The sequence below is a fragment of the Mobula birostris genome, chromosome 13 (assembly GCF_030028105.1).
Source record: "Mobula birostris isolate sMobBir1 chromosome 13, sMobBir1.hap1, whole genome shotgun sequence".
NCBI lineage: Eukaryota > Metazoa > Chordata > Chondrichthyes > Myliobatiformes > Myliobatidae > Mobula > Mobula birostris.
This window is the reverse complement of record NC_092382.1, coordinates 52,558,727-52,630,815: the sequence shown is the minus strand read 5'-3', so window position 1 is coordinate 52,630,815 and position 72,089 is coordinate 52,558,727. Positions and strand designations below refer to the sequence as shown.

The window sequence follows — 72,089 nt, the reverse complement described above, 5'->3', positions numbered from 1 at the left end:
GGGCTACTTCCTTTAGCATTCTGGGATGCAGACGATCTGGCCCTGGGGATTTATCTGTCTTTAATCCCTTCAATTTACCAAACACCTCTTCCCTACTAACATGTATTTCCCTCAGATCCTCCATCTCCCTAGACCCTCTGTCCCCTGCTATTTCCGGAAGATTATTTATGTCCTCCTTAGTGAAGACAGAACCAAAGTAGTTCTTCAGTTGGTCGGTCGTGTTCATCATCTGTTCACCACCAGCAGTTTCTTTCATGAAGACAGGCTGCTATTGTTAACCCTTTTACATACTTTATCATTCCCTCCTTTTCATCATTACATGATCAAAAAAGCAGTCATTTTTACAGAGAAAGCAACCGAGTACAGCACTGACTCATCAGTGGGTAAAAAGAGCAGACATCAGTAATTATAACAATAATATGTGCAACTATTAGGCCATAATGCAATATCTCGCCCCACATATTACCGAACAGGCCTTCGAAGACCACCATTTCGACCCTTCGGTGAACCCGTGTAAATCCTGCTCTACTCTCTTGATACTGTCAGTCTCCTTGGCAGTGTGCTCGGAGAGGGATGTAATGTTAGTAGACTCATCAGGGATATAGGTGCAGCATTCTGTGTCAATAATAGCACAGGTTTCCCCTTTCTCAGCCAGGATAAAACCTAAAGCCTTACGATTCTGTCAGACTGTCTGCCGGATTGCAATCATTTCAGTGGATATTTCTGTTACTTGGGCCTGTGTTTCTGTCAGGGCCCCTGCAGTATTGTGGCCAGCTCCTCAAGTGCTGTAGCCAAACTGATTATCTCTCGTGAATTCCTGGCTACTCCATAGGAGAGAAAAGTGATCATCCAAAATCGCTCAGTCTCAGCTTCTCCACTGCTGGGCACCTGCAAGTATGGCCAGGATGCATGTTTCCCAGTATAGGAAGTTCCATTTGAGAGATACCATCCCTCAGAACACTGACAGCCACAGTTATCTCTGACTGGACCACAGTTCCTCACCTCACTTCCCTGGGTGTTATTTGAGAAAGCCCAGGCTGAGAGTTCCTCACTCTGGTTGAGCGGGATTACTGACATTGGAATCGTAGTTTTACCATGCTGGGGAATTTTGGTACAAACCCAGCAAGCCCCCAGTTTAATCCCTTACTCACTCTTCCTTCAGATAGTCCTAACGAAGGGTCTCGGCCTGAAACGTCGACTGCACCTCTTCCTAGAGATGCTGCCTGGCCTGCTGCGTTCACCAGCAACTTTGATGTGTGTTGCTTGAATTTCCAGCATCTGCAGAATTCCTGTTGTAGGACCCCAGTTCTATCTGTTTGGCGTAGGTGTGACAGAGAGACAAAAAGGTGTTAACATGGGATCCCCCGGATGCTGGGGTGAGCCCTCTCAAAGTCATAAACACAAACACCACTATCAACCAACACATTTTTCTTTAGTCCGAGAGAGTCATTCTACTCAGTTCCTTCAGTAACACGTTTGTTGTCTGTTTGATGTATCCACCGACATTGCCCCTTCAGTTTCACAGCGTGGGAGTGGTCAGTAACACCTGATATGGTCCTCTCCATCGAGGTCTGAGTTTCCCTCAATCCCAGTTCTTGATCAGGACAAAATTCCCAGGTTCTATGGTGGGATAGTCACTCCTCTCTGTGGGGTAGTTCTCCTCCTTGTAAGCCTGTTGTACCTGTGAATGTGATGCTTGGAGAATTTTGGTTAGTTGGCATATGTATTTCCCCATCTCTTCTCCAGGGGTATGCATATCCAACTTTGCTGGTAGACTTTCTGGGAGCAATGGTACACAATGTCTTGGTCCCCAGGGTGTCCTCATGGGCCATCCATAAATGATTTCAGCTGGTGACAACCCTGTTTTCCCCTGTGGGGTAACCCTCATGTGGAATAGGGGTGATGGTGGGACCTTCAACCAAGTGAGTCCAGTCTCCGCCGTTAGTTCGGCCAATTTACTTGCCTTTGGTTCTCTCCACTATGCCAGCAGCCTGTGGGTGGTGTACACGCTGGAACTGGTGTTTGGTAACTAGTTTGTTACATACCTCTTTGTTTACTTTCGCCACAAAGTGTGGGCCATTGTCAGAGCTCAGCATCTCTGGCAGGCCGTACCTGGGAATTATTTCCTGTAATAATACCTTCAAAACAGTCATAGCAGCATTACTGGTAGTTGGAATAGCTTCAATCCATCTACTAAACACGTCTATAATAACTAAGCAATATCTATAGCAATGTACTCTGGGCAATTCGATAAAATCAACTTATAGACATGAAAAATGTTCACCTGGCAAGGGAGTAGTACCCAGTGTCCAGGGTGAAATCCTGGCCACTGGGAGATCCTGCTTTCTCTGGCAGACAGAGCGTAGGTGTTCAGCAAAACCATCACACATTCAGCCACACATTTTAATTCCACATCCCATTCCCATTCTGATATGTCTATCCACGGCCTCCTCTACTGTAAAGATGAAGCCACACTCAGATGAGAGGAACAACACCTCATATTCCGTCTGGGTAGCCTCCAACCTGATGGCATGAACATTGACTTGTCTAACTTCCGCTAATGCCCCACCTCCCCCTCGTACCCCATCCGTTATTTATTTATATACACACGTTCTTTCTCTCACTCTCCTTTTTCTCCCTCTGTCCCTCTGACTATACCCCTTGCCCATCCTCTGGGTTCCCCCCCCAACAGCGTTGTCTTTCTCCCCGGACCTCCTGTCCCATGATCCTCTCATATCCCTTTTGCCAATCACCTGTCCAGCTCTTGGCTCCATCCCTCCCCCTCCTGTCTTCTCCTATCATTTTGGATCTCCTTCTCCCCCTCCCACTTTCAAATCCCTTACTAGCTCTTCCTTCAGTTAGTCCTGACGAAGGGTCTCGGTCCGAAACGTTGACTGTACCTCTTCCTAGAGATGCTGCCTGGCCTGCTGCATTCACCAGCAACTTTGATGTGTGTTGCTTGAATTCCTCGTGTTTACAATATATAATGTTATCAACTAATGAGAGTTCAATGTATAATGTTATCAGCTCTCAGTGTGTCTCTCCTCAAGCTGCAGAGAACTAGTAATGAGCCTGTCTTATCTAACCGCTGAAGACAGAGTTCACTTCAGTTAAAAAAAATCCTATTCAGTCCCAATTATTCGTTTAGCCAGTGGTTACATAGGTTCAAAATGAATTTTTTATATATCCTCAATTCCTCTGGAGGATTCAGGGGAAATATTTATGTTCAATACAGAAACTGGTGTTATCTGTGTGTATTGTGGCAATGCAAAAGTTGCTGGAGAATTTACAAGTGGGAAGAAGTGGAGTGATATTAGGAAATCTGACTTTTTAAAGCATAATTTAGCAAGCAAACCACATATGGACAATGTGCAAAAGCTCTGGTGAGAAAATTCTTCACTACCTGTTACAGGCCTGCTGCATAGGTTGTGTGAGAGAGCAGGTGAACTTGATCGAACGCAGAAGAGATCAAAGTTCTTATCGACAGTGATTTGCCAGCTGTTAAAATGAGTACCTCTCTATATAAAATTCACTGTGCACATGTTGTCACTGGGTTAAAAAATGCACAGTACAAGATTTATGTGCACACTGGCCATTACAAATTAGAGGGGACATTGGTGGTAAGGTGGGGAGACCTCCAGTGTCCCTGATGTCCTCACCTACAAGATGTGCATCCAGCTGCAGCTTGTAACCCTGCACTCTAAGGAGTTGGAACTTGAAACGGATGAATTCTGGATCATCCAGGAGTTGGAGGGGGTGATAGATATGACATGAAGAGAGGTGAGTTACACCCAAGGTGCAGGACACAGGAAACTGGGTGAGAGTCAGGAAGGGGAATGAGGTTCGATAGCCATCGCAGAGTACTCTTGATGCTATCCCGCACAACAACAGGTAGACCACTTTAGAAACTGTTGGGGTGGATTACCTGGCAGAGGAAAGTCAAAGGGGTGATAGGGGATTCGTTAGTTAGGGGAACAGAACAAGAGGGGACTAATATCCTAGTGCAGGGGTAAGGCTTGCTCGTGCTATTTCGCGGGGAGAGATGATGTGGTTGAAATAAATTGTAGGGGGAATGGGAGCCAGAATGACAGAACAGATAGTGGAGAGGGTGAATTGAATTAACTTTATTACATACATCCTTCATATACATGAGGAGTAGAAATCTTTATGTTACGTCTCCGTCTAAATGTGCAATGTGTAATTTAGAGTAATTTATAATAAATAGTTTGTACATAGGGCAGTCAATATAACACAGAAATGCAGTTGTATCAGCATGAATTAATCAGTCTATGGCCTGGTAGAAGATGATGTCCCGGAGCCTGTTGGTCCTTTTGCTGTGGTACCGTTTCCTGGCTGGTAGCAGCAGGAACAGTTTGTGGTTGTGGTGAATTGGGTCCCCAGTATCCTTTGGGCCCTTTTTCCACACCTGTCTCTGTAAATGTCCTGAATAGTGGGAAGTTCACATCTGCAGATGCTCTGGGCTGTCCGCACCACTCTCTGCAGGTTCCTGCGATTAAGGGAAGTACAGTTCCCATACCAGGCCTTAATTCAGCAGTCAAGATGCTCTCAATTGTGTAACTCTAGAAAGTTCTGAGCATTTGGTGCCCCATCCCAAGCTTCTTCAACCATCTGAAGTGAAAGAGGAGCTGTTGTGCTTTCTTCACGACACAGCGGGTATGTACAGACAATGTGAGATCCTTGGTGATGTTTATGCCGAGGAACTTAAAGCTGTTCACCCTCTCAACCCCAGATCGATTGATGTCAATAGGGGTTAGCCTGTCTCCATTCCTCCTGTCGTCCACAATCAGCTCCTTTGTTTTTGTGACAATCAGAGAGAGGTTGTTTTCTTGACACCAGTCAGATGTTGCTGAGACTTCAGACAGAGTCAGCAATCAAATGGTTGAGTGTGGTGTAATGAATGTGTTGAGATGTGTATATCACATTGTAGGAAAGCCAGATGAGCTCAGGACAGGGAATTATGATGTTGTAGCCATTATTGGGACTTGGTTGTACACAACAGTCCGAGGGATTTAGAGGAACAAATTTGTAGAGAGATCGCAGACCATGCCAAGAAACAAAGGTTGATTCAGTAACTGATTTTAACTTTCCATATATTGACTGGGACTCCCATACTGTAAAAGGACTAGATAGGTTTGAGTTTGTCAAATGTGCCCTTAATCAGTACGTAGAATTCCCGACGTAGAAGTGTGCAATAAGCTGTTAGGAAATGATCCAGGACTGGTGGCAGAAATTAGTGATCATAATGCCATGAAATTCAAAGCAAATATGGAAAAAGGGAGGTCTGGACCACGGGTTGAGATTCTAAATTGGACAAAGGTCAATTTTGATGGTATCAGAAAGGATCTGATAAGTATGGATTGGGACAGGCTGTTTTCTGGCAAAGGAGTACTTGGTAAGTGGGAGGCCTTCAGAAGTGAAAGTTTGAGTGTGTGGAGTTTGTAGGTGCCTGCCAAAATAAAAGTTGAAAGGTAACTGGTGCAGGGAACCTTGGTTTTCAAGAGATTTTGAAACCCCAGATATTTTGTTCCTCTAAATGCCTCAGACTGTTGGGTGCTACCAAGACTCATTAATGACTACAATATCATAATTCCACGCCTGAGCTCATCCGACTTTGTTTTAGTCGTCTTCAGTAGGTTTCTAAAAGTTTCCCAATAGTTTTTGCTCTTTTGTTTGCCCTCTCTTTGGCTTTTATGTTGGTGTTGGCTTTGGCTTCTCATTTCAGCCACGGTTGTGTCCTCCTGCCTTTCCAATGCGTCCACTTCTTTGGGATGTATCGATCACTCACCTCCCCAATTGCTCCCAGAAACTCCAGCCATTGCTGCTCCGTTGTCACTCCTACTGTATCCCTTCCAAACAAGTTTGGCCAGCTTCTCTGTCATGGAAACATGGAGAAGTTCAGTAAGAAAACAGGCTATTTGGCCCATCTAGTCAATGCCAAAAAAAACCATTTAAGCTGTCTAATGCACCAATCTGCACCAGGACCATTGCCCTCCATACCCCTACCCCCATCTGAACTTTTTTGAAATGGTGAAGCTGAGCTCATATTCACCACTTCTGCTGGCATCTCATTCCACACTCTCACGACCATTTCAGTACAGAGCTTTTACACATGTTCCCGTTAAAATTTCACCTTCCCCACTTACCCATGACCTCTGGTTGTCATCTCCATGGAAAAAGCTGCTTGCATTTACCCTGTCTATACCCTCATAATTTTGTATACTTTGAACAAATCCTTAAAGCAATGTATAATTTCCTTGTTTATGTTTGGAGCCTTTTTCAGGTGTATAAGATGATGAGGGGCATTGATCGTGTGGATAGCCGGAGGTTTTTTCCCAGGGCTGAAATGGCTAACACGAGGGGGCATAGTTGTAAGCTGCTTGGAAATAGATACCGAGTGGATGTCAGGGGTAAGTTTTTTTACACAGAGAGTGGTGGGCGTGTGGAATACACTGCCAGCTATTTGTGTGAGAGTGGTTCAATTACTGTGGGGCCAGACACCCATTCAGATCACTGAGAACAGGGAATAATACCAATGGAGAGAGTCAAACTGAGCCAGGTCACAGACTGGAGATGACAGAAATGCCCCATTCATTCAGGAAGAGCATCAGAATTTGATGGTCATTCCAGATACCAGCATTGTGCCCATTTAGAAGATGATTTCTCCCTCTAACTTGGGTTGAACCTCACAGTAACAGTGTGATGTCAGTTCACACCTTGACAAATCAAGTGATCTCATCTGAAATGTTGTCCTATACCCATTGATCGGTTTTGTAAATCTTTTTTGCAGGTTAAAAATGACGAGGAATTTGTTTCCGGGAATCTCGAACACAACACACCAGTTTTGCTGTCTCTGTCCAGACATTTAATAAGTGGAGCAAGGGATTCACTCGATCATCTGACCTGCTGGCACGCCCGTCATTTTACACAGTGGGGAGCCCATTCATTTGCTCAGACAGTAGGAATGGATCAGTCGGTCATCTCAACTGAAGGTACATCAGCAAGTTCACACTGGGACAAGGACATTCACCTGTTTTGTGTGTGAGAAGGGATTCAGTTGGTCTTCTCACCTGTGGACACACCAGTCAGTTCACACTGGGCAGACGCTGGTTATATGCTGAATTTTTGGGGAAGGATTCACTCAGTCGTCTGACCTAATGGCTCACCAGCGAGTTCAAACTGGGGAGAGGCCATTCACCTGCTCAGACTGTGGGAAGACCTTCACTCGGTCATCCCAACTAAAGATACATCAGCATGTTCACACTGGAGAGAGGCCGTTTACCTGCTCAGACTGTGGGAAGGGATTCTCTTTGTCATCTCAGTTACTGAGACACCAGTCAGTTCACACCGGAGAGTGGCCATTCACCTGCTCGGACTGTGGGAAGGGATTCACTAAATCTTCTCACCTACTGAGACACCAGTCAGTTCACACTGGGGAGGGGCCATTCACCTGCGCAGACTGTGGGAAGGGATTCACTGAATCATCTCATCTGAAGGTACATCAGCGAGTTCACACTGGGGAGAGGCCATTCACCTGCTCAGAGTGTGGGAAAGGGTTCACACAGTTAGCAAGCCTACAAGCACACCAGTCAGTTCACACCAGGGAGAGGCCATTCACATGCTCAGACTGTGGGAAGGGATTCACTCGATCATCTCGCCTACTGACACACCAGTCAGTTCACACTGGGGAGAGGCCGTTCACCTGCTCAGTGTGTGGGAAGGGATTCACTCGATCATCTCAACTACAGAGACACCAGCAAGTTCACAGTGGGTAGAGGCTGATCACCTGCTGTGAATATGGAAAGCGATTCACTCAGTAATGTAACCTTATGTAACTCTCGCTTCGGCTAGCAGCTTAATATAGGGGGTGATAGCCCATCAGCCGGGCAAAACTTATGAAATCTCGTTTTGGTGGATGCTGTGTGATGTGTCCTCTGTTACAAATCAGTACCCCAAAATAACAAACAGTACACAATATGTGATTAAATGAATGAGATTTAAAATTCTTACTTTGACTGTAGGGTTAGTAAAGAAAACAAAAAAAAAGAAAATGGGCCCACTCTCTCCATTCACGTCTTCTCATCTCTCCCCAGCAAAAGACCATGAAATCTCTCTTCCAGACTCACAAGAGAGAACATTTCTGTCATTGGATAGCCCCGCACTCCAAAACCCTGTTATCTCTAGTCGTAACCTAAACATTGCTGCTACAGAGAAACCATTACCTCAGCAGTGAAACATTACAGAGAGGCCGTTACTTTAGCAGTGAAACCTTACAGCGTGTTACACTTGTGACACACTACCGGGTTCACACTAGAGACAAAGTTTGATTAAGCTGCATGCTGGATATTTGTCCATCACCGTGCTGAATGCAATTTCGAGAGTGACTGCCGGTGCTGAACTCTGCAATAATTGCTGCTGCTCCCCACACCCAGTTCTGCACCCTGGTCACTGGGCATGGGAGGAGTTTCATCAGCTACATATTCACCTTTAATGGGACTGGAGTTTAATATTTTGGATCTGAGACAAATAAATCAGTTCAATTTTAAACTCTGTCTCCGGTACTTGGTGAATTTATAATACACCTAGTGTACAGTAGAGAGTCGACTCAGGCCGGCTGGACCCTGCCAGTGATTCAGTTCCACGACGGTCCTTTGAAATCCTGCTCTGTTGTTCATCTCTCGCTCTCCCTGCGGTGATGGGTTCCAAACAGTCACCACTCTGTGGGTGAAGAGGTTTCCCTTGTATTTTCTGCAGACTGAAGAAGTCGAGCTGACTGCAGTTCTGTCTGAGATGTACTTCGCCCCTCAAATCTCTGGGCTGAGGAAGAATAACATTGGTAGTTAACGTCCTTATTGATGGCTGATTTCCACATTATGGGTCATTTTCTCTGCTTGTATAGGGTTGTTAGAAAACACCACTGTCCTCTAAAGACTGAAAGCAGAATGGGAAACCACCAGTTGGATGTTCAGTGGAGCAGGGTCAGAAACCAGCGGCGGGTCTGCACAGGGCAGAGTTTGGGGCTCTGGACGATGGTCAGGGTAAGAACGTATGATGAGGAGAAGGGAATCAGCAGCGGGGTGTGGTAACGAATGACAGAGTAGCAACATTTGGAAGCTGATTGACAGAGAAAATAATTCGGTTAATACCCGTGGTGAGGGTGTGTTGGGAATGGTTTTATCTATTGAGAGAGTTGTTCCTGCTTGTTTATCCTGTAGTATTATATCCGGATGGTTATTATGGATTGTCCTATCTGAAATAATGTATTGATTATCATATAATTTGTCAGATTTTCTGGATCTGGCTTGAATTTATGGTACCTTTATGAATTGATGGAGAGCGTTCATGAGTTTGTATTTTAAAGCAAGATTTTGATGAATGATATTTGCCACTTGATAGTACCTTTGTAAGTAATCAGATTGAGTTAAACTGCTGCAGGATCCTGAAATGTGTTGGATTGTGTCTGGTTTCTCTTGGCATTTTCTGCACTTGCTGCCTTGTTTGTTTATATTTCATGTGTTTTTGATTTTTTTTTCCTTTTGTTAACCACCTTGTCCTGTATTTCTGGAAGGACCCCCTCTGTTTCTGGGAAGAGGTCTCCAACTCTCAGTTAGGTGCTCGATGCTTCCTTGTCACCATCCCGTCTGCTCAGATCGTTGGGATCTCTCCCATGGAGGGTCATACTTCCATAGTGATGTTTCATTTTTCTGAGTTGACCTCTCATTGAAGTTTTCTGGTCTGTATTTCTTACACGATTGCACATACACACAGGGAGTGATGAATCCTGTTCATTTTTGATGAAAATATATATGAGGGGTGATTGATATGTTCGCAGCCTCGGGTAGGAGTCAATTTTAGAAAACCGAGCACATATATTTTTCAACATAGTCCCCTCCTACATTTACACACTTAGTCCAGCAGTCGTGGAGCACACGGATCTTGGACCTCCAGAAAGTGTCCACAGATGGGCGATTGATAAGTTCATGGCCTCAGCTGGAAGGAGATGAGTTATAAAGCTCTCGTTACATGCACGTGCAGGTCAGCTCTTTGAGTGATTATGCGGAAAGTTTGAAGTTAATAACTCATTTCCTTCTACCTTGGGCACAAACCTATCAATTACCCCGATGAGTTCTTAACTTCAAACTTTCTGCATAATCACTCAAAGAGTTGAACTGCATGTGCATGTAACGAGGGCTGTATAACTCATCTCCCTCTACCTTAGGCCATGAATTTATCAATCACCCCTCGTACTTAGTTTTATCTGACTGTTGAGTGATTTTTTTTTAAAGTGTGTTATTTTACTTCCTTCTTCTGTCCAAGGTAGTGTTAATCTAAGTGGGTTTAGTGTAAATAGTCTTTTCTAAAGTTTTCCAAAGTTCTTATTTATCTTTATAAATTTTACTGATTGAAATGGGACGAAGATATTTTCACTTTAAAAAAGCTAATGTTGGTATTGATGAAAGTGTTTATTGCCTTCGTTGTATTTGTTAACTATTGAGCTCTGTTTGGCAGGGTTTTTTAAGCCTTGAACTAAATTTTGTCAAAGGTTTTCCTGATTTCACACTACTTTCTATTTTCTTTGCTCGTTGATATTCCAGAGACGTGGATATCAAGAGTCCCGATGAAGGGTCTTGGCCTGAAATGGTGATTCCCATCCATAGATGCTGCCTGACATGCTGAGCTCCTCCAGCACTTTATGTGTGGTTCTCTAGATTTCTAGCATCTGCAGGTCCTCTTGTTTCCCAGATACTTACATGCTTCTTGGAAGAACAAGCCAAAAACAAGCTGGTAGTGGGGTTGTGTAGATCTGTTGCTAAAATAGTAAATAAAATCATTAGAAAGAGTTGGCATAGGGTTGGAAGATGTAGAATCTGTGGGTAGAATTAAGGAACAGCAAATGTAAAAAAAATCCCTGATGGAAATTGTATAGAGATCTCCAAACGGTAATAAGTATGTGGTCCGCAAATTACAATGGGAGACAGCAAATGCATGCGAAAAGGGCAATGTTCCAATAGTCATGGGGGATTGTCATGCAGGTGATTAGGAAAATTAGGATGGTGTTGATCTCAAGAGGAGGAATTCCTAGAATACCTACAAGATGCTTTTTTAGAGCAGCTGGTGGTTGAGCCCACTTGGGAATGAGCTATTCTGGATTGGGTGTTGTAATGAAGCGGAATTAATGAGGACACTTAAGTTCAAAGAACCCTTAAGGGAAAGTGATCTTTATATGATCAAATTCACCCTGACATTGGAGAAGGAGAAGCTAAAGTCAGATGTGGAATTAAAGAAAATTAGAGAGGCATGAGAGATAAATTGGTCAAAATTAATTTGAAAAGAACATGGGCAGGATGAAAACAGAGCAGCAATGGCAGGAATTTCTGGAAGCAATTCGGAAGGCACAGGATATATACAGTGGCATGCAAATGTTTGGGCACCCCTGGTTAAATTTCTGTTACTGTGAATAGCTAAGCGAGTAAAAGATGACCTGATTTCCAAAAGGCACAAAGTTAAATATGGCACATTTTTTTTAATATTTTAAACAGGATTACATTTTTATTTCCATCTTTTACAGTTTCAAAATACCAAAAAAGGAAAAGGGCCCGAAGCAAAAGTTTGGGCAACCTGCATGGTCAGTGCTTAGTAACATCCCCCTTGGCAAGTATTACAGCTTGTAAACGCTTTCTGCAGTCTTTCAATTCTACGAGTCTTTCAGTTCTTGTTTGGGTAAATTTCTGGGTTCAGTCATTAGCAGCAAAGCACTGACTGTGGAAATTACAGATCAGAATATTATTAGAGTCACAGAGCCCAGCAGCGCTGAAACAGGCCCTTCAGCCCTTCTAGTCAATGCTGACCTGTTTATGTTTTTACTGCCTAATTCCAACTACCTGCACCATAGCCTCCATACACCTCCCATCCATCTCATCACCCAAATTTCTCTTTAGTGTCTAAATCGAACCCACATCCACAACTTCTGCTGGCAGCTCATTCCACACTCCCACCAACCTCTGAGTGAAGAATTCCCCTTCAGACTCCCCTCAAAGTATTCACTTTCACCCTGAACTTATGTCCAATGTGGGGGTGAGAGGGAGGACGGGGTGGAGAGGGAAGACAGTAAGGGGACAGTAATGTTGCCTCCTTACAACAAAACTAACCCTCTCACTGTGTCAGAATCAATGATTAAATCCAGCACCCAACACTGTGTTTTCATCCCTGCACATTGTAACTTGAACCATCTCACTGAGGGTCTGATGGAGACAAAACCCCTGCCCTCTGCACATGTGATCACATCTCCCCTGATTCTGACATTTCAAATACCCTCAGAATGGTTTTCTGATTCAGTCTGAAGGTTGTGGTACATTCAGCTCATCGTCAGACCTGACAAACCATGTCTTCCCACAGCTGGTTCCACCTGTTGGTGTGTCCTCTTTCCTCCACCTCCAGGGAAGCTGCATCTCCACACAAACTCCTCACTTGAGACGACTGTCTGTACCCGTGACACAGGAAATCACATCACTGTCACTCTCCTGATACCATCCGGGAAGCGGTACCGCAACATAAAAGCCAGGACCAACAGGACCTGGGACAGCTTCTTCCACCAGGCCGTCAGACTGATGAACTCACGCTGATTTGAGTGTACTCTATATTACATTGTCTGTTTTATTTATTATAAAGTGTTATAAATTACTATGATTGCACGTTGCACATTTAGATGGAGACGTAACGTAAGGATTTTTACACCTGATGGATGTAAGAAATAAAGTCAATTCAATTCAATTCCTGATCCCGTGTCTGAGCTGCTCGCCTCCGGGTATCCTCCGTCAACAAGCTTCTTCCTCAGTCACCATCTGTCAGATTATAAAAACAATTAAAACGATCTATCAGACAGCTCCTGTACCCCTCCACCCTTGTTAAAACTCTCTGCTCAGCCCCTTCCCTATTCCCTTTCCCTTTCAGACTCCCGATGTGCCAGCAGATCCGAATTCACCGTGTGGACATTTCTACCCCACAGGAGGCTGTACAAACCCGTGTCCTTCTCTGATGCACAGCTCAGTCACCCCAATCCCTGTCTGCACTCGCAGCCCATGACGGTGACAGCTGTCCTAGACTCTGTAACTCACAATCTTGTAACACATAATCTTGTTCATAGCAAGTTTAGACAGTAATTAATATGAAGAGAGAATTGTTGTTTCCTGAAAGGACAGGCGAGCGAAGCTGTCTGATCCAATTCACCAGATGGTCCGGTGTTGACAAGTTAATTTGTCCCAGGACCCACTCATAACCCCGACCCACACAGACAGACAGACAGACAGACTGTCCCTTCGCCCCAAACCCCCTGCAGAACCACAAGGAATTGATCCACGGCCCGGGCTCGGTCGCAAAGTGAAAACCGGGGCTGAGGAGAGCCCGGAGACAAACACCCCGCTGCCCACTCCACCAACAACACGGCACAGCCGGACACATCTCACAACACCGGATCCGCTCCCGATGAAACCCGAATTTAATTTTGTTGTTCCAGATCGGACCCAACAAAAAGGTGTTTTAAAATTGAAGCTCTCCCCCTCACGTGACGTCACACAGCAGCCCCCCCACGCACCTGACGTCACCCAGCAGCCCCTCCGCACGCGCCTGACGTCACCCATGATCTCCCCGTATCTGCATCTGCTGTCACGAGCACGGTGCCTTGCGTCACACACGTGCTGCTGTGCTCGAGCTTTTTCGGTTTAACGGCTGCTGAGCTCGAGCGACGCCCCCGCCCCCGAACAGTCAACCGAGGAATTGGACTGATTGCAGAGCTGCGCTATTCCCATTGGTGCGAAGCGATGTCAATCACTGGTTATAACCAATAGTGGAGGTGGACCAGCCGAGAGGGCGTTACCCCTGTCCCCTGCTGCAGTTCTGGCTTTAAACCGGAACAAACCCCAAAGTAAATGTCCGCTTTCTGATTTATTTCCATTTCCCTCCGAGGGAAGTTGGGGCGTTTGTGAAGCGTCTCCTGCGGCCGGAGTCTGATGTATCGCTGAGAAGTAGGAGGAGACCGCTCGGCCCGTCGGTTTGATGCCGGTTCCCCGGGGAGGGAGAGGATGAAGACGGTGAGAGAGGGGGCGGACAGGATGTTTGTCCCGGTGGGGACAGGAGGGGCTCATCTGTGGAAATGTCTGAGCCCACGGTGGTGGCGATTCACCACATTGGGGGGCAAACACCGGCAGACTGTTGCCCTGCAAGCGGGGCCAATGGTCCGGGCAAAGTGACAATTATTTGTGTTTTGTTGAGATTGTACCGGGAATATGGTGTAAAATCCCGCTCCTCACACTAACACGGGTTATACAGACCAAAGAACAAACTGCCGGAGGAACTCAGTGGGTCGGGCAGCATCTGTGGAGGGAAATGGACCGTCAACATTTCGGGCCGAGACCCTCCCTCTGGACTGAGAGTGGACGGGAAATAGTCCGAGAAAAGAGGTGAGGGGTGGGGATGGGGCAAGAGCTGGGGAGTGAGAGGTGGGTCCAGGTGAGGGGGAGGTGGGAAGGTGGAAATAGTGACAGGGGTGGGAGGAGAGTGGTTGGGGCAACACGGGGCTGCAGAAGATGGAAATTAATTCCATAGAGGATTAACAAAGAGTTAGAGAGTATTTGTTATAGAGAGTGCAATGAAGATTCACCAGACTGATCCCTGGAGTGGTGGGTCATCATATGAAGAAAGATCAAATGTGATAACCCTTTCATTTCGAGAATCGAGGACCGAGGGGTGAACACATTGAAATGCACAACATCATTACCGGTTGAACCAGGGATCCCAGTCTCTGAAAAAGGGGTTGGACAGTCCGGGACTGAGATGAGGGAAAATGTCTTCACTCCGAGAGTGGTAAATGTCTGTAAATCCCCACCCCAGAGGGCGGTGAAGATTCGGTGATCATCCTCACATAAAACAGAGGCCGGCAGATGTGTGGAGACTGGAGGGATCGAGGAAATGAGGATCGGGCAGAAACATGTGGCTGAGATGGGAGAGCAGCCATCATCTTGTTGATGGTTAGAGGGGCTGAATGGCCACATCCTGCTGTTTCTCACTTGATGTTTCAGTGTTGCTGTCCAGTGAGGCTGGAGAACTGTGAATAGAAATGAGTGTTTTTAAACACAGACTGATTTAAATGAAACCTGCACATTTCCTGTTTGAGTCTGAATTGTGTGTAGGATCGGAATGGGAATTGATGCCTTGACTCTGTGACTTGGAGGTGGAGGGAAAGGGAGAGGGAAGATATGGAGGGAAAAGGTAACTATGTATCTGGTGTAAGTGGAATAATGTGGAAAATGCAGCGGATGGGTCGGGCAGCGGGTGAGGGGTGAGGAGCAGAGTCACCGGTTCAGGTGGGAGACCCTCCACCCGTCACCTGATCCCGTTTCCTGTTCACATTTCCCTGCAGATCTGCAGCATCTGTCGGTCACTACTCTACATGTCCGTGTAGCTTCATCTTTCGCCCATTCAGGCAAGGCAGTGAGATCCGGATCTGTCACGTCCTCTTGTCGTGGGTGGACAATATGTTTTTTTTCTGCAATATTTTCAGCATGTTTCATTCCACTGTTTTTACCTGCTGAAGTGCAGCCAATGTTTCTGTGTGTATGAACAATTTGTGTGAGAGTTTAGCCTTTTCTATTTATCTGAGCTTCTCATAAATGTGTAGTTTACTTAAGCTTCACTCTAGAATTTCCAAAGCAACAACCCAGTCAGTATTTAGTTCCACGCAATTAAAATAGTTTATTATATTTTTTTTTTATTTTGTACTACTTATATAATTTAACTGTTTAATATATACATTCTTATCTTAAATCACATTTGATAAAATCTATTGTTATGAATTGGGTTCTTTTGCTGCCGCAGAGACAACAAATTTCATGACATATGCTGGAGCTATTAAACCTGATTCTGATTATCGGTATGGGAGACCCACCACCAGTCACCTGATCCCAGTTACCGCAGATTGTAATGCGAGATTGAAGCCTTTTCTATTTATCTGTATTCTACAGAAATAACAAAAGTTAAGTTTCCTTCTGTGGTTCCAAAGCAGCTCAGTCTGTCTAACATTTCCACACAATTAAAATGGGGAATTTGTTTATTTTTATCACGTACTGAGCTACAGTGAAATTCTTGCCCGACGTGCCATCCACACAGATCAATACATTACAGCAGTACATTGAGCTGATATACAGCAAAACAATAACTGTAACAAAGCATTATGGCTGCAGAGAAAGTGCAGTGCAGATAGACGTATGGTGCAGGGTCACGTCGAGTTACATTGTGAGGTCGAGTCCATTTTTTTGGCTTGTAACCGCAGACAGGAGGCCGTCCTTGAGGCTGGTGGTACGCGCTTTAAGGCTTTTGTATCTCTTTCCTGATGGGGGAGTGGGGTTGCAGCAAGAACGTCCAGGTTGTGAGGGTCTTTGAGTACATGGTCTGCTTTTCCGAAGCAGGGGACGTGCAGGAAGAGTCTATGGAGGGGAGGCTTGTTTCTCTAATGGTCTCTGTTCCCCAAAGTTCTCTGCAGTTCCTTGCAGTCATGGGCAGAGCAGTAGCCATACGAAGGCGTGAAGTATCGACAAGAAGCTCAGAGACCTCGGCCCTGACCCTGCCTTGTGTAGCTGGATCCTGGGCTTCCTGTCAGATCGCCGGCAGGTGGTAAGAGTGGGTTCCCTCACCTCTGTCTCTCTGACCCTCAGGACACATACCCCACAGGGTTGTCTCCTTGGCCCCCTCCTTTACTCTTTTTATACCCATGACTTGTGTCACCACCCACAGCTCCAATCTGCTAATTAAATTTGCTGATGACACTACATTGATTGGCCTCATCTCAAATAATAACATTCAATTGATCAAATGCATCCTGACAAGGCTCGGTCCAAACAAACTTTTCACCCTTCTTCAGGAGATTAGTCAGAGGAAGAGCGATATCTGCAAAGTTCTTACAGAACTTACGATAATATCCAACCATTCCCAGAAATCTTCTGAGAGCCTTCATACCAGTCGGATTAGGAACTTCAGAAATTCCCTGGACTTTTGCCTGAACAGGAGCCAACTTGCCTTGACCTACTACATAGCCAAGATAGGTCACAGTGGCATGGCCAAATTCACTATTAACTGTAAGGTTGGCTTGGGAAAGCCTGTCAAACAGCTTTTCTACTGCAGAGGTATGCTCTTCCCAAGTGTCACTCCCTGTGACTAAGTCATTAATATAGGCACCTGTGTGTTCTAACCCTCGAATTACAGAATCAATCATTCTCTGGAATGTTCCTGGAGCATTTTTCATTCCAAATGGCAAAACATTGTATTCATACAACCCAGTAGCTGTCACTAACGTGGAAATTTCTCTACCTCCGTCTGTCAATGGAACACACCAATACCCTTTCAACAGATCAATCTTTGTAAGAAATTTAGCTTTTCCAACCTTATCGAGGCAATCATCCACCATAGAGATAGAATAGGCATCTGTTTTTGTTACTGCATTTACCTTCTTATAGTCAGTGGAAAATCTAACACTACCATCAGGTTTGGGCACAATAACGCAGGGTGAGCTCCTATCTGATTTTGAAGGCCTAATAATACCATTTTTCAGCATATATTCAATTTCTTGCTCAGCCAATTTACGCTTTTCTACGTTCATGCAATATGAGTGCTGTTTAATTGGTTTAGCTTGACCAATATCTACGTCATGTACTGCGACCGTGGTTTGCTTGGGAAAGTCGGGAAATAAATCTTTAAAATTCAGAATTAATTTCTCAGCTGTTGTTCTTCCTTTGGCTGCAGATGAGCCAACTTGTTATCAATGTTTTCTAGAACAACCAAGTTCATTAGCCTAACTGGGACCATGTCTGGCTTGTGAAAAATCTCAGGCTACGTCCACACTAGACCGGATAATTTTGAAAACACCGGTTTGGCGTAAAAACGACAGGTGTCCACACCAGGCAATTTTCAAAATACCTCTGTCCTCATTAGAATGGATATTTGGGTGAATCTCCTCCTACTGGGCATGCGCAAGACACACGGAAAAACAAGCGAAGAGGAAACGGTGTACTTGGTGCACGTTTGTCCAGTTGGACTAGAGAAACTTAAATGGAAATTGCCAAACAAAAGACTTGGTGCGCATTTGTCCAGAAACACTTTCTACAGCCATAGTCTCTTCACCGATGAAAGGGACGACAGGTACAACTAAATGAAACAAGGCTTGTTACTAGGCAAAAGTGAAATTTGCTGTTACCTCATTTGTTTGCCTTTACCTTGGCCATGTCTTTGTGTATTATTTTGGTGTATTTAACATGTGCAATAGAATGAGTTACTGGGCAAAGGTGACAATTGCATCTATTGAATGTTTGCACAAGCAATACATTAATACATTACACAAGCGTAGCGGTGGACGAACCCAAGTGCAGAACGTGGGCGTGGGGACAGAGTCGGGAGGCGTTATCACCGTAGCTAGCGTGGAATCGGTTTCCAGGGGAGTCTTTACCTGAAGTCTTGGGTTTGGAGAGAATCCAGGAGCGATGCTAGACTTAGAGCTAACAGTCCTATGAACCATGAACCAAGGTTACTCACACTGGAGTCGACCAACGAACTGTCAGCTCGTTGTTGTGATCACAGGGTCTTTATCCTGCATTTTCTGATGGAAAGCAGGTGTGTGTGTGTAAGTGGAACCTGGGAATGATTGGAAATTAAATGAGGGGATTGAAGCCCAATTCCTGAGGTAAACAGTAAGGTGGGGGATTGCCAGAAGGGTCCGTGACAAATAAAGTGCCTTGTTGAATGTATAAAACATGTCTGCATCAGTGTTATCTTGTATTTCCATACAATGTTACATTAGGCTGTTACACATCTATTGTCAAAGAAGTACTTGCATAAATAGGTAAACTACCTTCATACAAGCAAGGACAGAAAACAGGGCAAAGTAAGTATACTTATTTATTCAGTAAGGTACGGATCAAAGTAGCTCCCCCAGGGCAAGCCAGGACGGAGATAATGAGGAGGAATCGGTGAATCTGTCTTTGATTCTCAGAGAGATTCATGAGTTCCGACAAGATAACAACAAACAGCTGGAAGATATTAAAGGAGAAATAGTAAAAACTCTGTGTACGTACATCTATTGAAGCTTCTGGACACATCTTCAGTGATGATCCTGGAATCATCGGGTGTTTCGGGTCTTTCAACATCATACAACCTCCTCCAGGTGACCCAGCCGGGGCTGATCAGGTCCCAGCTTGTGTCCAGATGGCTAGCTACTTACGAATCCATGGCTCCCCTCTTTTGAGCCACAGCCATCTTGAGGCCCTCTCTGCCGCATCAGTGGTACTGCGGATGGCTCTCCTCTTCCCCTCTCCCTCGATGCCCAAAATGCTGAAGGTTCTAACTAAAGAACGGGCTACGAATCCCCTGCAACCAACCTCCACTGGGAGACACCTTGTTTTCCATCCAGCCTGCTGACAGTTGCTGACCAGTCCTGCGTACTTGGAGAGCTTCCTTTCAAAGGCCTCCTCCAAGCTATCTTCCCATGGGACTGTCAGCTCCAGCAGCACCACTTGCTTAGTAGACTCAGACACTACGACAACGTCTGGTCGCAGGGTGGTGGCTGCGATATGGTTGGGGAACTTCAGCTGCCCATCAGAAGTACTTGCATAAATAGGTAAACTACCTTCATACAAGCAAGGACAGAAAACAGGGCAAAGTTAGTATACTTACTTATTCAGTAAGCTATGGGTCAAAGTATTTGGTAAGTACATTTCTAACTCTTCTGGCTTCAGTATTGTTGCCGTCTGTTCTGAAATTGATAGGTTGTGTGGGGGGTTGCGTTCAAGAAAACAATGAAATGTCGCGCTGCCGCCATCTGTTCTGGCACGTCATGACAGCGTTTTTAAAAATATCCATTTACCCCGTCCACACTGCTCTGCACAATCGACGTTTACAGATTTACACACTCTGGAGGGCGTTGAAGAAAATCTCTGTTTTTGGGGGAGGAAAACACCATTTCAGTGTGGACAGAGGGTCAAAACGAAGACAGAAAGCTTTGGTTACGAATTTATCCAGTCTAGTGTGGACGTAGCCTTAGATGAGTCAATTGTTTCATTCTCAGCATTGCCAGATGCATATATTTTGACAACAACACTCACAGATGCTGCCTGCTTGACAAAATAAGGCTTTATCATATTTATGTGTACCACCTATGTTAGCTTATGTCGGTCGGGTGTTTTAGTAACATAATTCACATCATTACTTTGAGAGACTATTTCATACGGTCCATTGAATTTCGCCTGAAGTGGATATGTCAACATTGAAAATAGGGCAAGCACCTTATTCCCCACCTCGTATTTTCTTCCGCAAGCCCACTTATCAAACCAACACTTCATTTTGTTTTGAGAAATCTTTAAGTTTTGTCTCACTAGACTACAAGCTTGGTGTAGTTTATTTTTGAACTTCAAAACAGTCTAACAGGTTAACATGTACATCCCCATCAAACCACTGTTCCTTTAACAAGGCCAAAGTTCCCCTCACTCAATGACCAAATACAAGTTCAAAAGGACTAAAGCCCAGTAATTCCTGTACCGACTCTCTTACTGCGAACAAAAGCAAATGTATTCCTTCATCCCAGTCTTTTCCATTTTCAACATGGTATGTCTTAATCATTGTTTAGAGGGTAGAAGGAAATGTTTCTAAAGCCCCTTGTGATTCCGGATGGTGCTCAGACAATGTAATTTGTTTAGCTCCCAGTTCATAAAATACCTGCTGGAACAATCCAGGTGTAATATTACTTCCTTGATCAGACTGGATTTCTTTAGGTAAACCAAATAAAGTAAAAAACCTGTTAAGAGCTTTCGCCACAGTTTTAGCTTTAATATTTCTGAGAGTTATTGCTTCTGGGAATCTGGATGCAGTACACATAATATTTAGCAAATACTGATGGCCAGATTCAGTCTTTGGCAATGGGCCAACACAATCCACTATAACTTTGGAAAAGGGTTCACCGAATACAGGTATAGCCAAAGTGGGCCACTGGGGTGACCTGATTAGGTTTACCCACAAATTGATAAGGGTGACAGGTTCTGCAAAAGGTCACAACATCTTTCCTTAAATTAGGCCAGTAAAATTGTTTCATAATCCTGTTTACCATTTTATTCACTCTGAAATGGCCACCTCAGGGCATACTGTGGGCCAAAGCTAAAATTTTAGTCCTATAAACTTTAGGGACAACAACTTGGTGAACAATTGCCCATTCCTCACTCACAGGTATAGCAGGTGGCCTCCACTTCCTCATTAACACTCCATCCTTGAGATAATAGCCAACTAGTACTTTCTTAATCTCATTATCTGAGAAAGCTGTTTCTTTTAAAGCTTCAATCTCAGGGTCTTGGTTCTGTTCTGCTATAAACTCCTTCCTAGACAGGAATAAATCTTTCTTATCAGACTTACTACCTGAGTCCTGTTGAAACAAAGAAGGCAGAAAAGTCCCTGACAAGTCATCATAACCCGAATCCTGATTTTGGCTGTCATGGGTATCAGAATCATGCTGCACAGAACTGTCTGCATTGGCAGACTTTTTAGCCATACTTTGAGTTACTGCGCAGGAAGGATAAATGTTAAAATCCATCTGTGGGTCGTCAGTGGTTGGCTTAGTTGTCAACTGCACTGCAGGAACGACTTTACCATCTGCCCGGTCATTCCCTAACAGCAAAGTAACATCTTCCACCGGTAAACTGGAGCATAATCCAATCTTAACAGGTCTCGAAACCAACCCTGACTAAAATTATCCTGTGCAGTGGCACAGAAAACATGCCACCCCCAATGCCTTTAATAAGATTTACCTCACCTGTGTTAGTCTCATCACCAAACTTTAGAACACTGTCTAATGTAAGTGACTGAGAAGCCCCAGTATCTCAAAGAATTTTCATAGGTACCAGGGTTGACCTTTCCTTTATTAATACAAACCCATCTGACATAAAGTGATCGAATACCTTCTGAACAAGAGGAATTCTGCAGATGCTGGAAATTCAAGCAACACACATCAAAGTTGCTGGTGAATGCAGCAGGCCAGGCAGCATCTCTAGGAAGAGGTACAGTTGACGTTTCGGGCCGAGACCCTTCGTCAGGACTAACTGAAAGAAGAGCTAGTAAGAGATTTGAAAGTGGGAGGGGGAGGGGGAGATCCAAAATGATAGGAGAAGACAGGAGCGGGAGGGATGGAGCCAAGATTTGGACAGGTGATTGGCAAAGGGGATATGAGAGGATCATGGGACAGGATGTCCGTGGAGAAAGACAAGGGGGGGGGGGGAGAACCCAGAGGATGGGCAAGGGGTATAGTCAGAGGGACAGACGGAGAAAAAGGAGAGTGAGAGAACAAATGTGTGTATAAAAATAATAATAAATAACGGATGGGGTACGAGGGGGAGGTGAGGCGAATACCTTCTGAACTCAGTCAGACCTCTCAGTCCTTAACTGAGCCTCAACAGAATGTGGGTTTATAGGTGCTTCAACATACTGATCACAGGCATTTGGAACTGACTCCTTTTCCTTTTTCTTCTTCAGGATGGAAAAATTAAGACATCATATGACCAGCTTTCTTACAATAGTAACAAGTAAGACCAGAATATTTCTCCTTCAACTGCTTCCCTTCATCCTTACTCTTGTTATTAGTTCCAGCATTAATTTCTGGTTTACCCTGGTTATCCCTGCTGCTCTTTTGGAAGCTTTTATTCAGGGTGAACTCATGAGTTATGGTTAAAGCAAACTCATCTGTGAATCTAGCAGACTCCTGCAAAGTGGCAGCATCCTTTTCATCTAAATATGTCTTTATGTCATCAGGGACGCACCTTTTGAATTCTTCAATTAAAACCAACTCTTTCAAGCTGTTAAAATCATCATTTACATTTTTATATATGTGCCAGTGGTCAAAACACACAAACTTCTCATAAGCAAATTTCATACAAGTCTGGTTCAGAGATTTCCTCAAATTTCTAAACTTTCCAACTCGTAAGCTTTGAGCACAGCCTGTGTCATAATCAGCTGCTTCATCAACTGTCAAAGCAGAATAGGCTTGCTGAGCCTTCCCCTTAATTACACTTTGTAAGAGAATAGGCCAACCCTCTTTTGGCCACTTTATACTCTGAGCAAACTTCTCAAAATGCTGAAAGTATTTATCAACCTCTGCCTCATCAAATGGAGGTACCAATTTAACTTCCCGACTGGCCTCAAACTTATCACCAGAGTCTAACACTAGACCCCTTTGCTGCAATCTCTCTTATCTTTTCCAGCTCAAACAGCCTCTGTCTTTCTGCTTCCTCCCTGTTTTTCTGCCTCTCTAGCCTCAAACTGCCTCTGCCTTTCCACAGCCTCCATCTTTAATTTTTCTAACTTGTACGGGAGCTCAAGCTCACTAAGTTTACTTTCCAGAAACACCTCCAACTCTTCCACTTTAAACACACCCTCATATACATAATGTTCAGCTATTGTCCTCTGCATCTGTGCCTTCCTCATTGTTGATTTCACCTTAGCAAGTTCTAACCTTTTAGCAATACTCAACAACTCAATCCTTCTGGCGTCTTCTAATGCCTCAGAGGTTGGTGCTTCCAGAAATCTATCAACATCCATTGCTGGTGATTTTCCACACACAAATAAATCAAAAGGGATTTCCCCAATGAAATTGATAATTAATCAATCAATATGCCCCCAAATTTGTTCATATCCCAGACGTAGGCCCTAATTTTGTTACGAACCGTAATGCTTTAGAAACGAACCAGCAGCAATAGACTGGAGTCTGGTTTTGATGTGAAAACCACTATCTTTATTAGTGTCTACTTATAAATAATAACTTAAGCAAGATAAACAAAAGTTAACAGTGTTACGTGTATATATGTGTGTAAGTATTACTCCCAAGCTATTGAACGCAGGGGAAACAAGGCTTAGGGTCTTGAGATGATAAAGTATGGAAGTTCAATTCATCCATGGAATAGGTGATGAGACAGAGATATTTGTAATCCAGGGTAAATGTCCAGAGGAGGGAATCATGTCGAATTCCACAGGTTCCACGGTGGTAAAACAAGAGAACAGTCGCTGTAGATTTTATCCGTCATCGTTCCAAATCCACATACGAATTATCACCGAAAGTGACTTGTCACAAGGGGTATCATCCTCAAGTGAATTCCCACATCACACGCAGTCAAGGGTTAACACACAACTGGTCTTCACAGGATACTCCAAATCCAATCCACTCCTATAGTTCAAAAGAGGTGATAACCACACATTCGATGTACGCTGAATCGATAATTAACCCACCCTTGTGGGCATAGGAAAGTTCTAAACAGTGACCCTTGGCCACTAGTTCCTTTGTTTCGATCCTTCCATTTTACCTCCTTCGTCTCTGACTCTGAGTGTCCGTGTCCTCGGTTAAATCTAAACAAGCTGCAAGCAATGTAAACAAGCCGTAAGTCAGACTGATTCACCTTCTTAATCTCTCTCTCTCTTTTAAAATGAATGTCCATAGCAAACAAAACCAAGGGATTCATAACAACGGCCACTCCCCAGTGTGAACTGACTGGTGTGCCAGTAGTTTGGAAGATTGAGTGAATCCTTTACCGCATTCTGAGCAGGTGAACGGCTTCTCCCCAGTGTGAACTCCCTGGTGTCTCTGTAGGTGGGATGCATGAGTGAATCCCTTCCCACATTCTGAGCAGGTGAATGGCCACTCCCCACTGTGAACTGACTGATGTGCCAGTAGTTCAGATGACCAAGTGAATCCTTTCCCACATTCTGAGCAGGTGAATGGCTTCTCCCCAGTGTGAACTCGCTGGTGACTCTGTAGGGTGGATGAGTGAGTGAATCGCTTCCCACAGACTGAGCAGGTGAATGGCTTCTCCCCAGTGTGAACTCGCTGGTGACTCTGCAGGGTGGATGACTGAGTGAATCCCTTCCCACAGACTGAGCAGGTGAACGGCTTCTCCCCAGTGTGGACTCGCTGGTGTCTCAGTAGGGTGGATGACAAAGTGAATCCCTTTCCACAGTCCGAGCAGGTGAATGGCTGCTCCCCAGTGTGAATTCGCTGGTGAGCCATTAGGTCAGATGACTGAGTGAATCTCTTCCCACAGACTGAGCAGGTAAATGGCTTCTCCCCAGTGTGAACTCGCTGATGACTCTGCAGGTTGGATGACTGAGTGAATCCCTTCCCACAGACTGAGCAGGTGAATGGCTTCTCCCCAGTGTGAACTCGCTGGTGACTCTGTAGGGCAGATGAATCAGTGAAACTCATCCCACAGACTGAGCAGGTGAACGGCTTCTCCCCAGTGTGAACTCGATGGTGTCTCTGCAGGGTGGAAGAGTGAGTGAATTTCTTCTCACAGACTGAGCAGGTGAACGGCTTCTCGCCAGTGTGAACTCGATGGTGTATCTGTAGGTTGGATGACTGAGTGAATTTCTTCCCACAGACTGAGCAGGTGAATGGCTTCTCCCCAGTGTGAACTCGATGGTGTTTCTGTAGGGTGGATGAATCAGTGAATCTCTTCTCACAGACTGAGCAGGAGAATGGTTTCTCTCCTGCGTGAACTCGCTGGTGTAACATTAGGTCAGATGACCGAGTGAATCCTTTACCAGAAATTGAGCAGATGACCAGCCTCCGATTGGTGTGTCCACAGGTGGGATGACCGACTGAATCTTTTCTCACACACAAAACAGATGAATGGCCTTGCACAGTGTGATCTTGCTGATGACCCTCAACTGAGATGGCCAAGTGAATCCATTTCCACTGTCTGAGCAGGTGAATGGCCTCTCCCCGTGTAAAACGACTGGCATGCCAGTTGGTCAAATGACTGAGTCAATCCCTCCCCACAGTCTGAGCAGGAAGGATGGTCGATTGAATCCCTTGCTCCACTTCTTAAATATCTAGACAGAGACAGCAAAACTGGCGCGTCGTGTTTGAGATTCCTGTAGACAAATTCCTTCTTGTGTCTAACCTGTAAAAAAATTTACAAAATCCATCAATGGGTGTAGGACAACATTTCAGATGAGATTACTTGAGTTGCCAAGATTTGATCTGGTATTACTGTTAGTGAAGTTCAACCCAAGTTGAAGAGAGAAATTATCTTCAAACTGGGCACAGTGCTGGCATCTGGAATGACTATCAATTCCCTGATGATCTTCCTGTCTCTGTAAGAATGGGGCATTTTGCTGTCTCCAATTTGTGCCTTGGGTCAGTTTGACTCTCTCCATTGGTATTATTCCCTGTTCCTGCTAAGCTGCATGGGTGCCTGGCCCCTCTCTTCAGGTCATATCCATCACCCCCTCCAACTCCCAAATGATCTGGAATTCATCCATTTCTAGCTCAAACTCCCTAACATGCAGGGTTACAAGCTGCAGCTGGACGCACACCTAGCAGGTGAGGATGTCAAGGACACTTGAAGTCTCCCCACCTTCCCACCAATGTCCCATCTAATTTGTAATGAGCCGTGTGCCAAAAAATCTTGGGCTGTGCAATTTTTACCCAGTGACAATAATATGTGCACACTGAACTTTAAATAGAGGTATTCATTTTAACAGCTAGTAAATCACTGTCAATAAGAACTTTGATATCCTCTGGATTTGATCAAGTTCATCTGCACTCTCACACAACCTATGTAGCAGGCCTGTAGAGGGTTAGGAAGAATTTTCTCACTCCAGCTTTTGCACACCATCCATATCTGATTTGCTTGCTAAATGACACTTTTAAAAGTCAGATTTCCAAATATCACTCCACTTCCTCCCACTTGCAAATTCTCCAGCAACTTTTGCATCACCACAATAAACACAGATTCTGTATCGTACATAAATATTTCCCCTGAACCCTCCCCCCAGGTGACTGTCGGTGCTGAGCTTATTGATGGCAATGCCAATGAGTATGAAGGGAAAGGCAGTACTCTGTCCGGCACATTTGTGATGTGAAACCTACTTGTTGCCCAGGACAAAAGTGTTTGATATAATTATGTACCCAGAGAGAGTGGGTCAAAACGTGTTCTCACGAGTAGAAAAGTCCAGAACAAGAGCAGGTAGAAGAAACAACACGCACACAAAATGCTGGAGGAACTCAGCAGGCCAGGCAGCATCTAAGGAAGAGTACTAATGCTGAATTCCCCCAGCAATTCGTGTGTGTTGCTTGGATTTTCAACATCTGCAGATTTTCTCTCGTATGTGATAGGAGGTAGAACAAAGGTGATTTAAAAGATTTGTTCCCTTTCTCCGAGTTCCCAATCCTTGCATTTAGACAGCTGGAGCTCAGCTCTGTCTGAGAGATCCATCGGTTCCCATTCCCTCATCAGCCGGAAGCTCCCCGGGGCCCGTGTACGGGTCGTGGGGCTGAGAGAGAGAGAGAAGAGAACAGGACTGTCCCGGGATTCCGGGTCACGGTGTCCGGAGCTCACAGTAATTATCCCGAATTCGGTGTTGAAAACCCCACCAGCAAACTGTCTCTTACCTGGAGCCGATTTTCCGAGGCCTTTAGTGTACTGCGCGCATGCGCGATATTCGGGAACAAACATCAACCCTGACGCCTGCGCATTTGATCGGTGCTTCCGCGACGGCGAAAATTGTTATGCCGAGCTTTCTGGGTAATCACGGTGCCATTAAATGTTCCGGCAAGCTTCGGTTCCATGTCCAGACCTCAGTTTTTTTTTTGTGTAGAGTACTCAGTAGCTGTTTTAACACAGAAAGCGGATCCCATAAACGATTTGCTCAATATCAACAGGTATTCCGTGTATCTAATGCCAAAGTACAATCCTCTTACAAATGTAACAGATTCTGCAGTTGCTGGAAATACTGAAACCCACACACACACAATGCTGGAGGAACTCTGCAGTTCAGGCAGCAAATAAGCAGCGGAGTTCATAGGCTAAGCATACTGAAGGAGCTCGGCCTAAACGTTGTGTATTTATTCCTCTCCACATTTGCTGCCTGATCTGTTGATTTCCACCAGTAATTTGCAGAAATTAACCACCTTTTTTTTTCATTCAACCAGTTTCCAAATGTTTCTGATCTTTAATTTGCAGCCATATCCTGCTGGTCTGATTTCTCCTCCTCCTCGTAAACTCTAGACCCCATAATTCTCTGGAGCCCAAAAGCCCTGAATCATACTGCCAACTCTTTCTGAATCCGCTCTGTCGAAAATTCAATCGCTAGTCTGCTGTCAGGCTTGAGAGGCGCATTGCAACAACCCAGCTGTCTGAAGCACAGTCCTTTGAAATTAGTGGAAATGACACAAAACGTTGGAAAGAGCGGGGAAGGAGTTTAACCAACTTCGTCCAGAGCCTTGAAGAACGTCAAAACCACAGTGAGCACGTCGTCTTATTCAGCCTGGAGACAATCATGCAGGAGATTCATGCAGGTGTATAGGATGATGAGAGGCATTGATCGTGTGGATAGCCACAGGCTTTTTCCCAGGGCTGAAACGGCTAACACGAGGGGGCATATGTTTAAGCTGCTTGAAAGTAGGCACAGAGGAGATGTCAGAGCTAAGTTTTTTCTAAACAAGGAGTGGTGTGTGTGTGGAATGCACTGCCAGCGACGGTGGTAGAGGCGGATACAATAGGGTTTTTTAAGAGACTAGATACATGGGGCTCGGGAAAATAGAGGGCTATGCGGTAGGGTAATTCTAGGCAGTTTCCAGAGTAAGTTACATGGTCGACACAACACTGTGGGCCAAAGGGTCTGTAATGTGCTGTAGATTTCTATGATTCTCTGAAATTCAAGGGAGATCTCTTCTCCCACGGAGTGGTGACTGGTTGCAACCTGTCATCAAAGGGAGAGTGAGAGGGGAAAGGCAGGGATAGATTTTGATATACTGATATGGAATGGAAATATGGGCAGGGATCAAATAGTCTGAGTGGCCTCCCTAGTTTACATTGTGAGTGTGGCAGAGACAGTAAGTACCTGAGACACGGGATTTGATACAGAACTGATTTATCTTTCATAGATCCACAATATTAAACATCAGTCCAGTTTAAGGCGAACATCAGCAGAATGGACTCCTCCAGTGCTCAGTGACCAGGGTTCAGTCATGGGTGCGATGAGCAGCCGCAAGAACTGCAGAATCTGACAGTAACAGTCCCTCATGAACCTGCAGCTGCCTTCAGTCACCGTGATGGTTAAACATTTAACACAGAGCTGATTTGAACTTCCTCCCTGATGTGAAGTTGCTGGTGTTGCAGCAGCTGGGATGATTGAGTAAAACTCTTTGCTCACTCCGGACAGAAATGTGGCCTCTATTTATAGTGAACTCAGTGAAGCATCACAAGGTGGGTTAACTGAATGAGTCTCTTCGCTCACACCGAGCAGGTGAATGGCTGCTTCCCAGTGCGAAGCTATTGGTGTATCTGCAAACACGAAGAAATCTGCAGATGCTGGAATTTCAAGCAACACACGTAAAAGTTGCTGGTGAACGCAGCAGGCCAGGTAACATCTCTGGGAAGAGGTACCGTCGACGTTTCGGGCCGAGACCCTTCATCATGACTAACTGAATGAAGCGCTAATAAGAGATTTGGAAGTGGGGGGGGGGGAGGTGGAGGGGAGATCAGAAATGATAGGAAAAGACAGGAGGGGGAGGGATGGAGCCAAGAGCTGCAGAGGTGATTAGCAAAAGGGATATGAGAGGATCATGGATCTGGATTCAGAGGGACAGTGGGAGAAAAAGGAGAGTGAGAGAAAGAATGTGTGCATAAAATTAAGTAACAGATGGGGTACGAGGGGGAGGTGGGGCCTAGCGGAAGTTAGAGAAGTCGATGTTCATGCCATCAGGTTGGAGGCTACCCAGACGGAATGTAAGGTGTTGTTCCTCCAACCTGAGTGTGGCTTCTTCTTGACAGTAGAGGAGACCGTGGATAGACATATCAGAATGGGAATGGGACATGGAATTAAAATGTGTGGCCACTGGGAGATCTGCTTTCTCTGGGGGACAGTGGGTAGTTGTTCATTGAAACCGTCTTCCAGTCTGCTTCGGGTCTCGCCAATATATAGAAGGCTATATCGGGAGCACCGGACGCAGTATATCACCCCAGCCGACTCACAGGTGAAGTGTTGGCTCACCTGGAAGGACTGTCTGGGGCCCTGAATGGTAGTGAGGGAGGAAGTGTAAGGGCATGTATAGCGCTTGTTCCGCTTACAAGGATAAGTGCCAGGAGGGAGATCGGTGGGGAGGGAAGTGGGGGGCGGGGGTACGAATGGACAAGGAAGTCGCGTAGGGAGCGATCCCTGCGGAAAGCAGAGAGAGGGGGGAGGGAAAGATGTGCTTAGTGGTGGGATCCCGTTGGAGGTGGCGGAACTTAAGGAGAATTATATTTTGGACCCGGAGGCTGGTGGGGTGGTCGGTAAGGACAAGGGGAACCCTATTCCTAGTTGGGTGGCGGGAGGATGGCTCTGCAATGGCCGACTGAATCCCTTCCAAAATGAGAGCCAGTGAATGACGTCACACTGCTATCAACGTCATGACAACGTATCCAATCAGATCACGGACATGGACACGTGATCGGGCTCTCCTTGTAGCGAGTGGGGCGCTGTCTTCTCCAGCATCTCCGCCTCCACATTCAAGGATCGGCGGCATTCAAGCGCTGGTGAACTGACAGAAACAGCGGAACTAACGTGATTGAGATTCGCGTACACAAATCCTTCACCTTTCCAGCCTGTTAAAAGTTTGCAAAGCATGGCCAGTTGGTCAAGGACAACACTTCAGCTGAGATAATTTTGGTCTCCATGGTGATGTCTGATACAAACTTTGTCACCGCTTCAAATAACTTAGAGGAACAACACCCCATCTTCTAACTGGCCATAGTTCAGGCATTCGGGCACAATATCAAACTCTCTGCAAAGCAAAGAAAAAAAGACAATCATACACCAAATTTGCAGAGAGAAAAATATCGTGCAAACAGCTACAGTGTACGAGCGTCCACAGCCACAAGGCAGTCATCACTGTTGTCTTAGTTCAGCGCAGAAACGAGGAAACTGGAGAGGGGTTCAGGGGAGCGAGAGAGTGACGAACGCACGAAGGCGTGCCAGGAGGGGAGGAGATGACGGAGAGTGGGAACTGTTTAGGGGAAGGAGGGAGTTCTCGGAGACGGTGTGGCGTAGGGGAGGATGAGGGTGACCGAGATGGGGAGGTTTGTGGAGGCGGGTGGAGGATATGGGAAGTCGAGTAGGGTTGGTAGAAATGGTGAGGACCGACGAAGGAATGCCCATCTCTCACCGACTCTCCTCCCCTCTCTGCTCCAGAGGTCGATATCACACACTGACACAAGTACTTCCAACTTGAAATGTTTGTTCCGCTTTGTGGAGACCCGCTGTTGATCGCATTGAAAGGAAACTACATGGGGAACGATTGTCTGGTTCCCCTCGTCTGGAGAGAGTGAGGACTCACCACACACTCCCCAACACTTCCGTCTGGCTCTGCTTCCACCCACCCAGTTCCCAACGAACCTTTGAACCTTTTTTGAACATTTGAACCGGTTTCCCAGGTACCTCGATTATTTAAAGGGCTCTCTGCATTGATTAATTGCGCTGCAGCGGGATCCTTGTATTTGGGAGATTTCCTTTCCTCGCGCTGCCGCTTAGTCCTGCCTCCGCTGTCTGCTTGTATTCCTTTGTCTGACCTCTGGTTTCTGTCTCTACAGAGGAATCTGCCATTACCCCGCTCCTGTGTTGAGTCGGTGTCCCCGCTCGCCGTGACAAAGTCTGTCATTTCTCCAATGTCCTGCCAGCGGCCACAGTGACGCTACCTGCCTTTCACCCTGCACTCTTCAATTCCCCGCTATGCAGAAATCTGCCCGTGTCTAAAATACACAGAGCCTTTGGTACACCTGTATACCTGTTCGTTAATGCAAATATCGAATCAGTCAATCATCCGGCAGCACCTTAACACATTACAGTTATGCAGACATGATCAAGATGTTCCTGTTGGGACCAAACGTCAGACAAGGGAAGAAATGTGATTGAACTGACGTTGAGCATGGGATAGTTATTGCTGCCAGACGGAATGACTTGAGAATTTCTCAAGCGACTAATCTTCTGGGATTTTCACTCACATCAGTGAATCAAATAAACGCACGTTGCCACAGCGGCGTGCGGAAGAGCATCTCTGAGCGCACAGCACGTCCAACCTTGTAGTGGCTGGGCTGCAGCGGCAAAAGGCCACACGGGCTTCCACTCCTGCACCTGACCACCCGGCCACTGACTGCGTATTTACTGAAGTAGCCTCAACTACAGAGGAGTCAACAGGTTCATTTGTTACATTTCCGACCGATCCCCTCTCTTTCTTCTGGATTGCAGTCAGTTTACTCCCAGGAGATTCATAGGGTTAACCCCGTCATCTCCACAATCAATTCCTCGGCACTATCTCCACAGCCAGTCCATTTCCCGTGACGTAACGCTGCAGGTCTACACAACAATTGTGAGAGAGCACACTTAGAGTACTGTGCTCAGTCCTGAACGTAGCACATTGAGCATAAAACAATGCAGCAAAGCAACCGGCCACTCCAGTGGGGGCGAATTCACAGAGAATAATGATTATTAGGAATTTGATAGCAATCTCTATCCTCATTATTATAAAATGAATTCTTAAAAAGCACATTTTAATGACGACGTTCAATGAATCGTAGAATTAGAGAATAAGACATATCGTGTTGCAACTGCGGGCGTTAATGTTACCAGCATGAAAAACTCTTATTCATAACCAACCCCGTGACTAATGTTGTTGGGGTGGCAAAGTTACAACAATGAAACAATTTATTCCATTTGCTTAGAGTGTTTTTTTTCCTTCAATACTGCGAATATACATTACTAGATTTATGGAACGCTAACGAAATCAATGAAGTCTTTGGGATATTTATTTGCAATTTCCACCATGTTCTAGTCGGATATTATTTCTGTTATTTACATAGCAACCCATTTAAAGTCACCACATATTTCACTCCATTGCTCAGCTCCTCTCTGAACTTCCTCTGCGTCAGCCCATAGATACAAGTGTTGGTGCAGGTACTGAGAGACGTCAGCATAATAGCACATGTTTGAAAGATGAAAATCGGAGTATTCAGATGTTTGTCTGTGAAGGGATAATTCACCGCTTGCCAGTTCATAGAGTGTATTATGTAGGGCATCCACAGTAAAATGAAATTACCTGACAGAGCAAACAACAGGATAATAGACTTTCTCCAGTTCTCCACTTCTAGATCTTTTTGATTTTCACTGTTACCCCGGAGTCCCTTGCGGACTCTATTTGCCGCTATAATGTGTCTCGCTGTTAAACCGTTACACAGAAGGATTAAGCAAATGGGTAATAACGGTGTGGTGATGCTGTCAAGCAATTCGTAGGCCTTCCACGCTGGAGAAGTGGAGTATTCAGGTATGAGGACACAACGCCACGGTACATTGTTAATTATTACATGAGGCTCCACTACAAAGTAAAACGGGATGCACCGCGCAAGGCCCACAACCCCCACTATTACTGTGACGATGGTCGCTACTCTCTCTGTACAGTATCGTTTCCGAAAACTTTGACAGCAGATCGCAACGAAGCGATCGAATGTGAAAGCCACTGTGAGCCAAACGGAGAAATCCAAGCTTGCAACTGTAAGCACAAGCGTCAGAGCGCAAACCGGAGTGACGAGCAAGAATCTGGCGTACATGTAGAGATTATTGATATCCTTCACAATAAATACAATGACAACAACAATGAGATCTGCCGCAGCCATTCCCACCAGGTAGCGAGTGACACCCCTAGAGAGTCCACATTTTCCACGGGACAGGATCACAATCGCAATTAAATTCACTGCAATATAAAGAGAAAGCAGAGGTTAACTTTAGAGAAGTTCAGACGAATCATTTCCCCCTCATTAATAAGTGAGAAAGATGCTGATTGCTCTGAGCACATACCAATCATCTGCTTTACCGGCGTACTTGCGCTTAAGAATTCAGGATGCGAATATCAGACTTGACTAATGCTTCGTAAGGTGGAGGTGTAATGCACGTGGAGGAATATGCTGGGGTGCATCGGACTCGAAAATATTGCAGACGTCCGATAAGAAATATTGAAAAAAGAAGCAAAATGCTTAACTGGTCACGCGAAAGATGTGGAAATAAACGGTTGATGATGCAAGTCGATAAATCCTTCAGTAAAATTAGAAATGAAGGAAAACGCGCTGTTGTTGTGTTGCAACGGGAATGGGGTGAGAGAAAAAGAGGAAATGGGCCGTCTTCGACACTGCGACTCCTACGGTGCAGTAGCGATAAACAGCTTTGTCTGGGGGATTCAATGGACTGTCAATTGAATCCTAAAACATGTTGCTTTTATCCCAATGTGTTAAAATGCTGTGAATACAAGATTTTGACATGCAGACTGCCAGAGCTTCACGGCGTAGAGCTGACAAATCACCTGTTGCCGACTTTGTGCTGATAGATAAAGAAAAGCGAAACGGTTTCACTGTCGTAGTACGGGGTGGTGAGGTACAGTCGGAAGAGATCTAACATTGAAATGACAGCTCGTCCGAGACTATTGTTGATGTTTCATATATTGGCTTGCTTTTTTAATTTACAAAATGTATCTGCATTGACGTTGTAGCAGTTACTCCTCTGGTGTCCCTGCAATACCTGACTGGTTCCTTCCTAAAATAACATCATCCCGTTCCCCTAAATCACGAAGTGTTTACCACATAGTACTGATATCATTATGTCTTGTTTTCCTATTGTCAAGTCATGTTTTCTTTAAAGGTACACAGCAATAATCGTTCAGAAACTTGACATTTAACAGATGCTTCCCAGACAATTACTACAACAGAACAACGCAACGGACGTGTGGATTGGTACAAAAACGATCACAGTGTACAAAAGGACGAGAGAAAAGTGATTGAAAGGGTCCGGCACAGGGCCAACGAATTGAATTGTTTTCTCAACAGGTTTGATGGGGAGGCTTCTGTTCACCCTCTACAACCAATCTAAATCCGCAGCTCATCCCTTTCCCTCCGTCTCTCTCCAAGGACACCATAAAACCAATGATCACAGACACGTGGACTGTCACTTTTAACAGGTAAAGAGAGAGAACAGCAGGCTTCATCCAATCCAGGCTGTTGGCCCGGATGATATCAGCCCAAGGGCACGCAATGTGTGTGCTACTCAGCTGGGTGCAGTCATTCGATACATCTCTGATCTGAGCCTCAGTTTGCAGAGGATTCCTTTGCTGTGGAAAACACTCTGACTAGTTCAAGAACTCGAAGAAGACATATCACACCACGCCCAGGGACTGCAGGCCACTGGCACTGATCTCACATGTTATGAAATCATTAGAAATGCTGCCTCTGACACACATCCAGACCATCGTAAATCCATCACTGGACGTCCCCAGCAGTTTGCTTACTAATCACATATTGGAGTCGAGTACACCATTTTTTCCTGCTTCAACGGGCATACACCGATCTAGGCGAGCCAGGCCACGCTGAGAATCACGCTTCTTGATTTCTCCAGTGTTTAAATACCACACGGCCTGCTTTACTAGGGTGTGAGTTTACGGAGATGCAGGTGGATGCTTCATGACTGTCCTGGATTACAGACGAGCTGTCCAGATGGCCACAGTATGCGAGACTGCAGAACTGTGTATCAGTTACTGTGGTTAGAGGCACAGGGGCACCTCAGCGGACTGTCCAGTCCTCCTTCCTGTTCACCGTCTACCTCGGACATCCCGATACAACTCGGAATCCTGCAACCTGCAGATTCTGCCATTGTGGGCTGTATCAGACGGGGTTAAGAGGCTGAATACAGATGAGAGGTGGACAACTTTGTTGAGTGTCGTGGGCTGAATCACCTGCTGCGCAACATCACTAAGACAAAGGAGTTGGTGTTGGACTTCAGGAAGCTGAAAACACCCGCATTCCCATCCCCATCAAGGGAACAGATGTGGAAATCGTTCGGGACTACTAGTACCAGAGAGCTCACATCGGCAATTAACGGGACTAAAAAGACAGAGCCTCTGTACCAGAACGGGTAGGGGCAGAGCCGGCTGTGCTTCCTGAGGAGGCTCCGGTCATTCACTGTCCGCGATACTATGCTGCAGATGTTCTGCGACTCAGTGGTGGCCAGCATTATATTGCACGCCGTCGTCTGCTGGGGCGACAGGGTGAGAACAGCTAACGCCAAGAAGATTAATAAGCTCGTAAGGAAGATACTTTCTGATAAGGGTATGGAATTGGATTCCCTGGTGGTTGTGTCTGAGCCGAGGATTCTGCAGAAGCTACGGAGCAATATGAACAATTATTCTCACCGCCTCCCTGACATGCTGGACCAACAGAGAAGCATAGTTGGTAGCGGACTGTTTCCACCGAGCTGCACCACTGAACGCCACACGAGATCCTTTTTCCTTGTGACTATGCAAATCTACAATCCACCCCCCCCCCCCACCCTTAAGTATATACTTCCTGGTTTCATTGCGCATCGGTAGTTTGCACTATTACTTTTTAATGTACATATTTTAAATTATATATCTCCGACTAAGCAACTTTGCAACAATATTTTCCATCGGGATAAATAAAGTGTAATAGTTATCTTGTCTTATTTAATCTTATGCTCATATTTTTTTGTATACTAACTAAGTGCTGAATAGAAATGTATTCGTGTCACTGCTGTCATCCTGACAGCATGTATTAGATAATCCTGGACACACTATTGAAGAGATGGTCATGTATATTTTCAATCATCAGTCGATGTTTGAAAACTTTGGGAAAAATATGTATCGACGGTTTTACATATTCTACTGGTATATACAAAATAAAATTACCCTTTATGCCTTTTTGTTCTCCTATTATTTCTCTCCGTTAGTAAACTAACCTGCATCAGAAAAGTGAAGTTCTTTCTACAGATGCTGCTCGAATTGGGAACAATTTTTGGTTTAATCCGAGAGAGGATATTCTCTGAAAGTGTGTGGTTGAACAATTTTATTGAAGAGCGAGGATCATCAGGAGTGATCTCCAGCCAAGACAAAGTGGTAAACCACCACTGAACCGAGGCTCACCAGTCTATGACTTCCGGGATGTTGGGGCATGTGTGACCTGTACAAAAAGGATGAGTTGCATTTCCTTCTCGGGATCAATAAAGTATGACTATGACTATGACTAACCCAGGGGGACCAATATCCTAGCGGGGAGGTCTGCTAAGTCTACTGGGGAGTGTTGAATCCAGAATTGTTGGGGGGTGGGTACCGAACTGTAGAGACTGGGGAAGAGGCGGTTGGCTCACAAATACAGAAAGCTTGGAAACAGTGTGTGAGGGAGGATAGGCAGGCGATAGAGAAGGAACATAATAAGACGGACAGTTTGCGATGTGTCTATTTTAACTCAAGGAGTATTGTGAACAAACCGGATGAGCTTCGAGCGTGGATCACTACTTGGAGCTATGATGTGGTGGCCATTAGAGAGACTTGGCTGGGTCAGGGACTGAAATAGTTACTTCAAGTGCCGGGTTTTAGATGTTTTAGAAAGAACAGTGAGGGAGACAAAGGAGGTGGGGGCGTGGCACTGTTGATCAGAGATAATGTCACGGCTGCAGAAAAGATGGACGTCATGGAGGGATTATCCACGGAGTCTTGTGGGTGGAGGTTAGGAACAGGAAGAGGTCAATAACTCTACCGGGTCTTTTATAGGCCAGCCAACAGTAACAGGGATCTCGAGGAGCAGATAGGAAATAGATCCCGGAAATGTGTAATAATAACAGAGTTGTCGTGATGGGAGATTTTAATTTCCCAAATATCGATTGGCATCTCCCTAGGGCAAGGGGTTTAGATAGGGTGGAGTTTGTTAGGCGTATTCAGGAAGGTTTCTTTACACAATACGTAGATAAGCCTAGAGCAGGAGAGACTGTACTTGATTTGGTACTGGGAAATGAACCTGGTCAGGTGTCAGATTCCTTTGAGGAATCCATGCTGAGTTCTGCCTATCTTGTCTCATATGCCTCCAGGTACTCTGTAACCTCAGCCTTGACAATCGACTCCAACAACTTCCCAACCACCAATGTCAAGCTAACAGGTCTATAATTTCCTTTTTGCTTCCTTTCCCCCTTCTTAAATAGCAGAGTGACATTTGCAATCTTCCAGTCCTCTGGAACCATGCCAGAATCTATCGACCTTTGAAAGATCATCGCTAATGCTTCCGCAATCTCCACAGCTACTTCCTTCAGAACACGAGGGTGCATTCCATCTGGACTGGGAGATTTATCTACCTTTGGACTATTCAGCTTCCTGAGTACTTTCTCTGTCGTAATTGTGACTGCGCACACTTTTCTTCCCTCCCACCCTGGAGTGTCCGGTATACTGCTGATGTCTTCCTCAGTGAAAATACTCGTTCAGTTTCTCCGCCATCTCCTTATCTCCCATTACAATTTCTCCAGCATCATTTTCTATCGGTCCTATATCTACTCGCGCCTGTCTTTTATTCTTTATATACTTGAAAAACCCTTTAGTATTCTCTTTCATATTGTTTGCTAGCTTCCTTTCATAGTTAATCTCTTTCCCTCAATGACTTTCTTAGTTTCCTTTTGTAAGCTTTTAAAAACTTCCCAATCCTCTGTCTTCCCACTAATTTTTGCTTCCTTGTATGCTCTCTCCTTTGTTGTAACTTTGGCTTTGACTTCTCTTGTCAGCCACGGTTGCATCCTTTTTCCACTCGAACATTTCTTCTTTTTTGGGATATACCTGTCTTGCACCTTCCTCACTTCTCGCATAAACTCCAGCCACTGCTGCTCTGCTGTCTTTCCCGCCAGTGTCCCTTTCCAGTCAACTTATTTGACGTCTGACCATATCTGCCATAATACCCAAAATTTTATTTTGGATATCGTGATGGGTGTTTTCTTTTTTTTGCATTTCCAGGATTATTCTCTATTTTCTTTAGCTACAGTCTTATCAAACTGCCACATTGCACTGAGAAACTCAACAAAGTTTTCCCTATTGCCACATCCATCATCCTCCCGGTGTCCTCGCTGGGCAATGCCTTGAAATGCAGTATAGCGTAGAGATTCAACTACTGCTCTCATATACTCACGATTTTCTCGGACAATCTTTGCATGTCCTTTATCAAGCATATTTCCCAATCTTGAACTGTCCAGTTTCCTCAATCTGAATTCGGCCCGCGCCTCCATAGCAAACTTATCAGCTGCAATTACATGGTGGGTTTTGAAAGCTGTTGTAGCTTTCCGCCAGTTGCGGTAACCAGTGACAGTGAAGGTGGACTCAGAATGGAACCCATGTCCTCCACACAGGAAATGCCTGCATGCAAAGCAGAACGTAGTGTCTTTCGTGATCAAATATTCCAGCCAGGAGTACTGGTCAAACCAGCCACGAATTAAACTCCTTTGCTAATTGCAAAACTGTTGTGAAGGGTAGTTTTTTTAATGCTGGCCGACGGGGTCCTTCCACAGGCTGCTGGCTAACATCACTAACAGTATCCCCAATAGCACTAACAGCAGCTTCATCCACGTTTTCTTCCGAATCCCGCTCTATTTCTTGTTCCTCTACTTCGCCCTCACACTCTTTCCATGAACTGCTGTTGTCCTCATTCCCACTTACTTCTTTCTGCATGTCGCTTTCAATTAAGACAGACTCAGGCTGAAACACCATTGATCACCACTGATTCATCTGGATGAAGTTGTTTTCTCACTAAAAATCGATCCATTTTGCACGCCGGCCAAAATAATGCACGTGCCAGGCCGACGCTAGATTGTAAAAGCACAATGTGTGTGTGTATACTATCAATCTCTCGCCTGAGTGAGAGTGAATGACATCACTACCTTAAGTGATCTTAGATCAGCTTAACTGATCTGAGGATGGCAACGGCAAGACATTGACAACGAACGAATACGCAGAAGTGCAGAATGGATCTGCCCTTAGCCCAGCACAGAGACAGAGCTTGTAACTTTATTGCTACATGGGTGTTGTGGTAATTGGGGGCGCTATTTCACGAGATCAACTGGAGAAACAAGCAGTATTCAAAACTATACAAAGAAAGCAAAGCAGCAGCAACTTTTATGTCAAATTTCAATTAATTTCTTGGTGGTGCTATTGTAATTTCTTCTGGTGCTATAGCACCAGCTAGCACCACCTCAGCGCCGCCCCTTTGTGTGGACCATAGAACTCTGAACAGTAGACCGACACAGGATCGAAGATGCGCTGGCCTGTCTGAGTGGTTCGAAGTGGTTCAGTGTGCTGGACTTGAGGGGTGGGTATTACCAGATATCCATTAGACGGCATTTATATGTCCACTGGCATTCTTCCAGTTCGAAAGAATGCCATATGGCATACCGGGAGCCCCTGCCACTTCCCAGCCTGTCATGTAGAAAACGATGGGGGATATGATCTCATAGTGTTCGGGTCCACCTTGGAAGAACATGAAGCCAGGCTGCTAAAGTTGCTGGGCCGCCTAAAAGCTGAAAGGATAAAACCTTCCCTGGACAAGCTGCATGACATCTGTTAAATATATTGGGAACATAGTCTCATGGAATAGAGTATATACGAATACGTCTAAGTTAGAGGTGGTGACATATGGCAAGGCATCTGACTGCGAGCGCTTTGCGCTCATTCCTTGGGTTCTGTGGATACTACAGGAATTTCGTGAAGGACTGCACGAAAGTGAGTCATCCTTTAAATCAGCTTCTGTGCGGTTACCCTCCCTGAAGGAAGAACAGGAGGAGGATAGAAGGAGAGGAGGATAAAGATTATCTTAGCACTTCGGAGCCTTTTGCAGCGAGATGGGATGCGAAATGTGAAGAAACCTTTCAATTGCTGAAGGAGTTGTTGACGCAAGCACCTGTGCTGGCTTTTGCAGACTCCCGATTGCTGTATGTACGGCATACGGATACCAGCAGAGAGGGCTTAAGGGCGTCCTGAATCAGGATCAGGGCACAGGGTTGAACCTGTTGTGTTCGTCAGCCGGAGTCTATCACCCACGCACAAGTTGGAGTTCCTGGCATTGAGATGGATTACGGTGGATAAGTAAAGCGACTACCTCTACGGTGCCAAGTTTGAGATGAGGACGGACAACAATCCTATAACTTATATCCTGGTCTCGGCGAACTTGAATACCACAGGCCATCGGTGGTTAGTGGCGTTGTCTGCCAATGATTTCAGCCTGACATACGGCCGGGAAGTAGAAACAGGGATGCCGATGTTTTGTCGCGACGTGCGCATGAAGGGCTGGACGGGGACGAAGAGTGGAAGAATGCTCCTGCCCCGGATGTGAAAGCCATGTGCCAGTTTGCCATCACGGTGAAGGCAGAGCAAAGGCAAGAGCAAATTCGAGCGGTAGATCAATTGGGAGCTTCTGACGGTTCTTTCCACAAGCTTACTGCTACCTGACTGCTCCGAAGAGAAAACAGTGGCCGGAATTGAGTCCTGAGGAAGTGGCAGCTGCTCAGCGAGATGACCCGGGCTCCGGTATCATTTGGTCAGCGGTTGAAAAAGGAGGCATTGCCCAAGCGGAGAGGACAAAACACGCTTCAGTGACTCAATTCCTGATTGGAGTTGAGGAACCAGTTCCTATACTGGGTCACATAGCCTCCCGAGCGGCCTCGGCGTTCCGTACTGGGTGTGCCTGAGAAGTATCGGTGGATTCTATTGAAGGCACTTCATGATGATTCTGGCCATTTCGGGGCTGACAAGACCTATGGATTGCTCAGAGATCAGATCTACTGTCTCCGATTGAAGCTAAAGGATGAAGAGTACTGAAAATCCTGCGTTCGCTGTATGCGGAAGAGGACGCTGCCGACGAGGTCCGCTCCATTGTCCCGCTTGCAGTGCGCGATCCGCTGACGTGGTGTGCCTAGATTTCCTCTCAATAGAGCCAGACGTTAGCAACATGGCGAAAGTCTCGGTCATTACGGATCACTACAGCAGAGTGCGCAAGACTTCCTCACCAAGGATCAGAGGGCGTCCGATGTGGCTAAAGTGTTGTGGGAGCAGTATTTCATTTATTATGGCCTCCCCAGGCGGATACATAGTGATCAGGGACGGAATTTTCGAGAGTAGGCTCATACATGAGCTACTGAACATGCTTGGAGTCGAGAAGACGGGGACTACGCCTTATCACCAGCAGGGTGATCCCCAGCCCGAGAGATTTAATCTGAACCTGTCAGATATTCAGCAAAAAGAACAAGTAATGTCAACATATTGCACATCTGGTCCACTACTACAACTATACACGATATGAAGCTACCAGGTACTTGTCATGTTATCCAATGTTTGGGTGCGAGGCGGGGTTGCCCATCAATCTCTGGTCTTGGACTGGAGAGGAAGATCCACCACGCAAGACGTTCGATATGAGAAGGGAGCTGAAAAAGAATGATGAATTAGCTAAGATTGCAGCTGTTAAGCAGAATCAAGTAAATAAGAGGATGTATGATTAAAAGGTTAGGTTCTCTCAATTCATGCCTGGAGACCGAGTTCTCATAAAGAATTTGAGGCTACCTGGGAAGTATAAGTTGGCTGACGCAGGGCGGCTACACTTTATGTAGTGGAGAGTCAGAAGCCAACTAACTGTACCAATTTTCCTGGTGAGACTGTAGGATGGGAATGGTCCCGTCAAGATTCTATATTGGAACCACCTTCTTTCTTTGGGACAACAGGTACGTGTTGACCCAAAGCCTGATCTGGACCCTACACAGAGTAAGAGGACTCTGCGGCGACGTGGAGAGACTGAAGGACCAGCGGCAGGAAATATTACACCATCCCACGCCCCTGACTGGGATACGGACTCGCAGGATGAGGAGAAGGGGCTGTGGTATATGTTGCCTTTTGCGAACTCCCCACCAATTGAGGAGGAGATTCCCAGCCCTTTAGAAGCTGAGGCAGATGAAACCGGGGGGACTATCTGTGGACAGGCAGGTTTGCAGCTGGACCACGAAGAGGGGTTGGGCAGTAAAGTAACCGGGAATGAAGCTGAGCTCAGTCAAGTGGCAGAGGGACCTGTATTGCCGGAAGGCACAAGAGATAAACAGATTAAGGCCTCGCCATGTAGACCAGAAGTATCCCAAAGGGTGTCTGAAACTGAAGGCGCAGATGATGGGATAACTAGGTCTTAAAAGGACAGAAGACTCCCAGATAGGCTCCCCTATATAGCACCGGGGGAACAGAGGGTTGTGACTATCTCCCTAGTGAGATATGTCATTACCATTTAGAAATGAATTGGAGGTTCTGACATCGCGAAATTCATTTGAAAACGTTGTTATTCATGAGGAGATGACAAATTATTTCTAGGTCATGAGGATATGACTATTTGTGGTGGGGGGAGAGTGTAATGCCCAGATTCATATTTTTACTGTTATGCAGCAGGTAATTTATTTAGCAGCTCTGTAAGAGCAGCCTGCTGTGTTTCCAGCCTTTTGGGGTTATTGTTGAAGAGATGATGTGGAATGTATGCCACCCAATCAGCAGGAGGTTTTCTGTGGTGACGGACAATAGCTTGGTCCTGGGCTTTTCTTGCGCGGGAGATGAAGAGAGAAGACGCTGGGAAGGACCGGTCGTAGCATACGATCCGGTGGGAGACCCCTTTGTTCGAGACGGATTCCGAGCGACGTTCGGAAGGCGGTGTAGGTGTTCACACTGATCGACAGCCCAGTTCCTGATTGACAGAGAGTTCAAGATGATCTCCAACCTGTACACATTTGATTGTTTAATTAGAATGGGCACTTTTCTTTTTGTTGTCATTTACTAACCCTTTAGTTAAGTTAAGATTCATAAATACAATTAATTTCATCGTATGCAATGTACCGTCTGTTATTTCATGGCACCAATTTGTAACAGGGTAGCAAATTACTTAGCATCATTACAAACTGGGGATTGTGGTGGGAGAGCACCTCAATCTCACTAATTTGCCGGAGCTGAGGTTTCCCTTCCCCAAACGTACGTCGACAAGGAAACCAGGGTGTTTCAATAATAATAAAAATATGAAAGTTGATATCGGGACCAGGAGTCGTGGAGTCCTGGAATGTGAATTCCTTGTAGGAATGAGTGAAATTATCCCCTGTACTTAAGCAGCCTGATCATTTACTAGCAAAAGCTATTTCTAAACCTGGTGCTCTGGGACCTGATGCTCCTGTAACTCCTTCGTAATGGCAGCATTGAAAAGCGAACATCTCCTTGATGATGGTGGTCCTTGATGATGAATGCTGCTTTCCTGTGACAGCTCTCCTTGTAGATGTTCTCACTGGTGGGGATGGCTTTACCTGTGATGGGCTGGCTGCATCCACATTATTTCATTGCCTATTCCATTCATGGACATTAGTGTCACCACCCCAGACCATGATGCAACCAGTCAAGATATTCTCCTCTGTACGTCTGTACCAGTTTGTTTCAGATTGTTGCTAAATTAAACGTACAAGGTATATGCTGCAAATGCTTGTTACTCTTTTCAGAATGCCAACGATTACTGCTCCTGTAAGGCTCTACACTAAGAATCTCAGTCAATATTGGAGGTATTAGTCACACACTGATCTGTTGCTTTAACAATGTTCCACAACCTGCCTACATCTCAGCTACTCTTTCTGCTGGTGACATTTCAAGAACCTTTGGAAACTGAAGCGCCCAACATATCAAGGTTCTCCTATATCAGCAACCTGAAAGAAGCCCAGTGGGGGGGGGGGTGCGGGGGGAGGCGTGGAGGTTATTGATAGTGTGAATTGCAGTCCATTGTCAGGGTTGTACAAATCTCTGGCTTTGAAGTGCTGGGGTTTACTGGTTTGTAATGTGGAGTACTCTGCTGGGTGTGCACTGGTCTGTGTGCGCACTACAGAGTTTTATAGTTCTGTGTCCTCGTAGTGAAGGTCTAGATGTTGTAAAGATCATTGTCCCTGGGGCCATCTGCTGACTGTCCTTCTACTATATCAAATGCAGATCATGCTTATACCAGAGATGCACCCTCCACTGTCTCAGCATCAATGTGTGTCCCTGTAGTGCTCTGTTGAGTTTCCTGTTGTCTACCTCCCTGCTGTGCAGTCCTGGAGCACTGCTGAACTGTGTGTAGTCTACGGCACTGCGTACACACAGTCCAGAGCTGTCTTTTACATGTCTCTGCTCTTCCAGTTTTGCTGATGGCTCGTATACTCTGCGGGCCGAGTATGGTCTGTGTTGGCATGTGTCCTCAGAACACAATGTGAGGTTGTTCATTACTTTCTCTGTAATGACTGGGGCTGGAAATCTGTGGCACCACAGAGCTGTCCTGCTTTGGCTGGGATTTGTATTCCTCCATTTTGTTGCAGTGTTAATTCAGTTCTGTGGGCTTGTCATGGTGTGCAGAATAGAGTGATGTTTGTATTACTGTTAAGTTTCCCTTCGTCGCAGACATCATACAGGTCTCTGTTCACACTGTGCAAAGTGTCTGTGTGTAATAAGAATCTCCGCTCTTCCGATACTGTTCCATGGTTGTGCAGGTGTTTCTAAGACCAGCTGTTGAAGAGGCCTGTCTCCTTACAGTATTCTGCCAATAGTTGTGAAGATCACTGACCTTTGTCTGGAGGCAACTGCTGTAATAGTCTGCATCCATAGAGTACTGCATTCGGTGTTGTAAAGGCCGCTACCCTTTCAATGCAGTGCTAATGATGTTTAAAAGTCAGCAGTACGATGCAGAACTGGGATGGTCCAGCACTGGTCATCAGTGCGATGTTTTGCTAAATCTCTGTCATGTATTAGAATCTTGTACTGGTCAGCGCCTTCACCGGCCAGTGTTGTGCTCTGCCAGCTCAGTGTGGGTAAAATGCAGTTCCAGCATTTTTATGGAAGTGTGCCCATGTTACAGATTGGACCGAAGCTTCCTGAACACCAGTTTTAGTTTTTGCTATTATTAACGGCCACGGGATTATTGTGGGGTAGACGATTCAAACCATCGTATCTAATCTAGCTCCTAGAATAAGATTCTCATTGTCCCGTTTTCTACTCTTTTCCCACAGCTCGGAAGATTAATTCTCCTGAATGACATGTTCATTTCCTCTTTGAACACTCTGACTGGTTGTTCACACCACCCCTGCAGGCAGCGTGTCTCAGATGAGAACCACAGTCAGTGTGCAGATAAGGAAATCGTCATGTGCCCCTGTGATCCTTTGCCCACTGGACCTCAAATCGCCGACCAGCAAACAGTGCAGAGCACAGCAGAGGAACAGCCCCCTCTCCTCTGTGTGTGTGTTGACCTTTAAGACAGTTTAGATTGCATGTTTGCCTGCATGTGGACTGTGTCTCCCAATCGACAAAATCCACCGACAGATTTACCCACCTTAATGCTCTTTGACTCCACACCACCTCCTCCTTAGTATTAACACAACTGTGAGTATCATCATACCCCCTTCCTGATCTCGCTGTACTCCATGACCTTCTCCTTAGTTAACACAACGAAAACAAAGTATTCATTTTGTACATCGTATGCTAACTCTGGCTCCAGGCATACATTCCCTTCTTTCTCCCTGAATTGTCCTGTGCTCTCCCCAGTATACTGTTCTTTTCAGTGTTTGCATCAAATTCTTTTGGATTCTCTCTCACTGAGGACACTTCCTGGTCACTCTGCTGATTCGCACTATGACTTGGCTCTTTATTTCTAAATGATCCTCCAAGACCCGGTGACATTTCAGCTCCCTGAACCTCACATTTGACTCTTCTTACTTTTTTAGAAAAAAATACGCTATCTCTCATCATTGAAAGTCTATGAATGTTCTCAACCTTCTCCACCTTCCTCACAGGGACAGTGAAGCCCTGATTTATGACCAGCTGAATGTTAAGTGACACTCAGATGCCAGACATTGATTTAATCTGTACCATCGGCACCATGACTGCTATTTAAGATTTCTTGTCCAGTTTTACTGTAGTTAGCCTTCACCGAATTTACATTTATCCCCCTGCAGCTCCAGTCTTATCCTTATCAAAAACTGTTTGCGAAGCTCCAGAATTATACTACTGATACTACTAAGTCAAGCACGTCTCCCTCCCTGGTCGTCCATCTAAATACTCTTTCAGGAAGCATCCCAGGACCCATCTGAACCACAAAGCCCCATCCATCCTCAAGGGATAAGGGAATGCCAGTAATGTTGGAGTGATTATTTACCCGCAATAACTGCATGATTGCTTTTACATCAGCCCATAACCTCCTGACCTGTCTGTTGCTCTCTCTTACAGGCTGCAGGTAGAACACCATCAGAGCCATTGCACATTCCTTATTATTGAGCTCTACCTGCATCGTGTTACTGATGAAGCCTATGGGATGATCTCGGACCTGGGACATTCTGCCTGATCAGCAGTGCAGCTCCCCAACCTCTTTGACCCCCTCTGGAGGGATTGCCTGAATCATCTGAATTCTGGAATGGTTAGCGACCAGCCCTGACCTTCTCTCAACCAGAGCTCTGCAATATCTGGCTCACTATGTCACGTACTAATCCAGGTTCTAAACGCGTCTGTCTTAAGTGTTACACACTTTTACTGACATAACCTCACCTCAGCCCCTCGGAGACACCGGACTCATTAACGGGGTCAAGTCTGGGCTTATTTTGGCATTCCTTGACCTCGTCTCTACCTTTTACTCAATGCTGTTTGCATACCTGTAGTTCTAGTCCCCACTCTCTCGCCTACCCCTCAACACCCGGCTTGCGGATGCCACATTTTAATGGCAGGGCAGCTGCAGCACACTTCCCAGTTAGAACATGAACACCCCTTCAGCACAGGTGTAAAACCCATGCTTCTTACACCAGTCGCACCAAACCTGGAAGAGAGCCCGATAATATGTGTATACGATGCCCTCCCTCCTGCACAAATTGTTAGCCACACATTTACCTGTTCTTCCTTAGCATCTCTTCCCTCGTAAGCCCGTGACACTGGAAGTGATCGTGAGATCACTTTTCCGGAGTCGCCAGTTCTTGAGCCATAAACCTCCTTAGCTACTCAATTAACTTGTTTGAAAATTCTAAGGGATCTATAGACTTGCATAGCACGACTCCCCTGATCCTCCACACTGCGATAAAATCTGCCATTTGTACTCTGTAATCCAGTTTAAATTTTTATTGTGTATCAGCTCGTACTGTTACTCATGGAAGTCCATCTATCACATCGTAGCCCAGCTCTACACCGTGTCGACGTCCCATTGTAACCTATGATGAAATTCTACGCTATCCACAGCTACAGCACATAGGTGTCCTTGATTCATTTAGAGATGAAGCGAAGAACAATGAGCCGCCGCGCCCAGCAACCTCAATGTTGCCCGAGCCTAATCACTAAGTTTTGCTTCCTTTTTTAACTTGGCAGAAAACCCATAAAAAACACGGGGATTTTGTACAAACTCCTTCCAGAAAAACACCGGCATTGAACTCCGATTTCCAGTGCCCCGAGCTGGAATAGTCGGATTCTAAGCGCTACGCTACGTGGAGGTTCAAACTGCAAGTTACTAACCTACATATCCACTTCCTCTTTCAAGTCATTTACAAATATGAGAAAAATCAGATCTCCTGGAAATTCCCCATCTACTGCCAGTCCCATACTCACTGGGCAAGATAAGTCTAAACCCAGGCAGCTGAGTTTCCATCAGTCCCATGCCTCCCGACGTTCTGGGTGAATCTATTGCAGGGGCTGTTGTCAAGCGCCTCACTCAATTCCATACACAGAGCGTCCACCACTCTAGCCTTTGTTTTGTCAACCCCTCAGAAAGTCATTCAGGTGCGTAAGGCATGATCTTCCCCTCACAAAACCATTTGACTGTCTCTAATTATGCTTCTACAAATATTTGTCAAACCTATTGTGAAGAATTCCCTTCAAAGATTTAGCCTCCATTAATGCCAGGAGTCATGGTTATACAATTAACAGGATTATCCTCACTACCTATTGCCCGTCTTAACCAAGCTTACATTTAGAGTTTATATTTAGATATCACCCCCTCACAATGAACATTAATTGACATCACGGACCAACCATTGAATGATTCAGATTGATTCCTCAATTCAGTTTCATCTGGAGTATGTAATATCTAAATACAAACTGCTGCTATTTTCACCACCTTTCTAATTGTATAAACAATAATATCCCCGATCGCGTTTGTTTAGAGAGATCCTCCAATTTTCCAGTTGCATGAGTTCAAAATTAACTGAGGCTTTGTTCCATTAATTATCAAGTGTCTGTTTCTGCAACGCTGTCCTTTTCAACCATTATACACCTGTTCTTTGTCCAGGGTCGGGTCTGTGTTGGCACAGCCAAACATCTCATTGACACTGACTAGGATTAGACCAAACATAAACAAAAGACATTCTGCGGATTCTACAAATCCAAAATGCCTGCAGAGTTCTGCAGACCAGGTAGCATCTATGGAAAAAAGTAAATTGTAGACTCTTCAGCAGAATTGGATTCTCTCTCTCTCTCTCTCCCTCTCCCTCTCCCTCTCCCTCTCCCCTCTCCCTCTCTCCCTCTCCCTCTCCCTCTCCCTCTCCCTTCCTCTCTCTCTCTCTCTCTCTCTCTCTCTCTCTCTCTCTCTCTCTCTCTCTCTCTCTCTCTCTCTCTCTCTCTCTCTCTCTCTCTCTCCAGTCCCGCTGCCTGAGCTTGCTGAAGCTTTTCTCCAGCACTTTGTGTAGGATTAGACCACATCAGTTCCCATTTCTCTTCACTGTGTCTTTTGTTCTTAGGTTCACAGCATCTCCTCTTCCACCCAACCACCACCTCCGCCCCCCCATCCACCCCCCCCCCGGCAACTCTTTCTCTGAAAGCTAAAATTCTGTTACTGGAAATTAGTTCAAACGGGAAAACAAAAGGAAAACTACACGTAGAGACAGAGGCGAAAAGGAGCGTGAAGGAAAGGAAGGGTAATGATGGGAACAGGAGAATTGATACTGACGAAATTATACTCCAAAAACAGACAGTTTTGTCCGAATTGGGAAGAAGGAGTGACAGGTTCGCCTCAACATTCAATTTCAGCATGGCGAGGGTGAGATGCAAAGGGGATTTTTCTGGGATGCTGAGGCTAGGGTACCGTCGGGATCGGCTGTAAATAGCTGTTTTGTATCTGTAAGGCAACACACACAAAATGCTGGAACAACTGAGCAGATAGGGAGCAACTTTGGAAAAGAGTGAACATCTAACTATTCAGGCAGACAACCTTCAGTAACTGTGTTCATCATACTGTTTCCGTTTGCTCACAAGTGGGAGTACAGAATAGGGACATGAAAGCAGCTGAATTGTACTACTGCACAGCATTTATTTATATCGTTTAATGAGTTTCAAAATCCAGTTCAGTGGGTATATCACCGCATTCTTGAGGTCCTCTCGGAATTTGCTCTGAGTCAGGGCGTAAATACACGTGTTGGTGCAGGAACTGAGAATTTCCAGCATTCCCGATGTCTCTTCTACAATGTAAACAGGATTCATGACAGAATAATAAACAAAACTCATTGAAATCCGTTGATAGATATAAAATACCAAACGTGTTCCCCACAACAGTATGAAACTACCGGTTATGCTGAAGAGCAAAACGATGGATTTGCGTCGGTTCTCCATCTCCCGGTCCTTGTCATTCTCTCCACTCTTTTGTCCCCGGAGCCTCCTGCGGGCTCGACTGGCCACTAGAATCCGCCTGGCTGTCAGAATATTGAGCAACAAAATCAGAAAGAATGGGACACAAGGGGTAAAAATGCGGTGAAGCATCTCAAATACCGCCCATGAAGAAGAGTATTTGTAGCTCGATGTAGGAACACAATACCAGGGAACACCATCAATTATTACAAGAGGTTCAGTAGTAAAGCCCCAGGGGACGTTCTCCAAACAGGCCAGCACACTCACTGTCCCGATAACCACAGCCGCCGTTCTCTCGGTGCAATATTTTGTTTTTAGCTTCTCACAGCAAATAGCCACAAATCGATCGACGGTGAAAGCGACAGTCAGCCAGACGGAGATCGCAGCGCTCGCAAAAATCAACCATCTGGCGAGACTGCACACAGGAGTAATGAACAGGAATGATTGTGGAAAATAAATCCAAGCAGTCCACGTCAGCAGCGGTTGCGAGATAACGACCAGGAGATCGGCCGCTGCCATTCCCACCAGGTAGCGAGTAACACATTTGGAGAGACCGCACTTTCCACGGGAGAGGATCGCAATCGCCACCAAGTTCGCTGGAAGAGAGACAGAAAATAGCAAATTGAGAAAAAACTGAGCAGAACCCAATGCAGCAGTTTTCGGGGATCATCTAATATTTGGACTTTAATGCTGCATTTAAGGGTAGAAAGTTGAAGAGAGGTCCAAGAGCTGACTGAGTTTATACATTAAAATAAAGCCAAATGATTTGAATTTGGATTCCTTTCTGATGACCAAAATGTGAAGAGGCAGCGGAAAGATAAAGCGAGGTAACCTCAGAGTCAGTACTGGTTGGAGCATTTTCTATCGGCTTCATCCGCGTCTGATATGAATGAAATTAATAAATCTGGACGCTGATGGCGGGATTCTTGCATTTGACAATCATCAACTTCCATGCGACTCCCTGTCAGCAACAGAAGAGCCGAAGGACGAAACAGAAACAGGAAATCCCGGAACCACTCATCCAGGCAAAATAGAATATGTGGGAAAGCAGTTAGCGTGTATTTTGTTGGAACTGTTTACAGAGAGCCCCTATGACACGACTTTCTATTTCTATAGATGCTACTTTGTGCCTCTAGCATTCTCCGTGTTTGTTCCCTATTCCAGCATTTCTCACCTCGCTGATTTTACAACAGAACATTGTCCGAGGCAGCAGTCACAGCGAGGTCTGATACAGCCTCACAGATATACTCGAAGTCTCCGACTGAATCCATCACAGCGAAGCCGGGGAGAGGGATTCAACGTCCAGTAGCAGACCCGGTGACGCAGTGGAATGTCTGTAGAGGGGTCAGATGTGGATATGATAGAATACATTTCACAGTATTGATCAGCAGCGACGTCACTGTGTTGTCCAACAACTGTTTTATTTTCTGTCACACCGCACACATTTACTAAAAATCCTCAAGTTCCATGCTGCAACATGGAACTCATCACATTTCCTAAATCGTTATCACTAATCGATGGTTTGATCATTACACGTGGCTCACACGACCGCTGACATACCAATGCAGACAAGCAATTGTTATCATCTCCACAGCAGTATAAACACAATATTGGCAAATGCAGTGTAGCTGCTTCGAGACCAAAAGCACAGAGACCCGAGCATTACATCATTGAAACACAAACCGCTGGAAGAAATCCGCCTGCCCCACTGAGGTCCACCGATGATTTCTACAGCGTTTTATTTTTAGATCCAGACATCAGAATCCACAGTGGCTGGTTTCGATTCCATTCCGAGAATGCCGAACACTAGGACTGAACATGTGACCGTGGAAACCAGCGACAGAAACGATCACTACGTTGGCATTTAACTTCAATTCCCACCAACGGCAGCCGATACGGCGGCTTACCGGGAATTCCAAAGGCTGAAATAAATGGATAGTAAACTTCTCCTATCCGCAAAAGGACTGGATACCCCATTTCAGGAATAATCTGCCAATTGTCTTGCTTCTGAACTCACAGCTCCTTCAGCAACTCTGAGCTAATGCATTCAAACCGGCTCTGATTTATACAAAGGATCAGTCTCCAGAGATACGGTTATGCCGCTGACGAACTGACAACAGTCACTTGAATAAACATGGGAATTGAACACCATTCATTGTCTCTGATGTCAATATTCAGCCGACTGAAGACAAGCACTTCTAAATTCCTAGGCATTACCTCAGCGGTTACTCACCTCGGGAAAGGAAATCTGCGTGACCCACTGAGGTCTATCGATGAATCCTACAGCGGTTTATTTTTAGATCCAGATTTCAGAATCCACAGAGGCTGGTTTCGATTCCATTCCGAGAATGCTGAATACCAGGACTGGACATGTGGCAGTGGAAACAACCCTGCTGACTCTCACAGCTATCTGGACTATTCCTCTTCTCACCCTGTCTCTTCTCGCAATTCCTCCGTCTCCGCCGCATCTCCTCTCAGGATGAGGTTTTTCATTCCAGGACGAAGGAGATGTCCTCCTTTTTTAAAGAAAGAGGGTTCCCTTCCTCCACCATCAACTCTGCTCTCAAACGCATCTCCCCCATTTCACACACATCTGCTCTCACTCCATCTTCCCTCCACCCAACTAGGAATAGGGTTCCCCTGGTCCTTACCTGCCACCCCACCAGCCTCCACGTCCAACATATAATTCTCCGTAACTTCCGCCACCTCCGACGGGATCCCAACACTAAGCACATCTTTCCTTCCCCCCCCGCCCCCGCCTCCACTCTCTGCTTTCTGCAGGGACCGCTCCCTACACGACTCCCTTATCCATTCGTCCCCCCACCCCCACCCTGGCCCCCATCCGCCCCCACGATATCCCTCCTGACACTTATCCTTGTAAGCAGAACAAGTGCTACACATGCCCTTACACTTCCTCCCTCACTACAATTCAGGGCCCCAGACAGTCCTTCCAGGTGAGGCAACACTTCACCTGTGAGTCGGCTGGGGTGATATACTGCGTCCGGTGCTCCCGATGCGGCCTTCTATATGTTGGCGAGACCCGACGCAGACTGGGAGATCGTTTCGCTGAACACCTACGCTCTGTCCACCAGAGAAAGCTGGAGTTCCCAGTGGCCAAACATTTTAATTCCACGTCCCATTCCCATTCTGATATGTCTAACCCCAGCCTCCTCTACTGTAAAGATGAAGCCATACTCAGGTTGGAGGAACAACACCTTATATTTCGTCTGGGTAGCCTCCAACCTGATGGCATGAACATTGACTTCTCAAACTTCTGCTAATCCCCTACTTCTCCCTCGTACCCCGTCCGTTATTTATCTATTTATATACACACATACTTTTTCTCTCTCTCTCCTTTTTCCCCCTCTGTCCCTCTCACTATACCTCTTGCCCATCCTCTGGGCTTCCCCCTCCCCCATTTCTTTCTCCCTAGGCCTCCTGTCCCATGATCCTCTCATATCCGCTTTGCCAATCACCTGTCCAGCTCTTGGCTCCATCCCTCCCCCTCCTGTCTTCTCCTATCATTTTGGATCTCCCCCTCCCTCCCCCTCCAACTTTCAAATCTCTTACTCACTCTTCCTTCAGTTAGTCCTGACGAAGGGTCTCGGTCTGAAACGTCGACTGTACCTCTTCCTAGAGATGCTGCCTGGCCAGCTGCATTCACCAGCAACTTTGATGTGTGTTCTATTGAAAAGAATGTCGGAGTTCTATTGACAAAGACCCGAAGCAGCCACATTTACAGATTTCAATTTTGTCTTCGCTAATTATCCATTTGTAAACAGAGTTCAACGACACGTCCGACTCCCAACTTCTGTCCCTGCGGTTTTTCACGTTCAACATCATCCTGGCCACACACACACACACACACACACACACACACACACGGGATGGCAGTGATCAGATGATCACGATGCTGATGTACAAAACATGAGATAACCTACAGATGCTGGAAATTCAAGGCAACACACACAAAGTGCTGGCAAAGCTCTGCGGAGAATTTTGACATGTTACTGATGTAATAGGCGTTTAAGAGCATCTCAAACCTGCAAGAGATCAAACGAAAATTACAAAGAAATGCTTCGATCGGCAAAGGAATGCGAAGACCGCTTAAATATTAAAAACAGGACTCTAAATTCTGATTTGATGGAGACGGACGTGAAAGCACAGGGGAACATCTGGAGAAATTTCAGAAGCGCTCGCTCGCTGCTGTCGTTACGGCGCGGTCGGGAATCTTCCGGAGGGAAGACCTCAAAATCCCCGGCTTTGCCTGCTGTTGGCGACCGAGATTGAGGTCGAATCGTTCGTACAGAGATTGCGCTCAATACTTGGTGTCGGAGAGCTGATTCGGAGGCTCGAAGCTTTCGGATGACTCAGAGACGGATTGTGATCGGGCATGGCAGGGAGAGTTTTTCTTCCTTCTCCCGTCTGCGTGAGATGAGGGACATTTGAGAGACTTTGAACTTTTACTGTGCACATGGGCTTCTTCATCAACTTACAGTATTGTTGCACTATTGTAACTATATGTTATAATTATGTAGTTTTGTCAGTTTTTTTCAGTCTTGGCTTGTCCTGTGTATTGTGATATCACACCGGAGGAAATATTGTATCATTTCTTAATGCATGCATTACTAAATGACAGTAGAAGAGGACTGCATGTCTTCATAATCTAATAAATTGGGAGGTGAATTGATGCAGGATAGCTGAACGTGAATGAAAGAAAGACAAGCATCAGATGCAATGTTATATATGTGTGAAAGAGAGAGAAAGAGAGAGTCAGACCGACAGACTGACAATGGCACAGGCTGCAACGGCCACTTCACAGAACCACATGACATTTACCTCTCCCTCACTGACCGAGTTTCTTTCTCGTACCCACAGGAAAAAACAAACTGCAATCAACTACGATATTCCCTCCTGTCGAGGCACCAGATCAGCCGCTCCTGTCTGACACACAAGGTATGTCACAGAGCACAGAGACACCGACAGCTCATCAGTTCCACAGTTTCAGACAGCAGAGATATTCAGATCCAGTCCCACACTGAACCCAAGACCCCGACACAGGTCACCAATACAACGGTTACACTGAACCACAGATGGGTAATATTCCCATTGTATTCTGTACCAGTATCTTACAGGTAGAGACACAGACCAAGTCCCCAAATACTCACTGGGGCTGGCAGAGTCAGTGTGGATTCAGGATTGGACAAACAGACGTTTAATTGAGAGCTGATGAATGTGCTATTGGAAGAACCTAAGAAAGGATCGGATAAGCACATGGGGTTCGGGACACTATGCCTGTGTGAGAATTAGTCAGCAGGTGAAGGTCAGATAGAGGAAGTAAATGGAACACGTTCAACATTTAGGTGACTCAGGGTTTGTGGCTGAGACCCCAGCTGTTCATAGTCTACATTGGCGATTTGGATGTGAGGACCAACTTTATTATATCCCTATTGGCTGTTGTACAGAGCTGAAAGGCAAGGTTTGAGAAGGACGCAGCGAGAGTTTGGGGATGCAGACAGAAGTGACGGAGTGAAGATGTGGCAGACAGACAGAATATGGGGGAATGCGAGGCCATTCATTCCCAGAGGAACAAACTAGAAAATCCACATTTACATGGGGACAGAGTGACCGGTTCATAGGGACCTGACAGTCCTTGTCAACAAATCACTAATAGTTAACATTCAGGTATCGCAAATAATTAGGGAGACAAATGATATTCTGTGCCGTGATACAGGAGGATTGGAGAAGAGGTATAGAGATGTCTGACTGGGAGGGGTCCTACAGGGTGTGGTGAGAATGTACGTTGAATATTAGTTCCAGGTTTTGCCGCATTTCCTTGGGAAAGTTATCCCTATTGAAGAGAGGGTGCGGAGACTATTCCTCACACTGACAGGTCTCGTTCCTGGGAGGGCAAACTTGATGCGTGCGGGGAGAGTGAGTCTGTATTCTCCGGAATTGTGAGCAGAATTGCTGGCTTATTTCAGGTCATTCAGACCAATTGCAGGGAGAATGCTTCCCCTGAATGATAATTTTAATACCATGTGTCACAGCCCCAGAATGAAGGAACGGATATTCAGGAAGGAGTGGAAAGCAAATGTCCTTAATCAGTGATTCTTTCTCCAGTTAAAACATACAACAGTGCAGGAAAGGAGAAGGCTATTTGGTCTGTGATGTTGTGCTGATGTAATTAAGCCTCATTAAACTAATCCCTCTGCCTGAATGCACGTTGAATATTATTTCCAGGTCTAGTCACAGTTCCTCACACTGACTTGACTGCTTCAAGAGATAGCAAGCTGTCTGTGTGAGGGGAGAGTGAATGAGCTAGGCCTGTATTTTCTGGAATTGTGAGGAGAATTGATGCATTCTTCCAGATAATTCGGACCGATGGCTGGGAGGATGCTTCCCCTGAATGAGAATTCTATTACCATCGGTCACAGACTCAGAATGAAGGAAATGATATTCACGATGAAGTGGAATAGAAATTTCCCTCATCAGTGATTATTTCTCCAGGTAGACATTGTAGGACAGGAAGAGACAATTCAGTCTGTGATGTTGGGTTGATATGATTTAGCCGATGATGCCTAATTATACTAATCACCCTGCCTGCGTGTTGTCTATATCTGTCTTTTCTCTGTGTGTTTGTTTGTCTATCACAGAATCTGAAACACACCACTGCCTTCACTACCAAGCTAGAAATACATTCCAGAAACCGCAACTCTCGGCTTTGTTTTATATTAAACATTTCTCCGCAGACCTCCTTTGAACATTTTCCTCTCTCACCTTAACTGCGTGTCCTCTGTTATACGGTATTTTGATATTGTAAGAAAGATCACAGTTGCCTACCGCATTTATGACTCTTATAGGCCTCTCTATCTCCCCTTGGTAGCTGCCATTCTGGAAAGAATAACACAAGTTCTTGCAAATTCTCCTTATAGATCTCCTCCCTATAAACCTCTTCTTTCCCCTCTCCAAAGCCTTGGCCTCCTTCTTGTAATGGGGCGACTGCAAACTCCAGATGCAACCTAACCAGAGATTGATAAAGCTGTAACATCACTTCCTTTTATGACAATAATGATCCTCTCAGTTCTCCCCTTGGCTCCCACCACTCCGGAAAGAACAATCCAACTTTGTGCAACGCCACCTTCTAGATCCCCTCCTAAAGGTCCTCCTTACAACCTCTTCTATGCCTTTTCCAAATCCTCGGCATTCATCTGATATGGAGCGACCGAAACTAAATGCAATACCCCACGTGCAATCTGACCAGAGTTCTATAGAAAACCAGAGTTTTCCAGTCAAGAGGAACCTACGGGTGGGCTGAGTCTGCGATGTCCCGACAAGCAATAGGTGGGAGAACTGCTGGAGGATGCTTGTTCTGCACCGGGACAGGTGGATACAGTGATCAGCTGAAGTGAACGGCCACAGCACTTCCTCCCTCGAACACAAGGAGCTGGACTCCCGTCGTGGACTGAGAGGTTCCCTCCCTAATTCATACACAGAGCCAGACGTAAGATCACCCACCTCTCCACCACAGGCCGTGGAGAAATCTGTGGGACCACATTGCGATTTCCTCCCCCTATCCAGACAGGTAAATGTGGCAGCCCACACCCCTGTAGCCACGTCCACCTTGACCTTGGCGGAAAGCATCCTGATATCATGGCTTGGTACAGCAAAATACTCCTCCTGTGACTGTGAGAAACTGCAGAGGGTTACGACCACATCTCAGCATGTCACGGAAACCAACCTCCCCTCCGTGGACTCTGTCTTCACTTCCCACTGCCTTGTAGAGCAGCCAGTATAATCACTCACCCCAGACATCCTGTCTCCCCTCTAACCGGACAGAAGATACCAAAGCCTGAAAGCTCACACTGCCAGGCTCACGGACAGTCTGTTATAAGGACAATGATTACGTTTTATAATATTCTTATGCGATAAGAATATCCCTACTATAACTAGATGGACTCGACCTCAATGTACTGGATTAGCATCTTGCACCTTATTGTCCATCTGGCCAGTGATGTAGTGGCATCCGCACTGGACTTCGGGGGAGGAATGATCCTGGATTAGAATCCAACCATCTTCTTCCAAAACAGACACAAATGCTGGAGAAACGCTCTCTCGGTCGACATCTCTCTCATAGGACACGAATATATATATATTTTTTACTTCTTTTATGTCTGTTTTTTTTATCTTTAATGTGTTTCTGGGACAGCTAAAGGCTGCGATTTACAGCCTGGAGATGGTTTGAGTGATCCAGCGCTTTGCTGGCTCCGAGAAGATTCTGTGACAGGAGCGCGCACTCGGACGACCTCGATGAGGAGAAACTTTGAGTCGTGGCGGGAACCGCTGTTCGACTCCGTATTGCCGTTTAACAAGTTGCCGTCCGGTGCGCCACAATATCGTTATTGTTTAACTGCACTGCACTTTATCTCTTTATCTGAGGCAGTTATACTCGATTCTGCGTTCTGTTATTGATTTACCTTGTTCTACCGCAGTGCACAGTGCAGTGTTCTGATTGTTGTGTACGGTACTCAAGACAAGACTGTCACTGTCCCTCGGTACAAGTGTCAACAATAAACCAATCTTGCAAGGTACATCAAGGCGCATTGATCTTCTTGTCTGCCATTGCTGGTTTATTCCAGATTATTTAGAAGCTCGGGATTAATAGACTGTTATCCGCTACCCTCCCAGGTGCTTAAGCACATGTATCCCACTGCCTCACTGCCAGGACTGTGAGTGGTGACAGGAGTGGCTGACGAAACAAAGATCCTTCCTACAACACCTGAGCCTGAACCCCTAAACTTGAACCCCACAAGGGTAGTACACACGATTCTTCCTGATGTGCTCCTTCCCTTCTCTAGTCTGCAGGTCACCCTTGGACAATGAGTAGCAGATGCTTAACCTACCCCACCCCTTCCACCATGGGAGCATATCCCCAAAAAAGGGAGACAGCATGGTCTCCGTCGTCCATCCATCCTGATTGGTTCATCCTCATTCAATCAGTTTTCTGGTGCCCCACCTTATTTCCAATCAAATTCCAAACTTACTACCCCATTAAACATTTAATGACCATGCAGGAAGAGTTCAGTTTGATTTTAGAATAGGTTAAAAGTGAACAAAGGTATGCAAGTCAACAAAATGGTGAAGGCCTGTTTTTATTGACACGCCTGTCATTATTGGTTGGAGAAGGTCAACAGCAGCTCCATGAAACATTCCGGTTTCCACTTGGAATACAGTTGTGCAATTCCGATCTTCCTAAGGTGACTTTCAAAATGTACAGGTAAGATTTACCAGGATGTTGCCTGCCCCAAGGTTTATAAACAGAGTTTAGAGTTTCAACAATCATGGGCTTTTGTTGGAATGCTCGGGGCTGAGAGGAATCTTGATAGAACTTGATAAAATTATGGAGAAATTATCATGTAGACCGGGGTTGCCAACTTTTTTTTTCTTAACAGCCAAAACCATTAACCAAGGAATTCGTGATCATGCAGGGGATGGGAGGGAGAGTTCAAGAAGAGTTGGGCAAGTTTTTCTGTCGATTTTCCCCAGTAATCAATATCATCCTGTAACCCAAGACTATCCTACCGATGGACATGGCCACCATATATTATGTTATCTGCAATCTGTTTAGATTGGTTCCCATTGCCATAAAGTTATCTGGAAACATTTGTGCATTATTCTGTGTCTTTACTACATTGACTTTCACAACGTAGATAAATGAGCATAATGTCACACTGAAGTAAAATGGGAACATATGCCTTGTATCAACAGATGCAGAAACAATTACTGAAACAGATAAGAATGTCATGAATGCATCTGTCCTTGCATTCCATCATTGACAACTTACTGGCCTTTGCAGAATGGAAACACCTATGTACTTGAACAAAAAATCCTACAAAAAGTAAAGGATACAGCCTAATCAGTCAGCGATAAAGGCCTCCCAGCTATTCTGCACATCTACATGAAGTGCTATGGCAGGAAAGCTGTCGCTGTCAACAGGAACACCTAACATCAAGGACAGGTTCAGAAACAGTTACCACTCTTCAACCATCAGGCTCTTGCACCAAAGGGGATAACTTTACTCAACTTCACCTCCTCCATCAGTGAAATGTTTCCTGAGCCAATTGATACATTTTCAAGAGCTCTTCATCTCATGTTTTCAATATTCAGCACATTTTTATTTATTATGATCATCTCTTCATTTTGTATTTACACAGTTTGTTGTCTTCTGCATTCTGGTGAACACCTTAGTTGGGTGGTCTTTCATTGATTTGGTTATGATTGTTATTCTATTGATATGCAAGAAAGTAAATCTCAGGATTGTTTATGGTAACATATATGTGGTTTAATAATAGAATTTACTTTAAAATTGGAAAAAAAAATAACTTGTTTATCAAAAAGATGTAGGAAATGCAGAAGAAAGACTGTACGGATAATTATGCATTTTTTACTTAGATTACCCCACTGTCCCAGATTCCCCACCACCATCCCCACCCCATCAATACATTGAATGGAATAATACATTCATGACAATAATCCAGTATCTTCTGTATCAACTCTTTTCCATCTTCCTGCTTTCTCTGTTCTGTTTATCTTCTGCACTTAGACAGGACGTACTTACAGGGTGTCTGCTCTATCAGCATCTCACGTATCTGTGGATCAGGGCAATTGATGATGAGAAATGGGTGAAGAAACATGGTTAATTTGCACTCATAGGCTCATGACCCCCAGCCAGACAGCAGAGAGCTTTCCTCCACTCACCATCATCCAGAGAAATCCATCACTTAACACCAAGAGAATCCCCTTCCTTCACACCAAGACCCACATCTCCAAAACACTGCGAGACTTAATTGCTTCCAAATCAGATTATTCATGTTCCTCATTAATCACCAACCAACTTTTCCCTCACCAGAGCAAATCACCTTCCAAAACACTAGAGAACACCCCTCCCTCACGGTTCATGGAAATCTCCCTGTGTGTACACCAGGGGAATCAACTTCCACATCACACCAAGGAATCCTGTTTTCCAAACCTGTGAAGATCCCTCACTCTGCATACAAGACTATCTTTTCCTCTGTAATCAGACACAAATCTTTGTTGGAACAAACCAACTCACACAAATAGTACCTAAAATAATTCACTAAATTAATCACAATCTGTCAGTGCAGGGATTACACTCGTGTGACGTAATGGCTTGTTCAAAATCTTTATTTTTAAATCTGTTGAAATCTGTCACTTTGGAGTGGCTAAGTGGTATTTCAAATCACAGACTTAATATTTTGTTCATGGAGATCGTCTGTGGTGTCTGGGGTCAAATCACTGGATGGAAAAAAATGTCTGAAATGTGGGTTAGGTACGGCACTGTGCAGAAAATATTGTACACGGTCATTGCCGTCACTGGAGTTCCTGGTGAGTGAGCAGAGCAAGTCATGTTTGGGGTGTCCGTGTGTTAGATGGAGCAAACCTGTTTATAATAATTTTAAAAACTAGATGTAATTTAATTCCTTCTTACGGAATATGTATTCCAACTTCCCTTGACTCGGGAGAAAACAGATCTCCATCTCAAACCAATTATTCAGAAAAAAATAAACAAGGGAGTATTTCCTACTCCCTCAATATAGCATATTCCATAAACCCCCTCCCCAGAAAAAAAAACAAGGGAGTATTTCCTACTCCCTTAATATAGGATATTCCATAAGCCCCTCCAGACAGGTAAATTAATTTTTCTACATCAGACTGCCTTTCTCATTGCAATGTATTCTCGTCTCTCAAATAGAGCCACACTTGTCTTCCCCATACCTTCCTGCTTCCTTTATACTTCCAACAAAGGTTCTTTGAGATGAAGCATTAAGTCTGGTTGTCCTTCCCAGTGTTGCCTGTTCTGAAGGGTGTTTCCAGTTTTTTTTGTGTGCATTCTCACCCATCTTTCTACACCACAGGAAATCCAAAATTCAAAAGAGTTGGATTCCCATCAATAGCCCACCCATAACTGCATATTGCATTTGCAAATCCAGTAGAACTGTAATTTCCTTTACACAAATTGGGAGATAATTGTCCCTCCAAAATTGAAGGAAACACTTCAACAGGTACACGGATAACCTCCTACCCTGCAAATCAGAGGAACCTAATCTGCTCAAAGTGAAGGGAAAACCATGCCATCACAGATACACTAACAACGGGAAGCGGCCGTTCACCTGCTCCATGTGTGCGAAGAGGCTCATTCAGTTAACCCACCTTGTGATGCTCCGGTGAATTCACAATAAATAGAGGCCACATTTCTGTCGGGAGTGAACAAAGAGTTTTACTCAATCATCCCAGCTGCTGCAACAGCAGCAACTTCACATCAGGGAGGAAGTTCAAATCAGCTCTCTGTTAAATGTTTAACCATCACGGTGACTGAAGGCAGCTGCAGGTTCATGAGGGACTGTTACTGTCAGAATCTGCAGTTCTTGTAGCTGCTCATCGCACCCAGGACTGAACCCTGGTCACTGAGCATTGGAGGAGTCTGTTCTGCTGATGTTAGCCTTAAACTAGACTGATGTTTAATATTGTGGATCTGTGAAAGATAAATCAGTTCTGTATCAAATCCCGTGTTTCAGGTACTTACTCTCTCTACCACACTCACAATGTACACTAGAGAGGCCACTCGGCCCATCTGGTCCCTGCCCATGTTTCATGTTCCATATCAGTATATCAATATCTATCCCTGTCGTTCCCCTCTCACTCTCCCTGTGATGACAGGTTACAACTAGTCACCACCCCGTGGGATAGGAAATTTCCCTTGAATATTATGGAATCATGGAAATTTACAGCACATTACAGACCCTTTGGGTCCGTTATGCCGACCATGTAACTTACTCTAGAAACTGCCTGGAATTACCCTACCACATAGGCCTCTATTTTCCTAATCTCCATGTACCTATCTAAGAGTCTCTTAGAAGACCCTATTGTATCCGCCTCGACCACCGTCACTGGCAGTGCATTCCACACACACACTACTCTTTGTTTAAAAAACTTAGCTCTGAAATCTCATCTGCACCTACTTCCAAGCAGCTTAAAACCATGTCCCTCATGTTAGCCATTTCAGCACTGGGAAAAGCCTCTGGCTATCTACCCGACCAATGCTTCTCATCATCTTATACACCTGCATGAATTTCCTGCATGATTTTCTCCAGACTGAATAAGACAATGAGCTCACTGTGGTTTTGCCGTTCCCCAGGGCTCTGGACTAAGGTGGTTAAACTCCTTCTTTCCAACTTTTTGGGCCATTTTCACTAATTTCAAATGACTGTGCCATCGACAGCTGGGTTGTTGCAATGCACTGCTGAAGTCTGACAGCAGACTAGAGAGTGAATCTTCGATGGACCAGAGTCAGACCCCAAGGGTTGCCAGCCTGAGTCAGGGGTTTGGGATTCCAGAAAGAGATGGGACCGAGAGTTTACAAGGAGGGGGATGAAGAGGAATCAGATCAGCTGGATGTGGCTACAAATGAAAGATCAAAAACATTTGGAAGCTGGTTGATCAAAAAAAAAGTGGTTAATTTCTGCAAAATACTGGTGGAAATCAACAGATCAGGCAGCCAATGTGGAGAGGAACAAATAAACAACGGTTAGGCCGAACCCCTTCAGCATGCATTGGCTGTGTACACCTCTGCTTAGTTGCTGCCTGAACTGCAGAGTTCCTCCAGCATTTTGTGTGAATGTGTCCACATCTCCTGCAACAGCAGAATCTTGTGTTTTATATCTGCATTTGTAAGAACGCTCCACTTTGGCATTAAACATGCGGAACGTTTGCTGATGTTAAGTGTAATGTTTTATGGGAGCTGCATTCTGTGTTAAACGAGCTGCTGAGTTTTCTGCACACAAAAACTGAGGTATGTACTTGAACCGGTGCTTGCAGAAACTTTCAATGGCACCGTGATTAGCTTGAAAGCTCTGCGTAACAATTATCGCTGTCGCTGAAGCACCGATCGAATGCGCAGGCGTCAGGGTTGCGGCTGGTCCCGAATATCACGCATGCGCAGTACACAAAAGGCCTCGGATATCGCTGCCGGTAACTGTTTCTCCGTGCGCCCGTTTTCACTACCGACTGAGGGGCAATTGCTGTGACTCCCGGAAACTGTGCCCCGCAATCCCGGGACAGTCCTGTTCTCTTCTCTCTCTCTCATCCCCACGATCCCTGCACGGACCCCGGGGAGCTTCCGGCTGATGAGGGAATGGGAACCGATGGATCTCTCAGACAGAGCTGAGCTCCAGCTATCTAAATGCAAGGATTAGGAATTTGGAGAAAGGGAACAAAATCTTTTCCATCAGCTGTTGAGAAAATCACCTTTGTTCTGCCTCCAGTCACTAACGAGAGGAAATCTGCAGAGAGGGCACAGTTTTAAGGTGCTTGGAAGCAGGTACGAAGGAGATGTCAGGGGTGTTGTGTTCTTTGTACGTACCGTGGGTTACTTATAACAAACATATTCTGGCAGAATTGAACTTTTATTTGACAGCAACAAAACCACGTTTTACACTGCCATGCTTCTCGATCATTCTCTCATTTCTGCTCATGTTAGGAACTGTGTCCAGTCACGTCCTGACACGTGATATCACCTCAAGAGGTAAGTTATTTACGCAGAGTGGTGAGTGCGTGGAGTGGGCTGCCGGCCACTGTGATGAAGCTGGATGCAATAGGGTCTTTTAAGAGGCTCCTGGATAGGTACATGGCACATAGAAAAATAGAGGGCTATGGGGAACTCTTGGTAATTTCTAAAGTAAGTAATCGGCACAACATTGTGGGCTGAAGGGCCTGTATTGTATTGTGTTGTATAAATGGGGAAGTCACTTACCCATGACCTCTGGTTGTCGTCCCACCCAACATCAGTGGAAAAAACTGCTTGCATTTACCCTATCTATACCCTCCTACTTCTGTATACTTCCAACAAATCCTCAAAGCAATGTATAACTTCCTTGTTTATGCTTAGAGCCTTTTTCAGGTGTATAAGATGATGAGGGACATTGATCATGTGGACAGCCAGAGGCTTTTTCCAGGGCTGAAATGGCTCACATGAGGGGCATAGTTTTGAGCTGCTTGGAAATAGATACCGAAGGGATGGCAGGGGTAAGGTTTTTACACAGAGAGTGATGGGTGTGTGGAATGCACTGCCAGCAGTGGTGGTCGAGGCAGATACAATAGGGTCGTTTAACAGCCCGTTCGATAGGTACATGGAGCTTAGAAAAATAGAGGTCTGTGTGCTAGGGAAATTCTAGGCAGTTTCTAGGTAAGTTTCATGGTTGGCAAAACATTGGGCTGAATGGCCTGGAATATGCTGTAGATTTCTATGTTCTATGTTGAACAGCGAAACAACTGGCTATCCTACAATCCTCTGATAACTCTCCCGGCACAAAGGATGATTTAATTATCTCTGCTAGGGCCCTGACGATTTCTGCACTTGCCTCCTGTAGGGTCCGAGGGAGCACCTTGTCATGCCCTGGAGATTTATCCACCCTAATCTGCCTCAGGATAGCAAACATCTCCTCTTCATTAATCTGTACAGGGTCCATGATTTTAATGCCGCTTTTCCACACCCTCACTGACACTGTGTCCATCTCCTGAGTAAATAAGATGAAAAAAATATTTAAGATCTCCCCCATCTGCTTTGGTTCCATACGTGGATTGCCATTCCAGTCTTCCAGAGGACCAACTTTGTGCCTTGCAATCCTTTTGCTCTCAATCTATCTCTAGAATCCGTGAGGCTTATCCTTCATCTTTTCTGTGAGGGCAATCTCATGCTTTCTTTTAGCCATCCTGATTTATTTCTTCCTTGTTCTCTTGCATTTCTTATACTCCATAAGAATCTACCTGCCTATCCCTGTTATGCAACTCCATTTTGTGCTTCACCAGGTTCTCAATATCTCTTGAAAACCAAGAGGTACAGTTTCCAACTTTACCTTTTATTCTGACAAGCACATACCCACCTTGTACTTTCAAAATTTTGCTTTGAAGGCCTCCCATTTACCAAGCACACCTTTGCCATAAAGCAGCCTGTCACAATCCACAGTTGCCAGATCCTAGTGTCATAATTCCAGTGTTGTTCCACGCCGTGAACACATCCGCCTTTCCTACGCTGCTCCCTGTATTGAAATATACAGGGCTCAGCATATTCACTGCGCCATACTCAACGTTTTCATTCCTGACTTTGTCTGAGGACTGAACAACATCTGTCTCCACAACCCCTCTACTATCTGTTCTGTTATTCAGGCTCCCATTCCCCCTGCAACTTTAATTTAAATAACCCCCTTCCCCCAGCTCCCACCATGCCACTCCATCACCCCTTTGTGCTTCTTCTCCCAGGTCAATAAAAAGGAGGTGCATACCAGGTACAGGCAGATAGGAACAAATAGAAATACAGGAAATTCAAGTTAAAATAAAAGAAGGCATGAGGTTGCCCCAGCAGACAAGATTTAGGAGACTCCTCAGGGATTCTGCAGACATGTTAAGAGCAAAATGATTGCAAGGGGAAAGTTAATCCGCTGGAAGATCAGAATGATAATCCATATGAGGAGACCAAGTAGATGGGGGAGATAGTTTTTTTGCATCCGTATTTGCACAGGAGTTGGACACAGTCTACAGAAGTGAGGCAAAGCAGCATCAACTTCATGGACCCTGTACAGATTACAGAGGTGGAGGTGTTTGCTGTCTTAAGGCACATTACCGTGGATAAATCCCCAGGGCCTGACAGGTTGTTCCCTAGGACTCTGCGGAAGACAAGTGCAGAAATTGTCGGGGCCCAAGCACAGATATATAAATCAACCTTAGTGACAGGTGAGGTACTGGAGGATTGGAGGACAGCCAATGTTGTTCTGCTGTTCAAGAAAGGCTCTAAAAATAAACTAAGAAATTGTACTTTGGTGAGCTTGACATCAGTAGGGGAAGGTTATTGAAATGTATGTGCAGGAACCAGATATATAAGTATTTGGATAGATGTGGACTGATTAAGGATAGACAGCATGGCGTTGTGCACGGTAGGTCATGTCTAACCAATCTTATAGAGTCTCTCGAGGAAGTTATCAGGAAAGCGGACGAAGGCAAGGCAGTGGATGTTGTCCACATGGACCTTAGCAAGGCACTTGACAGAGTCTCATATGGGAGGTTGGTCAAGAAGGTTCAGTCACTCAGCATTCAAGATGAGATAGTAAATTGAATGAGACACTGTCTTTGGGAGAAGCCAGACTGTGGTAGCAGATGGTTGCCTCTCTGACTGGAGGCCCGTGACTAGTGGTGTGCCTCAGGGATCAGTGCTGGATCTGTTGTTGTTTGTCATCTATGTCAGTAATCTGGATGATAACATGGTTAGCTGGATCAGCAAAGTTGTGGCTGACACCGAGATTGGTGGTGCAGTGGACAGTGAGGAAGACTATCATGGCTTGCAGTGCGATCTGGACCAGCAGTGGACAGTGAAGAAGACTATCATGGCTTGCAGTGCAATCTGGACCAGCTGGGAAAATGGTTTGAGAAATGGAAAATGGAATTGAATGGAGACAAGTGTGAGGTGTTGCACTTTGGTAGGACCTACCAAGGGAGGACTTTCACAGTGACTGTTCAGGCATGGAGGAGTGTTGTAGAAGAAAGGGATCTGGGAATACACGTCCTTAATTCACTGAAAGTGGTGTCACAGTTAGATACGGACAGAAAGAAAGATTTCAGCCCATTGGCCTTCATGAACCAAAGTAGTGACAATGATAGATCTTTATACTTTATACTTTATCCTTCATTGTTGCCAAACAATTGGAACTAGAACGAACAATCATCACAGCGATATTTGATTCTGCGCTTCACACTCCCTGGATTACACATATTAAATATTAAAAATAGTTAAAATTAGTAAATATTAAAAATTTAAATTATAAATCATAAATAGAAAATAGAAAAATGGGAAGTAAGGTAGTACAAAAAAAACGAGAGACAGGTCCGGATATTTGGAGGGTACGGCCCAGATTCGGGTCAGGATCCGTTCAGCAGTCGTATCACAGTTGGAAAAGAGCTGTTCCCAAATCTGGCCATATGAGTCTTCAAGCTCCTGAACCTTCTCCAGGAGGGAAGAGGGACAAAAAGTGTGTTGGCTGGGTGGGTCATGTCCTTGATTATCCTGGCAGCACTGCTCCGACAGTGTGCGGTGTAAAGTGAGTCCAAGGACGGAAGATTGGTTTGTGTGATGCGCTGCGCCGTGTTCACGATCTTCTACAGCTTCTTTCGGTCTTATGGATGTTATGTTGACTTGTAGAAGACATTGGTGAGGCCTAATTTGGAGTCTTGTTTGCAGTTGTGGTCACCTACCTACAGGAAAGATGTAAAAGAGGTTGAAAGAGTTCAGAAAAAATTCACAAGGATGTTGCCAGGTCTGGAGGACTTGGGTTATTGGGAAAGATTGAACAGATCAGGACTTTATTGCTTGGAGTGTGGAAGATTGAGGGGAGATTTGATTGTGATAGAGGGGCATAGATAGGGTAAATGCAAGCTGGCTTTCTCCACTGGGGCTACAACCAGAAGCCATGGGTCAAGGGTGAAAGGTGAAACGTTAGGAGGAACATGAGCGGAAACGTCTTCACACAGACCGTCATCCAGGTGTGGAATGAGCAGCCAGCACACCCGGTGCCTGCAAGCTCAAGTTGAACATTTCAGAGGTTTGTACAGGTACCTGGATGGTAGGGGTATGGCAGTAGAAGGTATAAGTAGCTTGGCACCAACTAGATGGGCCAAAGGGCCTGTTTCTGTATTGTATTATTCTATGACTGTGACAAGAACCTGAAATAATACAAAAACTCACTTTAAGTCCTTTTACTAGCTGTGCGGACCAACCATTCATCTCAGCAGGAATTGTTTATATGGTGTTAAAACTGTGGCAGTTAATAATACATAAAAGAAAAGTTAATAATACATAAAAGAAAATCCCAGCTGCACGTTAACAAAGGCTATTCGTGTGAGAGTGTTTCGGTTACTGTGGGGCCAGGCACCCATGTAGCTCAGTGGGAACAGGGAATAATACCAATGGAGAGAGTCAAACTGAGCCAGGTCACAGATTGGGGAGGGTAGAAACATAGAAAAAACCCACAACACAGGCTCTTTGTCCCACAAAGCTGTGCCGAATATGGCCATACCTGAGAAATTACCTCTAATTTTCTGAGCTCCATATACCTGTCCAGGGGTCTCTTAAAAGGCCCTATTGTATCCACCTCTGCCACCGTTGCCGGCAGCCCATTCCACACACTCAGCCCTCTCTGCATAAAAAAACATACCCCTCACATCTCCTCTGAACCCATTCTCATAGAGACAGAAAGAACATCAGAGAATTTGATGATCATTCCAGATACCAGCACTGTGCCCAGTTAGAAGATGATTTCTCTCTCCAACTTGGGTTGAACCTCACTGTAACAGTGTGATGTCAGATCACACCTTGACAACCCAAGTGATCTCATCTGAACTGTTGTCCTACACCCACTGATGGATTTTGTAAATCTTTTTACAGGTTAAAAGTGACAAGGAATTTGTCTATGGGAATCTCGAACATAACACGCCTGATTTGCTGTCTTGGTCCAGATATTTAACAAGTGGAGCAAGGGATTCACTCAATCATCCTTCCTGCTCAGACTGTGGGGAGGGATTCACTCGATCATCTGACCGACTGGCACGCCCGTCATTTCACAGGGGGGAACCCGTTCATCTGCTCAGACAGTGGGAATGGATTCAGTTGGTCATTTCAACTGAAGGTACATCAACAAGTTCACACTGGGACAAGGACATTCACCTGTTCTGTGTGTGAGAAGGGATTCAGTCGGTCTTCCCACCTGTGGACACACCAGTCAGTTCATACTGGGCAGAGGCTGGTCATCTGCTGAATTTGTGGGGAAAGATTCACTCAGTCATCTGACCTAATGGCTCACCAGCGAGTTCACACTGGAGAGCAGCTGTTCACCTGCTCAGACTGTGGGAAGGGATTCACTCGGTCATCCGCCCTACTGAGACACCAGTCAGTTCACACCGGGGAGCGGCCATTCACCTGCTCAGACTGTGGGAAGGGATTCACTTGCTCATCTAAACTGAAGGTACATCAGAGAGTTCACACTGGAGAGAGGCCATTCACCTGCTCAGACTGTGGGAAGGGATTCAGTTTGTCATCTCAACTGAAGATACATCAGCGATTTCACACTGGGGAGCGACCGTTCACCTGCTCGGACTGTGGGAAGGGATTCACTTCGTCATCTGAACTGAAGGGACATCAGCGATTTCACACCGGTGAGAAGCCATTCACCTGCTCAGACTGTGGGAAGGGATTCACTCGATCATCTGACCTACTGGTACACACGTCAGTTCATACTGGGGAGAGGCCGTTCAAATGCTCAGACTGTGGGAAGGGATTCACTCAGTCATCTAAACTGAAGGTACATCAGAGAGTTCACACTGGGGAGAGGCCATTCACCTGCTCAGTGTGTGGGAAGGGATTTGCTCGGTCATGTCAACTGAAGGCACATCAGAGAGTTCACACCGGGGAGTGGCCGTTCACCTGCTCAGACTGTGGGAAGGGATTCACTTACTCATCTCATCTGAAGGAACATCAGCGAGTTCACACTGGGGAGAGGCCGTTCACCTGCTCATACTGTGGGAAGGGATTCAGTCGGTCATCCCACCTACTTGTACACAAGTCAGTTCACACTGGGGAGAGGCCGTTCACCTGCTCAGTGTGTGGGAAGGGATTCACTCAGTCATCTCAACTGAAGGGACACCAGTCAGTTCACACTGGGGAGAGGCCGTTTACCTGCTCAGACTGTGGGAACGGATTCACTCGGTCATTCCACCTACTGAGACACCAGCGACTTCACACTGGGGAGAGGCTGTTCACCTGCTCAGACTTTGGGAAGAGATTCTCTCAGCCAAATCAACCAAATGTGCATGACTGCGTTCACACTGGGGAGAGGCCGTTCCCCTGCTGTGAATGTGGGAAAGGATTCACTCAGTCATCTAACTTTATGTAACTCTCCCTTCAGCTAGCAGCTTAATATAGGGGGTGATAGCCCCCCAGCCCAGCCAAACTTAAGAAATCTCGTTTGGGTGGATGCTGCGTGATGTCTCCTCTGTTACAAATCGGTACCATGAAATAACAAATGGTAAACAATATCTGATTAAATGATTGAACTTTATAATTCTTACTTTGACTGAGGCTGAGGAACTGGTGTAGGGGACAGGGTTTCAGATTTCAGGATCATTGGGATCTCTTCTGGGGCAGGTGGGACCTGTACAAGAGAGACGGGTTACACCTGAACTACAAGGGGACCGGTATCCTTGCGGGGAGGTTTGTTAGTGCTATTGGGGAGGGTTTAAGCTAGGTTTGCAGGGGGATGGGAACCAGAGTGCCAGAGCAGATAGTGGAGCGGGGGTGAAAATAAATGATGTTAAAAGCTCATGCAAAGCCACAAATAGAATGGTTGTGAATGGTGGAAACAATCTCCTGAGGTGTGTCTATTTCAATGCAAGGAGTATTGTGTGGAAGGCAGACGAGCTGAGGGCATGGATTGACACATGG

General features: G+C 45.5%; 1 protein-coding gene across 2 annotated transcripts; it reads right to left on the bottom strand.

Annotated features, from left to right (window-relative positions):
- Positions 1–23,166: 23,166 nt before the first annotated feature.
- Positions 23,167–52,786, bottom strand: LOC140206841 (uncharacterized). 2 transcript variants are annotated; one of them, XM_072275085.1, is made up of 2 exons: positions 52,764–52,786; positions 23,167–25,985 (listed from the first exon to the last, which is right to left on the bottom strand). In XM_072275085.1, exon 2 carries the CDS (start codon positions 25,592–25,594, stop codon positions 24,542–24,544), a length of 1,053 nt encoding a protein of 350 aa, XP_072131186.1. In that variant the 5' UTR covers positions 25,595–25,985; positions 52,764–52,786; the 3' UTR covers positions 23,167–24,541. The 2 variants fall into 2 exon arrangements, with proteins under 2 accessions (XP_072131186.1, XP_072131185.1); XM_072275084.1 differs by lacking the exon at positions 52,764–52,786 and adding an exon at positions 27,479–27,567.
- Positions 52,787–72,089: the final 19,303 nt, after the last annotated feature.

Excerpts from the sequence above, each read along its gene's own strand:
- LOC140206841 (XM_072275085.1), bottom strand. The coding sequence starts at position 25,594 with ATGTTACACCAGCGAGTTCACGCAGGAGAGAAACCATTCTCCTGCTCA.